Source organism: Artemia franciscana, chromosome 4 (assembly GCF_032884065.1).
Source record: "Artemia franciscana chromosome 4, ASM3288406v1, whole genome shotgun sequence".
In the NCBI taxonomy this organism is placed as follows: Eukaryota; Metazoa; Arthropoda; class Branchiopoda; order Anostraca; family Artemiidae; genus Artemia; species Artemia franciscana.
In genome coordinates, this window is record NC_088866.1 from 6,053,032 (window position 1) to 6,125,120 (window position 72,089).

Sequence of the window (72,089 nt, forward strand, 5' to 3'; positions counted from 1 at the left end):
ATTTGGTCAAAACTCTCTGAAGTATCTTATATCAAAATACATTAAAGTTTTGCATTTGCTTTGCTAAAAAATTGTCTTAAACAGTACCAAGTTTAGAGAGTTATGGTAACATTCTTTTTTCTCATCAGTATATTTTGTTTTTAAAGTTCCATCTATTTTAAAGCATTTAGAGAGATTTTAAGCCAACCATAAGCATATTGCTATCACAAATGAGCTGGTAGAAAAGAAATAGAACATAGAACATATAATTCTTCTTTTTTTATTATTTCAAGACTAGAATATCACAAAGCTAAGCATTAATATTGCTGGTTGTATCTTGAGTAAATACAATCCCTGATGGAGTTTTGTTGATACCTGTCTTAAAATTAATTCGTCTAAATAAAATATATATTGTTTATAGGAGAGTAGAGAAAATGGCAGCAAGGCATCCTGGCAACTATGACTTGATTTTTTTAAACATATATATATATATATATATATATATATATATATATATATATATATATATATATATATATATATATATACAGTAAAATTTTGTGATTTGTTTTTCTTTGTGACTGTTATAATTATGTGATGTCAAGTATTTTAAAGTTAATCTTCATTGTTTTGTTTTAATTGCCATGACCCTAGGGCTTTAGTGTAATAAAACCTACTTATGTCTATCCATTTTCTTTAAACAGACAGTATTTCTATGTGTCCTAGCTTCAACAAATTTATATGAAATTTTGAGACCAGGGATTACAAAGTAGGTCAAAAACTCATAAATAGAACTCTGGTATGACTAATTAATTTGTAAGAAATGCATATCAATTTAAAGATTAAAAAACAATCTTGTAGAAAACAGACAAGACAAATGAATAAATAAAAGTATCCCTTTACAAACATTTAATGAAGTGTCACAAACATAGGTTACCTTTAAGATTGAAATGAACAAAGCTTCAATTATGAATTTGTTTTCTTTAAACAGACTGAAGGGGCAAACCTCCAAGCTTTGACGATTCAATCTCAATTTTGGGCTCTTTTCTTTTCAATAGGAACTTTCTTTTTTTTTTTTCTATCCAACTAATAACAGTAGAAACACAATCAGGTACAAGTGACCATCCACTTAGTCTATGTACCCAGGGGAAAAATCATGCAGCTCTATACTATAAATTGGTAAATTTTTTGTTGTTCATATTTTTGACTTACAAATAAAGTGAACATTCCACTTGATGCTTTTTTATGTTCTTTATGAATATAATAATTGCTTCTATTGCAAATTTAAGCAGTTTTTAGCTTTTGAAAATGACCAAATATTTTAGTTTTTTGGCATAAAAAGAATTAACACATTGGTCTCAAACTTTAAAACATTGGGTTCAAACTTACTGTTTCATCATAAATCCATTTTTTTAAATGTCATATAATCCAAAAGCACTGATTATCCACAATTAAGTTGATAAATAAATTTTACAATATTATACTGTTTTCTTCTTTCTTGGTGTTGAATTTTCAACTAAAGTATGCATATTTGCTTGTTTTTGACAAAATAATTTACTATGTTTTGTCAGTTCCAAAATTATTTAGGTTAGGTTAAAAAGTATTTAAATTTGAATTTACAATAGAAGCAATTATTATATTTGGAAAGAGCATAAAAAGGTGTTGGTGGCATGTTCACTTTAGTTGTATGTGAAAAATATAAAGAAGAAAAAATTACCCCCAACCTGTCTAATGTGCAAATATATTGCCCAAATTACATATTTCCAGGGTACTGTGCCACCTGTTACTTTTTTTCCAGTTCTTTTTTTTCACAGTTGCTTCAATTGACAGGAACTAGGGTCAAGGGATTGATTGGAAGAATCAATGGAAAATATGTAATTTCAGCAATATATTTCTATATTAGGAAGGTTGAGTGTAAAGTAAAGTAGGGCTACATGTAGAATGTATTAGCTATAATTATTATGTAAATTATAAAGAATCCTTTTTTACAATAATTTCTTCAATAGGCCTACAGGTCCTTCTTTTGGCTTAGAACACATCAAACATTGTATACTTAGAAATTCTAGTTAATTGCAATAAGCTATATATACTTAAGCACAAGATATTTAACAATGACTTCTCTAGTGCTTAGCTATGACCCCTCAGTAATATGGATAAGAAATGAGTAACAGACAAAATGAAATTTAAATGGCAATCAGGAACTGGAAACAGGCTAAAGGAGGCAAAAAAGATAGATGGTGATTTTTTACTGGAATAAACACTTCCCTGGGTAAAATTCTAGTCAATTGACTTCTTGCTATCTCAGAAAGGGTTTAGGTTAGGAAAATGAAACTTTCAGGGATAAATCTACAGGCTAAAGTATGTCCTGGGAAGGTATTTTAAAGTACCCACCTCCACTCCTTCTCCCTCTAGAGGGCCCTGAAATTTGCCTAAATGACAGGTCTATGCCTATTGAAATTTTGGCAAAACAACATTTTACCTTAATTTTTCAGTTACCAGTTGCTTTTTCTCTGCCTTTAGTTCTGAAAATGCAATTCCTGTTATCTGAGTAGAATTTTGAGCCATACCAATGTTTTTTTTCAAAATTTAGGAAATATATTTGCATATCTTTAAAACCTTATAAAACAAAATTGAGCAAAGTTATGATGCTGAAAACAATTTTGTTGTGCTTCAATTAAGCAGAAGATCTATTTTGCAACCGTTTCACTTTTATAAAACACATATTTTCAAAGGTCATCAAAGGTCAAGGCCCTCTAGAGGGAGAAGGAGCAGAGGTAGTTGCTTCAAAATACCTTCCCGGGACATACTTTAGTCTGTAAATTTATCCCTGAAAGTTTCATTTTCCTTACCTAAACCCTTTCTAAGATAGCAAGAAGTCAAATAACTAGAATTTTACCCTTCCCCGGCTAGTTTAAGACTTTTAACTGATTAGCCTACTGAAATTTTCTTATCCTATGTAGGCCTAATTAAAATATTTTTCCTCTTTCAGCAGAGCATTACAACTATCTGTCACAATGAAAAATATCCAGGGTAACCTGAATGGAATGACTATAAAAAGACAAATGGAAACCACAATATAGAATCTTGAAATTATACATCTGGCCACACAAATTGAATCAGGCTACCCAATCGCCAATTCTTCCAGATTTGAATACGGATCCATGTTTGAACTTTTCAAATATTTCACCCTCAAAAATATTTTCGGCACTAATTACGTGCTTACCCTATGCATATAGACGCTTCTTTACGTGTGAACACTTTTCTTTGGAACCTTTAAGGATTTCGCTATAGGATTTTTATAAAATCCTATGCGTGTAAACTTGGCATAAGTGAACGAGAATGCTTTTTTGCGCACGACCTGATTCTGGGACGCACAACAGGCGCGGGGAAAAAACACGCACGGTAAGTTATGAACTCATTTAAGGAAGAAACTATCGGATTAAAATCTTGAATACCCTGTGGAAACCCCTGGAGATTGGAGGAGAAGTTCTGGAAGCTCTGTTCAATTACACCAACAACAAAATCCAGTAAAAATGTCTGTCAAAACATATGGAGATAAACCATTATCGTTTCAATTAGAGGAAGGAGGAGATTTCTATTGTATTGGCTCAGAGGTAAAACTCTTTTAGACTTAGATAACTGCCTGGTGATTTGATTGTCTGATATACTGTTTTAGTAGCCTAGTGACTAAATTTTGGAGATTTTGCGAGTTCAGAATGGTATAATTACATCATTTCCTCTCTCTTGAAGGAATCTTGGTAAAATTTCAGTTTAGTGGCTTCCTTATATCCTACAAAATATTTGATTTAGGTGACTGAAACTTTTCAGAATAAATCCAGGTAAAATTCTAGTTAATTGGCTTCTTGCTGTCTTGGAAAGGGTTTAGGTTTGGAAAATGAAACTTTCAGGGATGGGTCTACAGGCTAAAGTATGTCCTGGGAAGGTATTTTAAAGTACCCACCTCCACTCCTTCTCCCTCTAGAGGGCCTGAAATTTGCCTACATGACATACCTATTGAAATTTTGACAAACAACATTTTACCTTAATTTTCAGCTACTAGTTGCTTTTTCTCTGCCTTTAGTTCTGAAAGTGCAATTCCTGCTATTTGAGTAGAATTTTGAGCCATATCAATGGTTTTTTCAAAATTTAGGAAATATATTTGCATATCTTTAAAACCTTATAAAATAGAATTGAACAAAGTTATGAAGCTGAAAACCATTTTGTTATACTTCAATTAAGCAGAAGATCTATTTTGCAAAATTTCACTTTTATAACACACATATTTTAAAATTTGTGTTCCAAAAAACATACCATGCTAAATATGAATAATCTTAAAGAAGACTTAGAGAAATCCAGTTTAGCCTTAGTGATTGTACTGAATATTGGATACAAAAAAAAATACCAGTAAATTTATAGCAAACAGTATTACTGGCTTTTGTATAAAGTGAATATACCACTCAATGCCCTTTTTTATGCTCTTTACAAATATAATAATTGCTTCTACTAGAAATTCAGATTTAAGCACTTTTTGACCTCTTAAAAATGACCTAAATATGGGGGATAAAAAAGGCTTAAAACATTGGTCTCAAACTTTATAACATTGGATTCAAACTTACTGTTTCATTATAAATCCCTTTTTTTAATGTTATATTATCCACAAGCACTGATTTTCCATGATTAAATTGGATAAATAAATTTTATCAATGTTTTGGTGTTTTCTTATACCTTGTCACCAAAATTTCAATTAAAGCATACGTTTTTGGTCATTTTTTACAAAATAATAGGAGATTTGAAATTACAAATCTATAATAGTTTAGAAACAAATTTGGGCTATATATTTGCACATCAGGGGGGTGGGGGTAAAGCATAGCATATATTAAATATGTCAACTAACCATTGCTGTATTTAATATAGTTAAATTTATAGCAAACAGTATAACTGGCATTCATAATAGCTGGCTTTCCCATTTTCAACAAAAAATGCATGCTTTTATTTAAAATTTGATGTCAAGGAAGAAGAAAATGCCATAACATTGATAAAATTTATTTATCCAATTTAATTGTGGAAAATCAGTGCTTGTGGATAATGTAACATTACAAAAATGGATTTATAATGAAATGGTAAGTTTGAGTCCAATGTTTTAAAGTCTGAGACCAGTATTTTAAGCCTTTTTTATACCCAATGTTTTGGTCATTTTTAAGAGGTCAAAAAGTGCTTAAATCTGAAATTCTGGTTGAAGCAATTATTATATTTGTAAAGAGCATAAAAAAAGGCATCAAGTGGTATATTCACTTTATACAAAAGCCAGTAATACTGTTTGCTATAAATTAACCAAAATACCATGTTAAATGAGAATAATCATAAAGGGGTAATAGTAAAGCTCTTTGTGAGCTTGGTTGTGAGCTTGGTGAGACCAAGATTAGAGTTTTGATGTACATTGCCCTGCCAATTAATAAAACAGGCCAGATGACTCTTTAATATGTCCAAAGACAGTTAACAAACCTGTAACAGGTCTCAAAGATAAAGAGTTTGCATGCTGACTGCAGAGCTTTTGGCTACCAACTCTAACATACCATCAACAAAGAGGTAATATGATAATGACCTACAAACTGCTCTAGTCTGATCTCTGTGGAATCATCTAAGCAAGACAACATTAGGATCAGTAACTGTTGACAATCTCAAATCTCTACAAGAACTAGGCAACTTAACCATGTTTCACACAATAGGATGCAGAAGATGTCCCACAGCCCTACCATCACTCACTGACATACACTAGATTTGTCTATATTGCTAGTAAGTCTGATTTAAGGTAGTGATAATCTAACTAATATAAATGTGCAGCATATTATAAAGTCAGAATTTAATTGTTCTTTATGGCCTCTAGGGAGAAGGGGTGGGTGTAGGTAATTCAAAATATCATACCACGAGATCATTAAGGAGCTGGATACATTCCTGAGAGTTTTATCCACATAATGTGGCTACTTTCCAAGATAAAATATAACCCTCTAAACTAGAACTTTAATAGAAGAACTGTATAACTTTAGAATCAACTTTAAAAGTATGTTAAAATACTTAGCCTACTTATATAATTCCTTTCAGAGTAACAATAAACTTTAATCCCCCCCTTATTGTCAAATATGTTCCTCAAATTGCACATGCACAATGAAATTTACAATATTCTAAATTTGCTGCTGTATTGCTTGTTTGCCATTAAATCAATTTGAAAAAAAGAGGCATGTGTAGAAAATTCATTGCATATATACAATGTTGGGTATATATTTGACCCTTAGGTGGGGACGGATTCAATGAATAAGTATTATTACACCTTCAGGTGTACTAATGTTTTAAAGTAGTTTTCAAAATTTACAGTGTTCACTTTTCAAGAGTGTGAATACAGCAATAATTCCTCCAGGTTACAAGAACTGGTTTGAAGATCAAGTTAACTGCCTAATGCATGGCCTTGGTCCTAGTTTACAGAAGGAAACACAATAGAATTCTAAAAACAACTCCAACAATTCTATATTACTTACTTGGGGTAAAACTGCAGTACTTCACCAGTGCCTGATCTTGATCAATATTCTGATTAAAACATATCTTTCCTAATCATAGACAGCAGGCTGCTGTCTTTGGTTAGTTGTGTCTGGTTAATGGTTAGGAGAGGACTAGTTAGGACTGGCTGACTACAATCTTGGAAACATTGAGTTTCTCAACATTTGAATTTAGAAAAAAAGTGACCCTAATCGATTTAAATACAATTATTCTGTTGTACAGCACTTGTATTAGATTAAATCTATCCTAGATTGACTCTGTTTGTGATTGAAATATGTTCTTCTAACTTTAAGATTCTGTGTCAAAGATTAGACAGAATTTTCCAAGATTAGGCTAGAGCTTTAAATGTGTGACTAAAATTAGGCTCCACTGTTGTCTATCAGCATACTTTAAATCCTGAGTGTTTTACCCTATATGGCTAGAATATTCAAGCTAATCACATAATTATTAAGAAGCTTTTGATGTATCCAATGGTGAAACAATCCACTTTCTAGGTGGTATGATAGATATTTTACAATGATTTAGTTGTTAAAGAGTGGATTAGCTTGCCAAGTATTGGGTATTTCCCTATATTATTCCTACAAGCACTTCACTCTGCTTTAACCCTCCTAATCTTCCCTTGCTTCTGATCTTTAAATACTCTAAGTAAGATTGTAGAGAAAATAGAACACATTTGAATAGTGTATTTACCACAACCTAGTTGAAACAACATTAAGATTTTTAACCACATTGACTTTGTTATCAAATCAATACTTTTGTCATTTCTAAACAGCAATCTTGTAGTTCTTTGTTGTGTAAATCTTCAAAGGCTCTTTCCTTTGAATTCCTTGTTTGATTCCAACATCAGGCTCTTTGAGCCTTCCCCAGGGCGGTTGTGTGTATTTATAGTTTTTGTAATTTAGTAGTTAATAAAGAGAGTTCACTTCAAAGAAAGAGTTTTATTAAAAGCTTTAAAATGCTGTTTTGTCCTCTCATAAAGTTAAGCTAGTAAGGAACACCTCTTTTTGTTCTGAACAAATTAATATTGTGAACATAATGGCAGTAATTGAATGCATAACCTATGTTAAAAGCTTACCAAGTATTTCAGTGACTTAATCCATAACTAAGCACTAGAAAGGAAACCAGAGCAGTCAAATGCTTTCACAAAAATCAGACAAGATGCAAAAATATTGACTTCAGGTTTGATTGATGCTATAATGTTGCAGAAAACTAAATCTATATATGCCAGAAATTATTTGAATGAAGTTGGAATTTTTGTGGCTTACTTTTCACAAAGCAATCTAAATTACTCTGACCTTGAAAAAAAAGAATAGTATAAAAGTAATTTCCCCATTTGTATCTATTCATTTTCTGTATATAGCCACAACAATTGTCTGATCTCTACTTTTTAGCGTTGTCCCTAAGAAGGGCCATTTGACACAAACTACCTCTAGTAGTACAATATTTATAGAGGTATGTAGAGGAGGGTTAGGGATTAATTGTCAAAAATGCAAATAAATCTGTGACAATTAAAATAAGCAATAAAGTCAAATCTCATTAATCTCTCTGTGAACAAAATACTTAAATGTACATACCAAAAGGAAGAGAAGTATTATATAACCATATAAAGGAATGCATTCCTACTTTACTATTTTAAGTAAAAGCAAAACTGTAAGGTAGAAGTGGTATAAACTGCAATAAAAAGTAGCTATAACAGATAAAGCAATGTCCAGGAGGGGTTATATGCATTTTTAAAGGTTCTCACCTCCCCCAACAAAAATTTCAGATGTGACCTTAATAATAGATATCCTGTTTTCTTTTTCAGGTAGGTAACTACCTCAAGATGTTCAGAGGGTCATTGTATAAGAAATATCCTGGACTTACTAGAAGAATAGTAACACAAGAAGAAAGGAAAAAGCTAAGTGATGCAGGTAAAACTCTTTCTTTTGGACTAACAAAGGCTAAAAGTAGCTGGATTTGTCTAAGTACGCTGCCAAGTCTTCTTAGAATTTTTATCATTGGCAGTATGCAATGTTTTCTTGGTGTCAATTATCAGAAATTTGGAGGGGGACACAATGTGTCAAAACATAAGGGGAAATTGTATTTTTTCAGTTTTTGAATGAAAATCCCCCAAAAAAGGCATTTTACAACAAAAAACTGTAAACAAGGTATTTTTGAAAATCTAGGGGATGTATCTCCCCCTTCCCTCCTTACCCCCAATTGAGACAACTGTCTGGGAGACAACTTTACATTGTCTCACATGACTCCCACCTGTATAGTAGGCTTAAACTTTGTTTTGATGTTTTTCTAGGGTTTCTGTTAGTATTCATCTTCACTATTATAATGCTACGTTTCTTAAGCTTTCAATACTTGTATTAGTGTTTTTTTTTTACAATCTAAAATGAATCTGTACTTAAATTTTGCTTGGTTGAAATTTGGAGATAAAAAAAGCTAGTTTGAAATGAAATCAACACAGCCTACAAGAATTAATATGATCATCCATTGTCTCCCACAAAGAAATCATAGCCACTTTTTGTTTGCTAAAATACTTTTTGAATTTGGTGCAATTGGGAGAATAAAAAGTTGAAAATATTGTTTTGACAGCATACATTCATTTGATTGGAGTATAAAAATAAAACAATGATTCATATCTTGAAATCTTAGTCTGGGTAGAAAGTATTTAAATCCCTTTGCGTCCTACATGATGTTCATAGTGTTTGAATGTCATCCCAGAAGCAGCTTTTATTGCACAGGGAATATTTTCATAGGTATTATCCATTTTGTACAATAGCCTTTGGTATTCTGGCTGCAGAAAAGATTAGCTGGCATGAAATGCAAATTTAAGCCACTCACTATCATAGTTCTAAAGACGCATATGGTTGATAACATAGAAAGATTTCCTGTCTACCAGAAAGGAGATGGATGTATATGACTAGGTTGGTGTTTAACCCATCTTTGGTTTTTAAACCAAATTTTTGTGTTTAGGTTTGTGATGCCCCAATCTGCAGCATGATTCTCTAATCGATCTTTGTCTTGAATAAGACCATACAAGATGTCACATGCTGCATAGAGTTTTCAATTTGCAGCAATCAGATCAATCTGTTGATCTTGTAACTTTCTTGTAAGGACCTTTGCTTTGATAATGACTTGGTGAATGAATATCACAGGAGTGTCAAAGAAAGTAACAGGATTATACAGAGTTTGAGCTTTTTCTTTTGATATCTTTTAATTCCGTTCTGTTAGCTGTTCCTGAACGTCTATGATCAACGAAGATACACTTTTATTTTTTGCAACCAGGCTGAAGATGTTCGCAAAGTCTTGTAATTGAGGGATTTGGGATTTGTTGGACCTAAGAAGAGAATTCTAATTTTACAATCTAGGGCTTGCTAAAATGAAGAAGGTCTTAGAACTATTTCACGTTATCTTGACAGCTTTAGTATACCCTGGTAGAATTAAACAAAGATTGGCCTAGACAGGAAGTGCCAAACCATGATGATGATGCCAAGCCACGGAGATCCCGTAACATTTAAACCTTGAAAATACACTAGCTAAAGAATACTTGGAAAATATATTGAAGCTGAAGAATGAGGTTCATCAGTTACATATCCAGAAGTTTTGTTCAGGGAGAGCTGGTGCCAAAAAACTTTAAAAAACTCATTAAAAATTTGTTTATGCGCATTTTCGCTTTGTTTTAATGAGTGGGACGAAAAGTTTAGAGGAGGGGGTGGTCAAACTCCATTACCTCCCCCCTCCATTTGGGATGCCTTGGGATCCATTGAGACTGAACCGCATTCAAACAATTCCTAGTTTATCTTAACTCCATTAAATTTAAACCTGTTTAACTCAACTGCTTCTAGCTCAACCTCGCAATTCCACCCAGTATTTCCTGATGCTGTTCAGTTCCCATTTAAATCAGCCATTCTTAACATGCCCTCCTAATGAAGTTTGTAATGAATAAAAGTTAGACTCAAATGTAATTTTACAAGATTGAGTTATTTGGTATTTAGATGCATGAGACTTGAAATGAGTTGGGTTGGGTTAAATTGGGAAAAACTTAATGTGGATTGAGTTAAAGGTGGGTTAAGATGAATGGGGTTTATTTGCAAGGTACTGAGTTAAGCTTGGACTGAATTGCATCAGGTTGAAATGAATTGAACATGATTGCATGGTCACCTAAGATGGTGAAGAATATTGTAGTTGAGAAACTGTTCTTTGAATTGAAAACATAAAAACACACTATCATAACTGCTTTGACAAAACACTGATACCAAATCAATAATTTCGAACCCTCAAATGCAGAAAAGGATAAAAGGGGTGAAGGCTAATGTTATTTCAGAAAATACTGCTATCCTAGGCTAGTGTTTTTTCATATAAACAGTCGTTCTTAAATCATACTATGCCTGTTACCTAATCTTAGTGGTATATTTATACCCATCCTCCACAAAAATGTGAAAGATTTTTTTTAAAGTCAATTAGATATCATCTTAATATTACACCTTAATGACCAATTCATAAATGTTTTCCCGCTATTAGAAATAACAACGTTCAGACATGGTGACTTGCAAGACAAACTCTGACAATTTGTGAATCTATATCATAAAATTTATCGATTTTGCCTTTATTATTCCAATGTAGGATTATTTGCTTTCTAATTTTGAAGAGGTAAATAGAAATGAGAATGCATGATTTAATTGAAGACCTCAAAATTGCTCTTAGCTTTGCCTAAGAAAATACTTTACTTTCAAGACTGTTTCTTTATAAAATAAATGACTTACAGGAGTTGTTTTTAAAAGTTTTCTTTTTTTAAGGCCTAAGTATCCATTTATTGTCAGCCAATATATCTCTGCTCAAGGCAAATGAAGTTGATGACTTGATTGCTGGAAAGGATGAAAAATATAAGGGGTCGCTACACACAAATACTGAGCCTGTGTTGCCAAGGTATGTCTTATATTGTATAAATTTGATCTCCAGAGCTAAAAATAGTTTCCCAAACATCGCTTAAATTTGTATATATACCAAAAATTGGATTTTCTTAAAAACTGAAGCAAGTGTTCTATCTTCAAGTAGATATATTTTAGCGTAATATCATCTAAAATTCAACTAAAACGAAATATTTAGAATTCAAGCCCTTAGAGTTTTCTAAGATGTGCAACTCTGACACAAAATATTACCGAAAATCTAAAATGGCCAAAATTTGAAAATGCTAAATTCCTCAGCATCTTTTTAATCTAGCATTGTCGACTGGCCTGGAGAGAGCCTTTTAAATAATTTTGTAGCTTCCATCTTTGGGTGTGGTGCGAAAATAGGCAAAAGAATATGCTTTATTTTAAGTTTTTTGTTTTTAATTTGAGTATAGGCTACTGATATTCTAGTTACAGTTATTGAGTTATGGCATCAGCAGTATTTGAATTTCTCGACGAATATAAGTTTGGTATCTAAGACTGGATCTGTTCCGGTGAGATTGATTCAGTCTCTACTCTGCCATAAGCTATTTTCTCTGTCCCTATCCCTGGAAGGGAAATCTTCGATTTGTGGTTTAATCTTGGTGTCAGAGTTGAACTTTGATGAGCTGGCTTAACCAGAATCGTGACTGCAAACAGCACTGCTCGATGACATTATGGTGCAATGCCCCTTGTGGAAACTGTAGCCTAGCAAACAACAGAATACGGCACAGGATTTTGATTAATGGATAATTCTTCTGGGTTTGGCTGTTTTGGGGCTGAACTATCTCTAGCTATGTTACTTATGATTGGTTGCCTTTCCATTGTATTATAATGTTTGCTGGCACTGACTTTGTAATTAGCCAGGGGTAACACACTAATGAGTGCATTTCCAGGACATCAGCTCTTTCTTGATAGGAGAGTATCGCCAAGTGTGGAAAACGTTGCAAGTATTCAAGGTGGACTCATGCTTACACAAAGGAATTCAATTGGATTGGAGTCATCTCCATTCAATTGGAGATCCCGGGAAGAAGTTACTGGTCCCTGACAAGTACTGGTGGTACACGTAGCTTTTTTTGAGGCCATAGTTATATTATTGTTGAAATAATATGAAAATTGATACGTGGAATGAGATGAAGTTGAAATGCAACTAAAGCATCAAAATTTTTATTGAAAATTTCTGACATTTAGAACTAGACCTGTTAGGAGTTTTAGAAACTTATCTTCTTGGGTTTGGAGGTAAGAAATTATGTAACGGGTTTATTTATTCAGGTAGGAAGAATGGGGATCATAGGCAGGGGATATGGCTGATGGTGCATAAGAAAGCTCGAGGTCTTGCTTAGGTTAAGAAGGTGTTAATAATGGAATTCTAGTTGCTCACTTTATAACCAAAAAATGCAAGGTATTAGTCATAGGGGTAATTGATCTTGATAAACCGCCTGGTGAAAACAGTAATGATTAGGGTTAATTTTACATACAATTTTAGGAAAAAATAGACAGGACCCGTGATAGAAATAGGGTATTTTTAATAAGTTGTTTTATTGCCCAGTGCTGTAAATGAGGATAAATGATATTCTGTCTCGGGTGGATTTTCTGTGGGAGAGGAAAATTGCAATTTCAATAGACTACTATAGTTTTGTTGAATAGTTGTTGAATAGTGTTGAACACTATAGTGTTGTATTCAACAAATGTTGAATAGTGTTGAACAGTTTTGTTGAATAGTTATAATCAATGTAATACTTGGCCATGAAATAATCCACTGATGGAAGTTTTATTGTTGTGGCAGAGTTGATTGAAATCCTTGTTTATAGAAATAGGGATTGATGGTATTCCAGCTTTGGTAAATTTGTTGTTTGGAGCAGAAAATAGTAACAGTTATAGACTGCTGCGATTTTGTAGGTATGATAATCTAGTTATATCTAATCCAGTATTTGGTCATAGAATGACACAAAAACTAACATGATACTGATGTATTGGTAAGAAAGCTTGCCTTAATGGTTGTTTGGTTGGTGAATCGAAGACAGGGAGCATCGATACAGAACACTAGAGTATATAGAAGTGCTGTTGTTGATGTTAAAAGTAAGGGTCACCTCTATATCTAATATAATGTTCAACTCTGGGAAGGGTAACCTTGTACCAGGTGGCTATAGCGCTAATAGACTCCAGGAAGGTAACTTCAGATGAACTTACCAAGAACAGTTGAATAACCAATTTTTTTCTATTATATTAATAATCGAGGAGTGTCTGAATCACTAGACTCGTTTAATCCTCAGTTATAATGATTATGAACGTGCCTTTGATTTTAGCTGATTGACAGGCTTTAGTATAGTACTGTCTGAAGTCTTTTTATTGTATTGTGTGCTATAGAAGCACGTTACTGGAATAATATCGTGGCTGGTAAGGTAGGAAAGGTCGTTAGTAGTTGCTTTGATGTAGAATCAGAAGCTAGGGAGTGTTTTGTCTTCGATAATATCAGTTTTTTAGTGAACTTCCTCCTAAGAACATGGCAAAGACTATGGAAGGTAAAAAAAAATGAGAAGGTAAGACTTTCCAAGACAGACTACCCTTAAGTGCCATAGATAAAACTGTTAAAATGGTATAAAATGAGAAGGTAAAACTTTTCAAGACTTAGATTACTCTGATGATTTGAGTGTCCAAGATGAAAATTATATAAAATGAGAAGGTAAAGCTTTCAAGGCAGATTACCCTGAGGTTTTGAGTGTCCTAGATGAAAATGTTAAAATAATATAAAATGAGAAGGTAAAACTTTCCAAAATTTAAATTATCCTGAGGATTTGAGTGTCCTAGATAAAAATGTTAAAGCCCATTCCGAATTAGACTTTGCTAATACCGAGATTCAGCAAGGGCTAACTAGACCCAGTTAGAATTTATGATGCAATTTTCTGATTGAAATCATTCAGTCAGAAAACTATACAAAAAAATCTGATTGGTTCAAGCTAGTGCTAGCTAAATTTTGGTATTAGTAAAATCTTATTGGGAATGAGCTTTTAGCGACACAAACGGATTTTCAAGGTTCTAAGAGTTCAGGTTTCAAAAATAAGATTAAAAATTAATGTTAAGAAGATTAAGTCACATAGAGTAGGAATACTAAAAATTAAGCAAGAAAAATGGGTTTATTTAAATATAATAGTGGAACAAAAAACGAAATAAAAAAACAACAACCAAACATTGATTAATAAAAAAAAAGTCTGAATATTTCGGCTCCGTGTCTGGGAGCCTTTCTCAACGAAAATAAAACAACTTTAAAGAAGAAAAAACAGTTTTTAAAACTATACTTAACTCACTTAATTTTTTTCGCATGCTGATCAATGGTCCGCCTTGCGGAGGTACCGATCTCCTGGTTCGATGCCTTCGGTCGGGAGTGCAATGCGTAATTGGGAGCAGATCATCCGATGCTTCCTGTTTTTTTTCTTCTACATTTTCCAGGTGCCCATTTAGAGCTGGGTACCGGCTCTATTGGGAGCTGGTACCCAGTTAATGGGTACCTGCAGGTAATGGGAGATAGTTCGATTTAAAATAGAACCATTAAAAAAACCAAAAACTAAACAAACGATAGAAAAGAAGAGAAAAAAAAGAACACAACTAAAAAACAAAACAAATAAATACAAATTTATTTCAATAAAAGTCTTTATTTCAATAAAGCAATGGAACGAAAACGAAATAGAAAACAACAGAAAACATTAGTAAAAAAAGGAATATTTCGGCTCCCAGTCCAGGTGTGTTTCTCAACAGAAGGAAAAAACTTTAAATAAGAAGGAAAAAGAATTTTTTTAAACAATTGCATCTAAAAAAAATAACAAACTAACACACAGGAGAAAGAAAGATAAAAAAAGAACACAACTAAAAAACAAAACAAATAAATACAAATTACATTTGTGACAGCAGTTCTAGAAGTGTTAAGAATGTGAGGTTGTGTTTGTTTGTTTGGTTTTTTAGTTGTGTTTTTTTTTTTTTTTTTATCTTTCTTTCTCCTGTGTGTTAGTTTGTTATTTTTTTTAGATGCAATTGTTTAAAAAAACTCTGTTTCCTTCTTATTTAAAGTTTTTCCTTCTGTTGAGAAACGCACCTGGACTGGGAGCCGAAATATTCATTTTTTTTACTAATGTTTTGTGTTGTTTTCTATTTCGTTTTTGTTCCATTGCTTTATTGAAATAAAGACCATTTTTCTGTCTTAATTTTTCGTAAATAGAAAAGCAGTATGTTCTAAGAAATTATTTGAGTAGAAATACTACAGCAAGGAAAAAGATTCTCCACAGCCATTGATGGCACATATAATGTCGAATAGACTTTTTATTTGAACCAATCCTGCAGAAGCTGGAATCGAACCCAAGGATTTGTATTACAAAGCTTAGCGTCAAACTACTGTGCTATCAAAAGGTTTAGGCTAAGAATTAATGAGCATTAAGAGACAATGTTTGACAGAGAGACTATTGATCAAGCGAATTTACTTACCTGAGTAGTATTACTAGTTAAATGTACAAGGTAGAATAGCCGAGTTGTAGTTTTTTTTTTTTTTTTTTTTTTTTTTTTTTTTTTTTTTTTTTTTTTTTTTTTTTTTTTTTTTTGCATTTGAGAAAAAGTTTGGAAGAATTGGAAGATAAGTGTGTGAACTAAAATTAGAATAACGGAAGCAATGGTAATGACAATGGGCTGGCATTGCTTTGAAATTTGAGGGCTTCGAAATGTTGAGAAATATTTACTAATTGCATTCCAGACTTGTCAAAGCGTAGTTTTAGGATACCTTTGACCGACCATGTATAAAAAATAATTGTCAAAGTGTAGTTTTAGGTTCTTGTTTGAACAACCGGATATAAAAAACAACTGTCAAAGCGAAGTATTAGGTATTCATTTGATCGATCACACATCAGAAATAATTGTCAAACGATTGTTAAAGTGTAGTTTCACATACTCGTTTCATCAACCGGAAACCAAAAATAATTGTCAGAGCATAGTTTTAGGTACTCACTTGACCGACCACATATCAAAAATAATTGTCAAAGGATTGTCAAAGTGTAGTGTTAGGTAAACGTTTGACCAACCGCACATTAAAAATAATTATCAAAGGATCGTCAAAGTTTAGTTTTAGGTACTCATTTGACCAACCGAATATCATAAATAATTGTCGAAGTGTAGTATTAGTCACTCATTTGACCGACTGCATATCAAAAATAAATTGTCAAAGTGTAGTTTTAGATACTCGTTTGATCAACCGGATACCAAAAATAATTGTAAAAGCATAGTTTTAGGTACTCATTTGACCGACCGCATATCAAAAATAATTGTCGAAGGATTGTCAAAGTGTAGTGCTAAGTAATCGTTTGACCAGCCGCATATCAAGAATAATTGTCAAAGCGAAGTATTAGGTACTCAGTTGACCGACCGCATATAAAAAATAATTGTCTAAGGATTGTCAAAGTGTTCTTTTAGGTATTCGTTTGACCGACCGCATATCAAAAATAATTGTCAAAGCGAAGTATTAGGTACTCAGTTGACCGACCGACCGCATATAAAAAATAATTGTCTAAGATTGTCAAAGTGTACTTTTAGGTATTCGTTTGACCGACCGCATATCAAAAATAATTATCAAAGCGAAGTATTAGGTACTCAGTTGACCGACCGCATATAAAAAATAATTGTCTAAGGATTGTCAAAGTGTTCTTTTAGGTATTCATTTGACCGACCGCATATCAAAAATAATTGTCAAAGCGAAGTATTAGGTACTCAGTTGACCGACCGCATATAAAAAATAATTGTCTAAGATTGTCAAAGTGTACTTTTAGGTATTCGTTTGACCGACCGCATATCAAAAATAATGATCAAAGCGAAGTATTAGGTACTCAGTTGACCGACCGCATATAAAAAATAATTGTCTAAGGATTGTCAAAGTGTACTTTTAGGTATTCGTTTGACCGACCGCATATCAAAAATAATTGTCAAAGCGAAGTATTAGGTACTCTGTTGACCGACCGCATATCAAAAATAATTGTCAAAGCGAAGTATTAGGTACTCAGTTGACCGACCGCATATCAAAAATAATTGTCAAAGCGAAGTATTAGGTACTCAGTTGACCGACCGCATATCAAAAATAATTGTCAAAGCGAAGTATTAGGTACTCAGTTGACCGACCGCATATAAAAACTAGACCTACGTTGCCTGGGCAACGTGAAGTGTTGCGGCAACCTTTGTCCGGCTTTGCCGATTAAAGTGTTGCGAGAGCAACACTTTGGTTTTGTTTCTTCGCTATCGGTTAAATGCTGAAGTTGTCAAAACTATCAAAGCTTTCAAAACGGCATATTCAAAGAAGAACACAATCAGTAATCACATGATCAAATTCTTCAGCGTTGAAAAAACAACAGCAAAAGAATATCGGAAAAAGGGACTAAATTGAGTTTGCAGCCAGTTGAACTTTATCCTTTTCAATCGTAGACATCGTGACGGATGGAAACTTGGAACATTATCTTATGTAATCTAGTTGGTATTATAAAGCTATCTGTAACTTTTCAGGATCAAAATACCATCAGGGACCCATAAATTTCCTGTAATGACTCGCCATCCAATAATAAGCGATCCTGGATGGCGAGTCATTACAGGAAATTTATGGGTCCCTGATTCCATAGATGTGTACCAATTTGCACAAATTTGTAGCCCCTCGTGAGCCTCCTCTAGCAACCGATTCTTACTCACAAGTCCCTCTCCTGGGATATACATCCAAGTTCACCGGAAACAAATAATGGGTACACCAACTAGCAAAAGTTCCAAACCCCTTGTCGCTGAAGTCATTGTAGCCTAACAGCCGATTATTACTTACAACTCCCCTACATGTCTTACAATCGGGAACCAAGTTGTTCTTACCATCAATTACACCAGAAACAGATAATAGGTACACCAATCAGCAAAAGTTGCAAACCCCTCATTGCCAAAGATGATTATAAGCTAATAATCCACTGTTGCTTGGAAGTCCCCTACATATCTCACAATTGGTATCGGCCTATTTTTGGTTCAAGTGTGTACCTTACCACTGAAGTTGTCAACCCCTTGAAACTTTCAAACTGGTGTATGTCATGAAGGAATTTTTGTAACAAAAAATGGATGACATATACTTTGATCAGCTCATCAAGGTCTATCGATTGTCATTGAAAAAAAAATTCTATCTGTCTTAGTTCAAAAGTTGGCTTTTTTGCCGGAGGCCAACTTTCTAACACCACCACTTAGAAAGGAGCAAAGGATAAGCTCTAATTTCTTTAGCAATGAGAGAACTTTTAAAGTTTAAGAGGTATATCTGATACCATTTCTCTATTGCAATCCCAAGTAGAAAAAAAAGAATGGTAGAGTCAGCTGAAATCACGAACAGAAATGGCTAGAAACAATAGATGGCAGCACTTTCGGACCCGTGGGAAAATCGCACTTTTTTGTTTCTGTACATTTTTCTATTTATCACTCAAAGAAGATATATTGGCTGTGGGGCCGGGGAACTACCGCATATATTTAACACTTATAGATTTTAGTCCATCTTCAATTTAAAACTGGTGCCTGCCTGCTTGCCTGCTAGAACGGAGCTTTCCACTCGAAAGCAGAAACATGGTTTGATGAAACGAAAGCTTGGCTGCACAACCTCAGATACTCCTCTCTGACATAGGCTATATAACTCCACTTCACTTCGCACACCATAGGCTCTGGCTCGAGGACAAGCAAAAACCATCCTTTTTGGCCCCAGGCAAGAGTTCTACGGAGCTTTCCAAAATGTAATGTCATATTCATCAATCCGGCCTGAGGTCCACACTTTCCGTAAAAACCGCACAGGTTAGACCCTTACCAGTTTCCAGGAATAAGCTGAGATCGGCGGCATAGGAAAAAAAAAAAAAACGGGACAAAACCAAAGTGTTGCTCTCGCAACACAATAATTGTCTAAGGATTGTCAAAGTGTACTTTTAGGTATTCGTTTGACCGACCGCATATCAAAAATAATTATCAAAGCGAAGTATTAGGTACTCAGTTGACCGACCGCTTATAAAAAAATAGTTGTCTAAGGATTGTCAAAGTGTACTTCTAGGTATTCGTTTGACCGACCGCATATCAAAAATAATTGTCAAAGCGAAGTATTAGGTGCTCAGTTGACCAACCGCATATCAAAAATAATTGTCAAAGCGAAGTATTAGGTACTCAGTTGACCGACCGCATATCAAAAATAATTGTCAAAGCGAAGTATTAGGTACTCAGTTGACCGACTGCATATAAAACATATTTGTCAAAGCTTAGTATTAGGTACTCAGTTGACCGACCGCATATGAAAAATAATTGTCTAAGGGTTGTCAAAGTGTACTTTTAGGTATTTGTTTGACCGACCGCATATCAAAAATAATTGTCAAAGCTTAGTATTAGGCACTCATTTGACCAACCGCATATAAAATATAATTGTCAAACATTGTTAAAAGTTTAGTTGTCGGTACTCGTTTGACCGACCGCATATAAAAAAACAATTGTCTGAATAGTTTTAGTCACTCATTTTACCGACCGTATATAAAATATAAGTTGCGCAAGAAATGTGGGTTGATATTGAAAGAGAAGTTAAGACGGCTAAGATACGTCAAACAGTTCGTGGCAATGAACTGTAAGTAAGGATCGACCCGGCTCAGTAGGAACCGAAACTCTAAAAACAGAATTTTGATACCGATAAATACATCAAAAGAATTGAATTTTATGCTGATTTCAAATATGTAAGTTTCTTCAAGTTTAGTCTTACTCATCAAAAGTTACGAGCCTGAGAAGATTGGCTTTATTTTCGAAGAAAGGGGGGAACATTCCCTGAAAGTCATAGAATCTTAATGGAAATCACGCTTTCAGATTCAGCATGTCAGAGAACCCTACTGTAGAGATTACAAGCTGCTATCTGCAAAATTGCATAGTTTTGTGTTTTTTCTTGCCAAAAGAGAGATCATGGATGTGTGTTTATTTGTTTTTATTTGTTGTTTTTTTTTTCAAGGGTGATCTCATCCACTCAGTGGTCTTAGAATATCGTGAGAGGGCTCATTCAACCGCAAACTTAAAGTTCTAGTGCTCTTTTTAAAGTGATCAAAAAATCGGATGGCAATCAGGCCCCCTTCCACGCTTATTTTTTTCGAAAGTCACCCGATCAAAATTTTGAGATGACCATTTTGTTCAGCATAAGTTATGAACTTTGTCCATTGTTTACATATAGTGTTGGTTATTGGGAAGTATACATACGTTTTCAAGGGAGGTTACGTGGGAAGAGCTTTCCATGGGGGAAGGGACTTTTCCCCGGTATTATTTAAGAAACGATCAGAAATTAAATAAAGAAAAGAAGTTTTTTCGATTGAAAGTAAAGAGCAACACTAAAACTTAAAACAAACAAAGATTAATGCGTATATGAGGGAGTTCGCCCCATAGTAAATGCCTCGCTCTTTACGCTGTAGTTTTTGGTACTTTCAAAAGAGCTATTTATTTTAATTAAACGGTCTTTGTGATATAGGGAGAATTTTTAAAGAATTGGAACAAAATTCGAACTTTAGCGTAAAGAGCGAGGTATTGACTATGGGGCGAATCTCTCGCATACGTAATAATTTTTGTTCTTTTAATTTTTAATGTTACTCCTTACTTTCAATTGAAAAAACTTTTTTTTATTTAATATTACGTTTGTAAGATGATAGATTACCAACTATTGTGGTTTTTGACTATCCATTTATGGCTAAAAAAAGACGGTTATTCCTAGATGGGGTAGGAATAGGTCATATGAAAAGATCTAATGGAAGCTGAAATTTCGTTGGAAGGGGTAGAGAGTGAGACCTTAAATAAATTCGGGTGGAAGAGAAGTGTATAAAGCAGTGTTGGCCATAGGTAGCTTAGTGCTGTAGTGAGCTGTTTTTATGAGTAGTATAGCTTTCTACGTCTGGAAACTGTAATTACACTACATATTAGTTTGTGTCTTAATTAAGTAATTGTTTTAGTAATTAATTACCAAATCAATTACCTTGATTTATTTATTCATCTTTTTCTTGCTTACTTTTTGTTGCCATATTCACGGCCTTGGCACGTCCAATTACAAACGAGTCAATTTTGATTTTTGTTTTAAAGGCCAGTGTATCTTAGCTTATGCAAAAATGAAAATAAGTAATGCAATGAAGAGTATATACGTCAGGAATTCATAAATGGGGGTCAGTAATTCACATATGGGGGTTATTTGGGCGTATGCTCTTCTCGATATACCAAGATATTTGCGTTTACCCCCGTGCTTTTTATATTCTTAAAAATCTTGTTTATGCTTTTCTGACTCCCTCCCCACCTGCTCCTCCTTCCGAAAAAACTTCTATGTATTTGCCTGATTGTCAGGGTAACATTCGACTCTTTTATTTTCTACAACGTGAAGTTTATTCCTAAAAACAGAAGAAAAAAATTCTGCAGTACAGGTGCAAAAAGGAATGATTCATGATTCTCGAAGTTAATGTGTACAATTTATCTTTGTAAACAACTTGATTCCTTTTTTTTAACTAGGTTACTTTTTTGTAATAGCTTGACCTTCATAAATAAACTTTTTACTTTGCAAAAAAAAGACAAATTAATATTATTTTCTTCTAGAGATATTAAAACCCGGAAGTCGGGTGCCGCCGCCGCCTGGGTACCAAGTATGCCGAGTAGCTCACACTTGGATGCAGTACCGCAAGCTTCGCCCATCAATCGAAACAGGGTTGGAAAGCGTCTTCGCACCTATCCATTTTGGTAAGCTTTCGTCTAAAAATAGCAATTAAAATTAATGTATAGCAACGAGTAAAACTTCTTATTAATACACGAAAATAAGTTTTATGTAAATGCTAATGAATGTTCGAATGCTTGGGCTTCGCATCCGGAAGATTTCATAAACGGGAAAAGAGTGAGAAAATATAAACAAAAAACTAGTTATCAGATAACTTACTTAGAATTTAGTTCTTGCTTTATCTGTAGCACATAAAGCACTGACGAAGCCTTGGAGTATATGTAGCATGCCTGCTGCCGTTTGGATATCCTGAACTTTGGCCGAACCTTGCAGTGTATTTTTGAAATCCTCGACGCTGAATGGCAATTGAACTTGAATTCAACTCGTCAAAATTGGATGTCATCCTATTTAATTTGAAAACTGATTCCTGTGTTCCTGCCATAACTCTTGGTTTTACTTCTGTCCACCCCGTCGATCACCCATCTTAGGTTTGTCAATCTGCCACACCCTAAAACTTTACCTCGACCAACTTAGATGAAGAATATGAGCGTCTTACATTTTCAACATCTATCGGTCGTGCAAATTCTAATTCAACCGGATACATCTAGCAAGCCTTTACAACGCTGTCGCTCTTCTTCATATACCGCATGCTATTCCCTTCTGGAAACCTCTCACTGAAGAAGAAACTTCGATCAGTGTATTTTCATTTTGTGAAATATTTTCTTCATCTGCCTCCCTGGTACAGGAATATGCTAGTCACTGCTAAGTTCAATGCCGCTGATTCTGATGTTGCTGTTGATAGACGGATAGCGAAGTACAATAGAAAAGTTGATTTATTCAAATGGTCCTCTGTTCATTCAGTGACTTTATCCACAATTTTTTCTTTTTGTAATTTTGTATTTCTGCTTTGTTTTCTTTGTTAGTTTAGTTGTTATAGTTCGTTTCTTTTGGTTTGTGGTGTGTTGGTTTGATGGATTTTTCAATAAGTCTCTTTGTTATGGGGCCATATCCATACGTTCGTCCTTTATTCATTGTAATTTTGTTCATTTAAAGTTTTGTTTCTTCATTCATAATAGTTTTGTCTGTTATAGCTTGATTTAGTTCCATTTTGTTTCGCTGTTAGGTTGAAGTACGGTCTTTTCATTGTCGATAATCCCTATTATAATATACCCCTATTGGGAACAGAGTGCTGGAAATATCGTGCAAAGATTATCGTTTAGGTGATTTTATGGCCTAAAGTAAAGCTTTCAACCACGACCCTCCTCAAAGGCCCCCGTCTGGCCCTAAGTAATGATCCTGTAGTCATTTTCTGGGCAGCAGCAGTGAATGCAGAGAATTCATTTCTGGTGGTTTCATTCACAAACTCAACTTTAGAATATAATAGTTGTATATTAAATATAATAAGTATATTTTTTCCAGTAAGTGTAACTCTTAATAAAATTTAAAAAATTGTAACATTGTAATGTAGCTGTTGGGTAAACATTTTTTTTGTTTTTCACGTTTTTTTATAGGGTAACTAGTCATTTTTTTAACAAAAAAGTAAATAAAATTAAGATTTGTTTATATGCATTTTTGTTATATTTTCCGAGTCATGCCAGTGTTTCAGGGATGGAAGTTCAAACTGCTTAACCTCCCCCCTCTGGATGCGGCCTAGTCACGGAGAATAGTTCCCGAAATAACTGTTAATCTGAACCTGTTCAAATTGGTGTCCACGAAAATATTTAATGTTCGACAGAAAAAAATTTGGGTCATTTTGGTGCATTTTAAAGTCTTTAATACTTTTTTGTGCCAAAGAGGTTGGAGAAAGGGTATAATTAGAGTATATATAAGGGGTATATAAGGGTATAACTAAGGATTTAGAGAGCTGAAGATTGGTAAATGTAAAAAGGCATACGAATTAGACATGTGACGGTGACATTGGAGATGCCTTTTTATTTCAAAGTAAAATGAATTTTTAATAACTCCTTACTCCTCATAAATGGTATTGTTAAACTCATTCAAAGTGAATGAGTAAGCCGTTATCCAATGACGTATCAAAAAATATGGCTATAAATTTGATGGTTAATAATACAATCAAGCCAATCAGAGGACAGATTGACAAGTCCACATAATGAACAACTGAAAAATAATCTTCATTATAGATATTAGTTTTAAATACAAGAATTATTTAGTGGAAAAATATCGATAAGTACTGCTTTGATATTGTAAAGACAGTAGCTGAATCACTTGATTAAAATTCAGGCTTTACCTCAGATATCAATTCCTGACAATCTCCGGATATTTAATTTGCTAGGCTCAACTTTTCCTTTAAAATAATAAAAATACTTTTTCGGAAAGTGGAATATCTAGTAAAGTTTAAAATACCGTTTTCTGACTTGGCGGGGGTTTTGTGAGCAGCAGCCCTACCGTGCTTCGGGAATTCGTTTGTATTTTCAACTTGACATAATTTCGATTTAGTGTTGGTCTTTTTAAGTTGCATTTTTATTTTATTTGTCTTAATTTTTTTTTATTTTTAAGTTTGACTTCTTCATTCGTAATAATGTATGTCCGTCTTGGCTTTTTAATGTAAAGTTTATTGTTTTAAATTCCTTGAATACTCTTATTGGAAATAATGCTTTATATATATATATATATATATATATATATATATATATATATATATATATATATACATTATATACTAGCATACATTTAATTTAAAAAAAAAAAACTTTTCGAATGTTTCAAATATTTAGTGTGATTGTTTTCTTTGCAGCTATGATGATTTAGATCCGTCGCAGATTTATGAAAACGCCAATCAAGAAGAGGTACTAGTTCCTATAAGGCTGGATATGGAATTAGAAGGGCAGAAACTTCGCGACACTTTAACATGGAACAAAAATGGTAAGTCTCGCAGAGTAATCACATGCCTAAAAGAGGAAAGGTCGTAAATGTTAATTAAGTCAATTAAAAAGTTGATTAAAGAAGTTCATTAAGAATTCAATGTTATTTACTGCATTTGTATTTGGATGTTAATATTATGTATTCAGAGACAAAAACCAACAATAACAACAGCAAAAATTCGTCAAATGAATTTTGTCGCTCTGTTGTGGGGCAGTGGGATTGATCGCTTCTTGGTAGTACCGAACCCAGAGATCGAACGTAGCTATAGCAAGACATTGCAGGGATCGGAATTCTGGGGAGGAGATTATGTGAAAATGTCTGCATACTTATCCAACTAAGAAGAAGAATAAATCTTCACTTAAAATTAAAGCCTTATACAGTAAATTGTTAAAGTGCTTAAAAACACCACAAAATTTAACCATCAATTAAAAGCCTGGCTGAAATAACCTGCACAAAGGGTACTGAACTCGAAGTATATACCTTGATTGTCCAGTTCCTGGGATCCAAAGAGCTACTCCAAAACATATAATTAAAACCGAGCTACCAAGTACAATTAAAAACTGAACTGCAAAAAGGGAATCTTGTATACATGTTTTTAACTTGTCAGTAGGTTATACCTGCAACATCATATATTGTAGGTTTACGTTGGTGGAGCAAAAGTGAGAAGAGTAAAGACTACCAACATGTTATCGAACAATTATATTTGATTACCTTATTTACCAATTTTAAATACTCATTGATATTATAAATATTGAAATTAATCAGCAGTTTTTACTATAGTAGTAAAGTTACGTCACAATAGCTACTACGTAGCATGGCAACATTTGATTGAGTTTTTAATCGTCGTCTAGTAAATACAGCTGCAAGTAAATACAGTAAATAGTAAATTAGTAAATACAGTAAATTAGTAAATACAGTAAATACAGCTGCATTTCCTAAAGAAGAAGGGTCAGAATCTGTATGCTGAGAAAAAAGGAACTTTTAATTTTAAATTTGTTAAATTTGAATTTTTGTATTAATATATTTTAATTCTTTTAATATATATATTAATATGTTATTTGAATTTTATATTAATTATATTAACTTGCCAGCTTATTAAATTTCTCTTGATAAGAAAGAACAAATTTATCTGAGATCATTCTGTATAAATTTAATTTTTTTATTAGATTTAAATTTTTTAATTTAGAATCTTTAAGAATTTAAAAAGAAGGAAAACCAAAGATTAAAACAGCGTCAACTGAACCCAGAAGGGAGAATGGCATATATTTGGAGATTCAGGACGTACGTCTTGATTGTCTACTGGTGTTTGAAAGTTTAAACAGCTTTCAAACAGTTCATGGTAACGAACTGTAGTAAGGAGCGACCCGGCTCAATTGTAACCGAAACTCTAAAAACGGAATTTTTATAACAATAGTTACTTCAAAAGAATCGCATTTTAATGCTGATTGTAAATATATAAGTTTCATTTAGTTTAGATTTAGTTGCCTTATTTTAGAAAACAGAGGGAAACACCCCTTAAAAGTCATAGAATCTTAACGAAAATCACGCCATCATGTTCAGCCTATGAGAGAACCCTATAGTGGACGTTTGAAGCTCCCATCTACAAAAATGTGGAATTTTGCATTTTTTTTTTGCCACAAGACAGGTCACGGATGCGTGTTTATTTGTTGTTGTTTTTTTTTTGTTTTTTTTTTCCTAGAAGGTTCCTATGCATATCTTGAGTCGTCCTTACCTTTCTTGCTGAATTTTTAACCAGCTCAAGTTGATTTCGACTATTATATTTTACTGTATAGCTTATATATTATATAGCTTAAGTTGATATAACTAAATATTTTATTATTTTTGGTAAATATTTTTTTTTATTCTTAACAAGTATACCGATTGAAAGCATATATTCCTTTTACAAAAATGGAAAAAAAATGGAATAAAGAAGATGCAGAAGGATGCTGCAAATGATTCCTTGCCATTGTCTGTATGTGCTGCATAATTTGTTCTGCACACTCTAGAAACCCCACGCAAAGGGTTTCATTCATCACTAGCAAAAATATAGGCTGTTTTCACTGCATTGAACTAACACGCTGTTGAGCTTGTTTCTACGGTAACCTCCAATAACAGAGTATTGGTTTTTGAAGGGGTCTTGACTTTGATAAGCCAGTCTTATCTGGCCTAAGTTGTACAGAATCTGGATGGGGTCTATCAGTTGAAAACTATTAAAGCTTCCATTTTTGTGTTTAATATCGTGGCCCTTCCAGTTGGAGTCTCAATCTGACATCTCCTAAAAAAATAATAATAATTTTTAGCAGCAAGCTGGAATCACTTTGCTACCTCCCGTGTAGCAAAAACCGGTTTTCTTTCTTCAATTGAGGTAGTTCTTTAGGTAAGCTGGATTTTTGAAGTAGCTGCCTATTAAGCAGGTGTAAGTTCAGGACTAATTATTCCGTATTTGTTCATTGAACATAGTATTTCTTATTTTGTCTTGAAAATAATTGAAAAACGACAAATCCCCCCCAAGCACTAAAAAATACATTGTATGCCCTCTGTATATTCGTATGAATTTATTACACGGACAGGTATTGGGAGGGGGAGCAGTTAAATAAGAAGCCATTCTACAATATGTAGAAATTTTCTTAATGTAAATGAGTTTAAATTTTGTTAAAATTGTATTTAATCTAGGGCACGTAAATTAGATAGGCACTTTTTTTTTATTTATGATTAATAGGTTTTGATGTATTTAGTGTCGAAGGGATGGGGTAATTTGTGCCCAACTCCTGACACTTTAAACTGCCTTGAATTTCTGTGCACTTCGTAGTTAAATTATCTCGCTTCTTTTTTCTTTTTTTTTACAATAGGCTTCTTCCTTCCCAGGAAAAGAAGTCCATTTATGACTTCTAATTTAGTTTTTCGACTTCTAACTTAGAAAGCCTATTTGCTTTCTTTTTAGAGATAATTATTACGCCAGAAATGTACGCTGAGGTTTTATGTGATGACTTGGATCTGAATCCTCAACATTTCATTCCCGCGATTGCAGCCTCTATCCGACATCAAGTTGAAACTTTTGGTGCCGACACGCAAAATCTCATGGAAGGAGCCATGGATCAGCGAGTGACCATCAAGGTAATTGGGTCAATTGCATTCTTATTGATATAATAAGCAATAATACACAGATGGCGGTGATCTCATTGGTGTAATGTGTAATGACGTCAGTTGTGATAATATTAGTAATATAATGTGATAGGGAAAATACTAACAAGTAACAGAAGCTGCTTAAAATAAAACAAAGATAACACTAGTGATAAGCTAAGAAATTTTTTTAATAGATGGATGAATAAGCTGTAAGGTCAAAGGAAAAAAAATCTACACATCAAGGAAGAAAGAGAGTAAGACACTTAAAGGCAGTCGAACTCTCAATTTTAGCGAAATTGAGCTACTGATATATTCATATGTTAAGTGGCATTATAGCATATTTTTGCCACTAGTGGTACATTTTTCAGTGGCATAGTAGCCACTAATATTTAAACATAAATATTAATATATAGAATTACGAAGATTATCACTTTGGCGGTTATTATAGGTGGGGAAAGTGGACCTAGTCGGAAATAAACATGAAAAACCATTTAGCAATTGCTGTTTCTAATATGTAAACATAAATATTAATATAGAAAATTACGGAGACTATCACTTTGGTGGGTATTATACGAGTGGGACATGGACCTAGCTGGAAATGCACATGAAAAATAATTTAGCAATTGTTGTTTCTAATAATCTATATATATAAAAATAAATTGTCTGTGTGTGTGTGTGTCGAGTGACGTCATGTTTGTGTGTTGACTAACGTCATGTTTGTCAACTGATGAAATTACATACTGGGACACCGGGACACAAATGACGACCGGGACACAGGGAATATAAATGACGACCGGGAACCTCAAAGAGAAATTACAGACTGGGACACCCGGACACAAATTACGACCGGGACACAGGGACACAACTACAACGGGGACGCCAGGGGCACAGGCGGGATATATAAATGACGACCGGGACACAGGGATTGTTCGAATAGAAATTACAGACCGGGACACAAATGACGACCGGGACACAGGGAATATAAATGACGACCGGGACACTCAAAGAGAAATTACAAACTGGGACACCGGGACACAAATGACGACCGGGACACAGGGAATATAAATGACGACAGGGACACATCATTAGAATAATGAGGTATAGATCTGAATACGGATTGTTTTTCCCATGGACAATTATATGTTGCATGTTCAAGAGTCAGTAAACCTGACAATCTATTTATATGCATAGACAATGGGACAGCGAAGAATGTTGTATATTCGCATGTTTTACGTAGTTAAAAACATATATATATATATGTATCTATCTCTATTCACAGGTGGGGCACAGGGACACAACTACAATGGCGCGTAACGACTTACGCGCGCGGGGGGGCTTGGGGGGTGCGAAGCGCCCCACCAACTAGGTGTTGGGGTGGCGCGAAGCGCCACCCCAACAGCTAGTTAAAGATAAATATTAATAGAGAGAATTACGGTGACTATCACTTTTGCGGGTATTATACGTGCGGAAAGTGGACCTAGCAGGAAATATACATGAAAAGCAATTTAGCAATTGCTGTTTCTAATATTTAAACATAAATATTAATGTAGAGAATTACGGAGACTATCAGTGTGGCGGGTATTATACATGTGGAAAGTGGACCTAGCCGGAAATCCACATGAAAAACAATATAGCAATAACTGTTTCTAATATTTAAACATAAATATTAATATATAGAATTACTGAGACTATCACTTTGGTGGGTATTATGCATATGACAAGTGGACCTATCAGGAAATATACCTTAAAACAATTTGGCAATTGTTGTTTCTAATATTTAAACATAAATATTAACATAGAATTACTGTGACTTTCACTTGTGGCGGGTATCATACGTATGGGAAGTAGACCTAACAGGAAATATACCTGAAAAACAATTTGGCAATTGCTGTTTCTAATATTGAAACACAAATAGTAATATATAGAATTATGGAGACTATCACTTGGCGGGTATTATACGTATGGAAGGTGGATCTAGCAGGAAATATACCTTTAAAACAATTTGGCAATTGCTGTTTCTAATATTTAAACATAAATAGTAATATATGGAATTACTGAGACTATCACTTTGGCGGGTATTATACGTATGGGAGGTTTATCTAGCAGGACCCGCACCAGAAAAACAATTGTGCAATTGCTGTTTGTACTATTTAAACATAAATACTAATATATAGAATTACGGAGACTATCACTTCACGGGTATTTTACGTGTGGACAATGGACCTAGCAGGAAAAGCACGTGAAAAACAATTTAGTAATTGCTGTTTCTAATATTTAAACATAAATATTAATATATAGAATTACTGAGACTATCACTTAGGCAGGTATTATACGTATAGCAAGTGGACCTAGCAGGAAATATACCTTAAAAATAACTTGGCAATTGCTGTTTCTAATATTTAAACATAAATATTAATATATGGAATTACTGAGACTATCACTGCGGCGGGTATTATACATATGGCAATTGGACCTAGCAGGAAATATACCTTAAAAATAATTTGGCAATTGCTGCTTCTAATATTGAAACGTAAATAATAATATATAGAGTCACGAAGACTATCACTTGGCGGGTATTATACGTATTAGACTTAGACGGGTATTATACATTAATTTCTTATACCATATTGGCCTGCCATAACATAAAGAAAGAAAACGATCAAAAATGGGGTTTTTTAAAGACCAAACGAAAATACTGAGGAAAATACAGAAAGTGAATATTTCGAGAACAACCGCCTCTCTTCTTCAGCGCGAACAAAATAATATAATCAAGAAAAAAGCAAAAAAACGCAGAAAGTACAAAAAAAAAACAATTAAAAACCAATGAAAAAAAACAGCCAACAATTTAAGATATATAAAATTCAATAAAAGACCAAAATTTATAATAATTAAAATCAAATACCTAACAGTAATAAAGTGAGTTATTTGCCAATATCCGAGATTTACACAAAATCCAAACAAATGTGAACTGCCATCGGCGGATACTAATGAACAACTGAGAAATAAAAGAAAAATTCATTCACTCAAACAAACAAACCAGCAATTAAATGAATTGGAGAACTAGGTCCCCTGGTTTCTCATTTTAACCATTGTATTTCTTGCAGATACCCTTTGAAACCTAAGGGGTTGACGACGTATTTGATTATGTGATTGGGGAAGTGGTTCAAGGTTTATTTCAGGGATTACTAAAGGATCTCCTTCTCTTTTGAGAAAACCGAAATACGACTCGTTTATTCTTAAATCACCTGAATCTCTGTTCAAAGCTAGACCTAAATGCTGGTATTTATAAATTTCAACAGCTTCTCTGTAGTACTGGAGAATACCTTTGTCATGCGAAATTAGGTTAGCTTGGTTAAATAAAAGAGTATGGTTTGGATTATTAAATATGTGTTCTGAAAGGCAGAGTTATAATTTTCTGTTTTTTTCCGCTTTCTAAGGGTGTCATTAATTGACCTAGAGTGCTGAGTTAATCTATCCGTAAATTGTTGATCAGTTTTTCCGATGTACCAAAGACTAAAAGAGCAAGGAACTCTGTAGACACCAGAGTTTTCACTTATCGGGATAGGGTCTTAATCTTAGTAGATTCGGGAACTGATAGTTTTTCTCGGTCTATAGTAAGTGTAAATATTGTTTTTCCTTAGATTTTTAGAAATGTGGTTTGAAACCCCTTTAACGTACGGGAGACCAAGCTAAACTAAATTTGCCCTTTGATTTGCGTTTACTATGTCACTATCTGATAATTTTTCATACGTTTTGCAATTACAGAATTTATTTAACTAATTGGATAACCCTTCCCAAATAAAATATCTCTCAGGTGGCCAAGATCTGAATCCAGGAAACTTGGAGTACAAACTTCCAATGCTCTGTCAACTAGAGAAGTGATCTCTCCTCTTTTCACAGCAGGTGAAGGACTAGAGAAATAAGTTAAGTAACGGTCACTATGTGTGGATTTTCTATAGACTCCAAACTCGAAGCATGTATCAATTTGATGAACCAGGGCATCTAAGAAAGGAAGACGCCTTTCTACCTCTGATTCCTGAGTAAATTTAAGTTTTGGATCCAAGGAGTTAAGTAATTGAAGGAAAGACTTTAGAGATTCGTCACCATGATCCTACAAATAAAAAATATTATCTTTAAAACGAACCCAAAATCCCGGCGCACAAAAACTTCGCAAAATAACCCTTTCTTCAAGGTTTTCCATGAAGATATCAGCGACTATTGGTGAAAGTGGTGGCGCCCATTGGAAGCCCATATTTCTATCTATAAAAAATGTCTTTATAATGGAAGTAAAAGGAAGTTCTACTACAAAAGGCTGTAAGTGAAAGAAGTGTCTGATTCGAAAATGTAGATTGGTTAGAAATGAGTTTATGTTCCAAAATCGATTCGGTTTTAGGGTAACAATTGGTATACATTGAATATGCGTCAAAACTGCCCATTCTTGTATTTGATTTAACCGAAATTTTCTTTAACATGGAAACAAAATCAGCGGAATTTTTTATATAGGATTTTGAGCCTGAATTAGTGGGCGAAATACAACTGATGAAAAAAAAATTCTATTTTTGCTGTAGGAGAATTAAATGAGGAAACAATGGGTCGAAGTGGATTACCTGGATTATGAATTTTAGGAAAACCATAAAAACGAGGAGACTTGCACCCGCGTGGGTAAAACCTCTTGTACAATTGATCTCTGATTTCACCTTTTCCTTTTAGATAAGAAAGCTCTTTTCGGACTTGCTGGACAAATTTTTCTGTAGGATCAGTAGCTAATTGTTCGTATATGTTAGGATCATTTAAAATTTTTCTGACTTTTTTGTCCGTATCATCTGAATCCAATACAACAACAGTATAGCCTTTATCCGCTTTAGTAATAATCCTGGAATGATCTTTATGTAGTGCATGTAAGACTAATTGTTCATTTATACTATTTTTTTTTAATTTGGATTATGAGTAGAAGGCGAATCCAACAAGGTTTCAACGAAATGTGCTCTAACCTCAGCAATCTTACGTGAATGGAAAATGTTCCAATCCATTCAGATGCCCAATATTCACTCTGAAGATTGAGTCATAGACAAATCAAATAAAAGGAGTATAAAAATACTACTACTACTACTAACAACTCATCGCAGCACCAAGCCACCTGAGGCAAACACAGCTAGCCTTCTCTCCGTTTAGCCCTAGACGGTTGGCCGAAGAAGACGGTCTTCGGCATTCTGTCATCCTTCATCCCCAGAGTGCCCTAGCCGTGTCGGCCTTTCATTCATTATAGCCCTAGAAAGTAGGATTGAACCACATTTGTCGTACAGCCTACTGTTTGAAATACGGTCAGTCAGCCGGGTACCCAGAACAATCCGTAGGCGATTTCTCGGGGAAACGTCTAGCAAATCTTCATCTGCGTTTCGGAGCGTCCATGCTAGAGAGTCATGTTTACTTTTTAACTGTGAAAAAGCACCCTGAGCCTTATCTATTCTACTTTTGACGTGTTCAATGCTCCCAGCGTCTACTAATAATTAAATTAAAAAAAACGAGTTTTTTAACTGAAAGTAAGGAGTGACATTAAAACTTAAAACGAACAGAAATTACTCCGTGCATGAAAAGGGCTGTTCCCTCCTCAACGTCCCGCTCTTTACGCTAAAGTTTGACTCTTTCTCTCAATTCTACTTTATAAAACAGTAAATAACTTTTTTGAATTATGCCTCAGCCCGTAAACCTGGCAGGCGCTATGTTAAGCGATTATGTGACTAGTAGATGACCCAAAAGAAATTGCTTGTGCTATAATTGGGTGCGTTTATAAGCGGCTTTGATGACAGATTATGATCAATCCAGATGCACTGAAATCGCTGTAATAGGGAACATTCTAAGAAGGCGAGGCCAGTTGGCATATTCTTTAAAATTGACACTTTGAAATGAAAATAGCAAAAATTTTCTGCTCAAAATCATGCGCTGAGTTTACATCACCTGATAAACAATTAAAGCTTGTTCTGTAGTACGAGCATCACGGAATCAAAATTGTGTTGGGCACACTGGTTGGACTTACCACCGGCAGAACTGCTCAGGACTGGTCCTTTTCCTTTCTCTTCGCTCAGCATGGTTAAGGTTGCTTTCGGCCTACTACCAGGAAGCATAACCTGGTCCTTTTTTCCCTTTTGTCCTTCGGCATGGTTAAGCATGCCTTCTTCCAGGTATTAGAGATTGTCTTTTCCCTCAACATCAGCACTGGCACACTTTGCTTGGCAATATTGGTTCTGCGGTTTGATTGCCGCTGCTGCAATTTTTTGTGACATGCCTGCCAACTGTCCCTAAAAATAGACCCAGGTACTGATACGCCTGTTTGACGCCATGTGCACTATCAATGGCTCTTGAGCAGCTTGATCTGTTTTATCTCTAGTTTTTAAACTGATTAAAATTAAATCGTTCCCTATGTTGTTCTACAGGCAGGGTTTGCCACCCGGCGAAATAATCACTATATTCTATTAAATTTTGGTTGAATTTTTTGAATAATCTAGTAATTTTTGTGCTGATTTACTGATTTTCTTAGTCAATGTAAAAATCACTAGAAATAGTGATCTATCAATTGGGGTGGCAACCCTGCCACATCAAAGATGCATCCAGGAGGAAAACTATTTGAATATATGTATTGATATTGATATATTTATTTATCTTTAACGTCAATTTACATACAAAAATCAGTATGATTCACCCAAAACCAAACGATTGATGTGGGCTGAATCAGATAAAAACATAGCCTACATGTAACATCTTTTAAATAAACTATAATAAGAAAGAAAGAAAAAAGAGAGAAAAGAAAGAAAGAAAGAAAGCAAAAATAATAATCATACAATGAGCAGCAACAATCATGGGCAGCAACTATATTATCTATGCTGTGGGGTCACACTCACCTACCAACAAAAAATTGCATCTTAATTTAAATCAAATCTCCTCCAAAACAAACAAAACTAAAATTCATACCTGTTTAATAATTTTTATTTCAATTTTCCTTTAAAATCCTTAAAATTTTCAGTTAAGGTGGAGTATAATAATCATTCTTACTCCTAGTATTTTGGTGAAATATATTCCGTCGGCTATAAAACCAACCGTTAAAACACTCCGGCAGCTGGCTCACATTGCACTTAAACCTAAACGCTAATATATATAAAGGATGATGACGCGCCGCCGGCAATATCCTAAGATCCCTATAAACTTGAACCAATTCTTTTTCTAATTTTTCTGATAGTACTCTAATTGACTTATTTTGAATAATTCGCACAGGATTAACAATTGAAGAAAATTCACCCAAGCATACAGAAGAACAATACAGAATATGAAGATGGATTAACAAAAAAAAGAGAAGCCTAAGTATACTAGTTGGAAACATATATTTAAGTTTATGAACATCCTTAAATCACGAGATAAAATCTGGGATAAACTTTCAATGTGGGATTGGAAACCAAGATTCTCATCTATAATTGCCAGGATACTTTACTACCTTTTGAGGAAGAAGCATACCATCTTCATATGTTATATGCTGTATCCACGGAGAATATTTCGATGTCCTCGAAAATATGAGAAAAGTGCTCTTAGTGGGGTTCACCTATAGCTGATTCACTCTCAGCCATGTTGAAACTTCATTTAGCGGTTCTCTTTCACTCTCTAGGAGCAACGTCTTTGACTTTGCGACCACCACTAAATAAGTATCATCAGCAAACATAGGCACTGTAGCCGCACTATCCTTTTTGACGATCTCACTCATTCTTGTTTCCAGTTTACTTACAGACTATGAAAAGACAAATTTGAAAGCAAAATTAGAAAGTTTGAAAGCAAAATGAAAGTGAAATTTGCAAGACATGCTATTCTTCAAAGTTGAATTCTAGGCTATTTCTCAACTACCCTTTATTGAGAAAAGCTTTTCTTGCATTTTATTGCTATATGCTTGAAAGCTTTTCTCAAAATAGGTATTTGGGTGTGCATCAAATGGTATATACTGAATATATCAGACATTTGATAGAATTTGATGGAATTTGACAGAATAATTGATGATATTTGACAGAGATTGATTGACTTTCCACAAGAAAGCAATTAATTGAGAGACTTAAGACAACCATAGAAAATTGTGAATGCAGGAAGAACACCGTTTGAATATAAAATATACACTTAGGCCTTATTTTCTAAGTTGAATTGTAAGCTTTTTATCAAAGACCCAAATTTCAGAGAAACTTTTTTTGCATTTTCTTTCTATGTGCAAGAAAAGTTCTCTTAAAATGGGCATTTGAATATGCTTCGAAGGGTGCATAACGGGGAAAAACCATTTGATTTATAGCACAGCTTTGACATAGCGCAAAGCCGTTGAAATGGTGAAGAACGCGTGAATTCAAGAAGAAGAAAAGATAGGGCCTATTTTAAGAACAGGGAAGAAAATGAAGATAATAAAGAATTTGGAAAGAATTTTAAAAGATGGTTTAAGTAGAATTCATGAAATATATAAAAAAGATTGAACATAAATCTTGCAATGCAGTAGATTCAGAACCACTTGTAGCCAAAATCTGTTTGTATAAGAATGTGTATCTTGCTAATATGGTACATCTGCTTTTTTATGGCACTTGGTATTAACCAAGTGACATATAGCAATCGCCAATTCTGTCGGTCTGTCTGTCTGTCGGTCCCGGTTTTGCTACTTTAGGCACTTCCAGGTAAGCTAGGACGATGAAATTTGGCAGGCGTATCAGGGACGGGACCAGCTTAAATTTAAAATAGTCATTTTCCCAATTTGACCATCTGGGGGGGGAGTGGGGGGCCGGTTAATTCGGAAAAAATAGAAAAAATGAAGTATTTTTAACTTATGAATGGGTGATGGGATCTTAATGAAATTTGATGTTTGGAATGATATTGTTTCTCAGGGGGGAGTTGGAGAAGGGAAACCTAAAATCTTGGAAAACACTTAGAGTGGAGGGACCTGGATGAAACTTGATGGGAAAAATAAGCACAAGTCCCAGATACATGATTGACATAATTGGAATGGATCCGCTGTCTTTGGGGTAGTTTGGGGGGTTAATTCTGAAAAATTAGAAAAAATGAGGTATTTTTAACTTACGAACGGGTAATCGGATGTCAATGAAACTTGATGTTTAGAAGGACATCGTGTCTTGGAGCTCTTATTTTAAATCCCGACCGGATCTGGTGACATTGGGGGGGGGGAGTTGGGAGGGAGAAACTTAAGACTTGGAAAACACTGAGAGTGGAGGGATCGGGATGAAACTTGGTGGGAAAAATAAACACAAGTTCTTGGAAAAAACACACAAGTTCTTGGAATTCTTGGAAAACGTGAAAATTGGGGTATTTTTATCTTACGAATAGATGATCAGATCTTAATGAAATTTGATTTTTAGAAAGAATTCATGTCTCAGAGCTCTTATTTCAAATCCCGACCAGATCGTTTGACATTGGGGGGAGTTGGAGGGGGAAATCTTGGGAAAACACTTGGAGTGTAGGAATCGGGATGAAGCTTGGTGGATAGAATAAACAAATGTCCTTGATACGTGATTGACAGAATCGTACTGGATTCGCTCTCTTTGGGGGAGTTGGGGGGAGGGGTTCAGTGATTTGGCGAGTCTCGTGCTTCTGGACGTGCTAGGACGATGAAAATTGATAGGCGTGTCACGGAGCTGCACAATTTGACTTGATAAAGTCAGAAAACACTTAGAGTGGAGGGATCGGGATGAAACTTGATGGGAAAAATAAGCACAAGTCCCAGATACATGATTGACATAATCGGAACGGATCCGCTCTCTTTGGGGTAGTTGGGGGGGGGGGTTAATTCTGAAAAATTAGAAAAAATGAGGTATTTTTAACTTACGAACGGGTAATCGGATGTCAATGAAACTTGATGTTTAGAAGGACATCGTGTCTTAGAGCTCTTATTTTAAATCCCGACCGGATCTGGTGACATTGGGGGGGGGAGTTGGGAGGGAGAAACTTAAAACTTGGAAAACACTTAGAGTGGAGGGATCGGGATGAAACTTGGTGGGAAAAATAAACACAAGTTCTTGGAAAAAACACACAAGTTCTTGGAATTCTTGGAAAACGTGAAAATTGGGGTATTTTTATCTTACGAATAGATGATCAGATCTTAATGAAATTTGATTTTTAGAAAGAATTCATGTCTCAGAGCTCTTATTTCAAATCCCGACCAGATCGTTTGACATTGGGGGGAGTTGGAGGGGGAAATCTTGGGAAAACACTTGGAGTGTAGGAATCGGGATGAAGCTTGGTGGATAGAATAAACAAATGTCCTTGATACGTGATTGACAGAATCGTACTGGATTCGCTCTCTTTGGGGGAGTTGAGGGGAGGGGTTCAGTGATTTGGCGAGTTTGGTGCTTCTGGACGTGCTAGGACGATGAAAATTGATAGGCGTGTCAGGGAGCTGCACAATTTGACTTGATAAAGTCATTTTCCCAGATTCGACCATCTGGGGGGCTAAAGGGAGAGGAAAAATTAGAAAAAATTAGGTATTTATAACTTACGAGTGGGTGATCGGATCTTAATGAATTTTGATATTTAGAAGGACATCGTGACTCAGAGCTCTTATTTTAAATCCTGACCGGCATTAAGCCTCTTATTTTCCTTTTTAAATCAATCTATTGATTCATAGAATTTTGTTAGAGCTCATACCATACGATCTCTTGGCTCTTAGCTCTTCTCGCCTCGTCACAAGTGCCATATTAGCTCTTAGCTCTTGTTATATATACGTTGTGCTAAAACCATGATATGAGTTATGAATAAAACTCTTCTCGATGAGTAAATTGTTAATTAGTTTCAAGAATAGTTGGAAGCAAATGAGTGTTACAAGCTTTTCAAACCACATTTTATTCACAAGGATGTATCTAGGATTTTTTTTCTTTTTTTAGGGGTAGGGGGGTACAAAAACTTTTAAAAAATACAGCAAAAATTAGTTTTTAGCATTTTAGTACGTTTTTACGAGTGAGTGAAAGTTCTTAAGCCGAACTGGCCAGACATGACAATAAACAACAAAGAGAGATAAAACTCTACAAAAAGAAAACTTCAAACGAGACGACGGCCAGTAGAGAGGAAAGACTAAAACAACGCGGGTATTTCGCCTGTATCCAAACAAGGCGTCCTCAGCAAAAAATAAAAAATTAAAAGAATATTAGTTTTTAGATTAATGTTTTAATGTTTTTTAATTAGTTTTCTTTCAATTTTTTATCTTGTGCTGAGGATGCCTTGTTTGAATACAGGCGAAATATCCGCGTTTTTTTAGTCTTTCCTCTCTACAGGCCGTCGTCTCGTTTTGAAGTTTTCTTTTTGTAGAGTTTTATCTCTCTTTGTTGTTTATTATTATGAGTGAGACAAAATTTCGGGTAGGGGGGGGGGGGTTCAAAACCGCTAAATCCCCCCCACTTTGATCATTCATAAGACTCGTATTTTTGTGACTTTTGTGTGGCTGGAGCATAAAATGTAGTACTACTGCCTATGGTTGCCTCCTTACGAAGTACACAAGTGTCAATGTTATAAAAGATTTTTTGTCGCCTTTTGAAAATGAGTTGGGGTTAAAATAGAATTATGGCATTGAAATACCCCTTGCCAGTTCCTCTGTAGCGATTCTAGATCTGGGTAGGGGGTAGATACCCCCCCCCCCCCTTTTCTGGCTTCTGACGTTAAATTGCTTTTATTTCATGTTTTTACACTTCTATGGCATTCCTCCCCCTCCAGATTATGAGGCCTAAAACCACTATTATAACTCCTCTTTGCCACATTATTAGAGATCTGTACATTTACATATAGATAAAAAAAAGATTGAGAAATTTTTTGGTTTCGGTATTCTGGTACGAATATGAATGAAATCTTTTATACTGCTACAAATATTTTTACTGTAATAAGTAAGTTATCACCTCAAAGAAAGCTGGTCAACACAGGGCCGGAATTAAGTCTTTGGCCTCCCTTAGACCCAAGCAATTTTTGGGGGGAGACACAGATATTATCGGGGATAGTGGAAGCCTTGAACAGAAGGCAATTGATGAGTGATGAGCCAAAAGTAATGCAAGTAAAGGTGATACCGAGCTCATTTCCTTATCTGGCAACTTTAATCAACAGGGAAAAAAATGGAAGGAAAATACTTATTACGAAATATCTAAACGAAAGAAATGAGGTATTTATATCTATATATATATATATATATATATATATATATATATATATATATATATATATATATATATATATATATATATATATATATATATATATATATATATATATATATATATATATATATATATATATATATATATATATATATATTTAACCATATTAGTTGTTTATAATAATTTGAAGCTATAATGCTTCATATGACTTTTTTTATTGTAGTTGAACATCCATGTCGGAAATATATCTCTGAATGACCAGTTTGAATGGGATATGTTGGAGAAAGAAAACTCACCCGAAGATTTTGCCAGAACTCTTTGTCAAGACCTTGGCTTGGGTGGAGAGTTTGTAACAGCCATTGCTTACAGTATACGAGGTCAAATTTTGTGGCACCAGAGAACTTTTGCTTTTAGGTAAGTTGAAGCAGCATGTACTTATAAAACTGCATGTACCCGTGTACCCATATGATATTATAGGTTCTTACGTTCCCCTCTCCCCCCCCCATTCTTTTCTTAATTGTAATTCGTTGGTCCACTACTAAAGACAGTAAAATTGAATCACTTATACAGTTAAGTTTTTTTAATATGTCTGCAAAATATTTTAGATTTATGGATTGCTGTATAACATTTGTCCAATATTATTTACCGATACGAACTCCGAACAATTCTGGATACAAAAAAATCAGCGACCATTTGGCCAAATGATTCTCAATTTACTTTTTTTCGAAATACTTTTAAAATAGCTAAATTGAACCAGAGGCAACGTTTTAGCATTGTCTATAGTAATTGCCTATATTGCCGTGCCTACGAATATAGAATATTCTGTGCAAGAATTTTTTTTTTTTTTTTTATTACTATTTATTTTTGGTGGAAGGAAAAACGTATCAAAATGACGAAAAAAAATTGTCATGGAACTACATGAAAGTCATTTAAGAAACTGTAAAATCTTAATATATTTAGAGAATGGATCTGTATTTTAAATCGTTTAAAGTTAATACGTGGGTAGTCAAATAATATAATTCTAATTTGGTGTATAGCTGGCTACAACAACGAACAGAAAATAACTAAAAAACTTGCTGGAAAAGAATTTTTCTAAAGAAAAGTATTGGTCATATTGAGCTTAAGATGAGAAGAAACAGACACCTACAATTACTGACTCAAAACGACCAGAAGAAGAGTCGGGCCATGTAGAGAAGGGCAGGGGTCAGCTTTCTTAAGTTTTGGAATAAAATATCGTTCATAAGTTTTTTTCAGTGGAGCGAGGGGTTCTTGTTTACTGATCTTTGAACTATTTTCAAAATCTTAGCCTAAGAACCTTATATGCCCCCCCTCGGACATAACCCAGGGCTCTTTGGGGTTGTGTTGAACCTGGAGTTTTGTTATCTGATCTTTTGAATTAATTTAACAAAATGACTATCTCAAAAATTCGATTAGATGGATTTGGGGTGGGCCGGCAAAGGGACCGGCAGCCCTCCGGTCCCTTTTAACTCTTAAAAAGGGAACTAGTACTTTCAATGTCTATTAGAATGAGTCTCCGACGAAGTTATAGGAGCGTTCCTTCCAAAAAAGCCTTGTATGCACCCGGTGCATAATTTCAACACTTGCCCCCGAGTTCTGGGGGGCTGTGTAAAATGAAAATCTAAAAAAAATCAGATGCATTTGGGGGAAAGACGGTTTTTGGGAGGGGGCTAGTTGCCATCAGATTACTTTGGACTCCCAAGAAGGGAGCTAGAAGTTTAAATTTCTAGTCATTTGAGTCCCATCTGACATTTATCTCTTCCATAAAAACCTTATATGCCTTCGGGCATATTTTACAACTTTTCCCCTGGGCTCTGGGGGGGGGCTATGTTGATCCCGAAGTTTTGTTATCTGATTGTTGTATTATTTAAAGAAAAAATGAATATCTTAAATCTTTGATTGAATGCGTTTGGAGAAAAAAGAATGTGTGTGAGGGGAGGAGGGGTGTAGATTTCATCCGTTCTATTTTGGCTTCTAAAGTAGATAACTATAACTTTCAATTTCCAATCAAATGAGCCACGCCTTACATAAAAACCTTATATGCCCCCAGTGTATAACTTAAAACACTTCCCTACTGGCTCTGGGGGGGGGGGATTCAAACCGGGAGCTTTTGCTATTTTATCTTTAACCTATTTTGAACAAAATGGATATCTCAAAATTTTGATTGGATGCGTTTGGGAAAAAAGGGCCTTGGGGAGAGGGGGGCTAGTTGCTTTCCGATCACTTTGACTCTTAAAAAGGGCATTAGATATTTGATTTGCAATCGAATGAGCTCTCTCTGAACTTTATGCCACCATCCATTCCATAAAAGCCTTATATGCCAAGGGGGCATAACTTACCACACTTTCCCTTGGGTTCTGGGATGGACCGTGTTATCCCTGGAGTTTTTGTTGTATGATTTTTGGTCAATTTTGAAAAAATTTGCTATATAAAAAATTTCGATAGGACGCGTTTGGAGAATTTGGGGTTGGTGGGGAAGGGGGCTAGTTGCCATCGAATCGCTTTTGACTCTTAAAAAGGGAGCTAGAACTTTGAATATCTAACTATTCGAGTCCCCTCCGGAGTTTATACGACCACCTCTCCCATGAAACTTTACATGCCCCGGGGGTATAACTTACAATACTTGCCCCTGGGTTCTGCGGGTGGGCTGCGTTATCCCTAGAGTTTTGTTATATGGTTTTGGTCAGTTTTGAACAAAATAGCTATATTAAATTTCGATCCGACGCATTTGGGAAAATAGGGCGGGGGCGCTAGTTGTCATTGGATCACTTTTAACTCTTAAAAGGGGAGCTAGAAGTTTAAATATAATCATTTGAGTCCCCTTGGAAGTTTATACGACCACCTCTCCCATAAAATCTTATAAACCCCTGGGGCACAAGTTAGAACTCCTAGTTCATCCACGCTCTGGGGGGTATATTGACCCCGAAGTTCTTGTTATTTGATCGGTTGACTATTTCAAAGCAAATTGCTATCTCAAATCCATCAGAAGCATGAGGGGGAGGGGGTAGGTCTCCTAGAATCACTTTTGACTCTTAAAAAAGCAACTGGAATTTTCAATTTTCATTGAAAAATGGGTGGCAGTTGCCCTCCGCTCTCTTTTGACTCTTATGAACTAAACTCAAGTGAACTAGAACTTTCAATTTCCAGTTAAGTGAGTCCTCTAAAGGTTTTATGAGCATTCCTTCTATAAGAACCATATATGCCACCCGGGCATAACTTACAACGCCTACACCGGGTACTGGAAGTTGTGTTGACCCTGGAGTTTTCGGTGTATGATCTTTGAACTGTTTTAAACAAAAAGGCTATCTTAACATTTTTGTCGGATTTATTTGGGGGAAGAGGGTGTGGGAGGGCAGTTGTCCTTCGATCTCTTTTGACTCTTGTTTAAATAATAAAAAAAAAAGCTTTTTTTGCTGAAAGTAAGTAGCGACATTAAGACTTAAAACGAAAAGAAATTATTTCGTACATCACAGGGACTCTCCCCTCCTCAACGCCTCGATCTTTACGCTAAAGGTTGACTCTTTCTCACAGCTCTGTTTTTTAAAATAATAAAAAACTTTGGCGTTAAGAGCGGCGCGTTGAAGAGGGGACAGCCCCTTTCATATACGAAATAATTTCTGTTCGTTTTAAGTTTTAATGTGGCTACTTACTTTCAGTTAAAAAGACTTGTTTTTCGTTTAATTTCGGAACGTTTTTGAATTAATGCAGGTTTTGAATTTGGCTCACCGTAAATGGATAATTAAAACGAAATTTGAATGTTAATTTTTGCTTTTTGAAAACTAATGATAACCTTATAATAACCTTATAATAACCTAAGTTTGATTTTCGTTTTAGTTGTTTAAGAATGACTCCCGAATCACAAATCACTATTTAATTAGAATAATAGCGTCTTTTAAACTGTAGCGTAAGAGCGAGCTATTGAGGAGAGGCAGAGCAAATATTTTCTGTTCGTTTTAAGTTTTAATGTTGCTTCTTAATTTCAATTGATAAAACTTGTTTTTTATTTAATTGCTAATCGTATCTTTAACAATATTGGAAAATCCAGCTCCCCCTCCATAGAAAATTCCCTTCCCCTTCCCCTCCATGGAAAATTATCTTCCCCTTCCCCTCCATGGAAAAGGCATAGTAACAAAACGGCAAAAGAGGTCGAAACTATTTTTATGAAAATGAGAGTCACAAGTTGAGCAATCCTGAAATAAATGAAATAAAAGATCTTTAAAAGATATACGTAATAATTTATGTAAATTTTAAGTTTTAATGTGATTGCTTACTTTCAGTTGGAATATTTTTTTTTTTTTTATTTAATAACAACCACAAGCCGGACACATACACTATCTCGGGTTCATTATTACATAAAAATCATAGTTATGAAGCTGCTTTGGGTAAAATTAAATGGTAAGATATGCCGGAAAATAACACAAACAAATTATTGCTTATATCGATCATTATTTCACAAAATTCGAACTTTAGCGTAAAGAGTGAGGTATTGACGAGGGGGAAATAAGTTTTAATGTTACTCCTTACTTTCAGTTGAAAAACTTGTTTTTTTTCACATAATTTCCTGTCGTTTTTTAAATAATGCTGGGATATCCAGCACCCCCTTCATAGAAATTATCTTCCCCCATGAAAAATTCCTCCATGGAAAGATTCTCCCACGTAACCCAATCCCCCCTCCACCAGACCCCCCTGAAAATGTCTGTATACTCACCAATAACAAATACTATATGTAAACAATGGGCAAAGTTCATAACTTGCGGCCCTTCCCCCGGGACTGTGGGGGATTAAGTCGTCCTCAAAGACATAGTTATTAGACATTTGAACAATACTGGACAAAATGGCTATCTCAAAATTTTGATCCGGTGGCTTTCGGAAAAAATGAGAATGGGAGGGGGCCTAGTTGCCCTTCAATTTTTTGTTCACTGAAAAAGGGTAGAATAACTTTTAATTTCCGTTTGAATGAGCCCTTTCACGAAATTCTAAAAACCACTGGGTCGATACGATCACCCCCTGGAAGAAAAAACAAATACAGAAACAGCATTTTGCAGATAGGAGCTTGGAACCTCTATAGTCGGGTTCTCTGATACGCTGAATCTGATGGTGTGATTTTCATTAAGATTCTATGACTATTAGGAGGTCTTTCCCCTTTTTTTGAAAATATGGTAAATCCGATTTTTTTTTATGTATCTATTGGTATCAAAATTCTTTTTTTGAGAGTTTCGGTTACTGTTGACCAGGGTCGCTCCTTACTTACAGTTCGTTACCACAAACTGTTTGAAAAGTGAACTAGACTTTCAATTTCCAATCAAATGAGCCATCTCTAAAGTTTATACGAGCATCCCTTCTATAAGAACAATATATGCCCCCAGGGCATAATTTAAAACGCCCGACTCCGGGCCCTTGAGGTTGCGTTGGCCCCGAAGTTTTCGTTATATGATCTTTGAACTGTTTTTAACAAAATTGCTATCTCAAAAATTTTTATCAGATGTATTTGGGAATAAAGGCGTATTTTTTATATATATTTATTCTTTCGCCTTTTTATTTCAGTGAAAATCCCCTGCCAACAGTTGAGATGCCATTTAGACTCCCAGCTGATGCTGATCAATGGTCCCCTTTCATTGAGACTTTGAGTGATGCTGAAATGGAAAAGAAAATCAGAGATCAAGATAGGAACACTAGGTTTGTATCAATGTTTTCTATTTACTGAGTTACTTCGTTTTATTTTCATGTTACATCATATATTGTCCTTTATTATATTTTATTAATTGTAAAACTAACTAATCTAGGTATTATGTGTTTTAATCAACTGAAATATCACTGATAGCAGAGTGATAAAATTGTTTTCGTGGGACAAACTTAAAATGGAGAAAACCGGCTTTAAATTTTTAAGGTGTGGAAAGAGATAGTTTTAATTTAAGTACTAAAAAAAAAAATTCCTAAAAATTTCGTAAAAATTCTTGAAACAGTATAAACACTAGTTGATTATATATTTTGTTAATTAAAAGGGGTATAACTAAGGCCTTGACCAGGATTGTTGTTGTTTATTTATATGCATTTCTGTTACGGTTTTGCGAGTCGGACAAACATTTTGGTGGGGGGGGGAGTAAAATCCTCCAATCCCCCTAGATACGGCCTTTGGTATAACCAACTGAAATATTTCAAACAGCACATTGACAAAAGAGGTAAAGAAGCGTTGGGTCTATTAAATTCAAAATTATAATAAACGGTCAATAAAGGAAATTTAAATTGATGTGAATGGAATCAAAATAATTAAAGCTATTTTCAATTTAGAAATCCCGTAAATCCGGAGATTTCTCCGTGTTCTCAGTTATTAAGAAAGAAATGGTTGTTTGTGCAAGGAAAGTTTTGTTTTTGTTTTGCTTTTATTTATTTACCGTGGATAAATAGAAAAAAGCAGATAAATACAAGAACATAAAATTTATGTATAAATATAACGTAAATAAAATAATAAATGTTAATGTAAATAAAATAAAAAGCAAGAACTGTAATTTTAATAGAAGAGTTATAAAAAATTTTACAAAAATAAGCTACATGACATCTTCAGGATTATCGAAGTCGAAGTTGAGTGGGACTTTCGTTATTTTATTTATTCACATTAATTTTTTTTTCATTGTTTTATCAGTTGCTTCTTCGCTATAGACTTTTTATTAAAGTATTATATTTATTACACACGGTGCCTCTTTATTTATCGTAGCATTGTTACAGTATACAAAGAACTAAGAATCCTAATTACCAACCTTTGAAAGTAAGCAAGCCTTTTCAATTGGTCTAGTCAAGTAGTTCCCAACCGATTTTGGGCAAAGTCTGTTGATTTTTTTAATTATAATCAATTTGGTGGAAGTAATAGAAACTTGAGAGCCAGGCGGACTACCGAATTTTTTGATTGACACATAACCGAAAATTCCCCTGGACTGTCATGCGAACGGCGCAACCTATATTTTTTATACTGTTTGAGTTTACGGCAGGAGTCACTCATGATGGTCATCATGATATTTAAATTTTGTTATTCAAAATTTTATGTGTATTCGCCTGAAGGAAGCTTAAAATGCCAAAAATATAAAAAAAAAAGTTTTTTTAACGGGAAGTAAGGAGCGATATTAAAACTTAAAACGAACAGAAATTACTTCGTATATGAAAGGGCTGCTTCCTCATCAACATCCCGCTCTTTGCGCTAAAGTTTGACTCTTTCTCTTAATTCTACTTTTTAAAACAGTAAAAAACTTTAGCGTAAAGAGCGGGGCGTTGATGAGGAAGCAGCCCTTTCATATACGAAGTAATTTCTGTTCGTTTTAAGTTTTAATGTCGCTCCTTACTTCCCGTTAAAAAAAAAACTTGTTTTTTTATTTTATTTCTGGACGTTTTTGAATCAATGTTTTTTTTTTATTTTGACTCCGCAGAGGAATAATTAAGACCTAATTTGTATTTTTTTTTTTTTTTTTTTTTTTTTTTTTTTTTTTTTTTTTTTTTTTTTTTTTTTTTTTTTTTTTTTTTTTTTTTTTTGGCTAAATGGCTTTCTCATAATTTTGATCGAATGATTTTGAGAAAAAAAGAGCGGGGGAGGAAGCCTAGTTGCCCTCCGATTGTTTGGCTACTTAAAAAGGCAACTAGAACTTTTAATTTTTACAAATCTTTTTATTAGTAAAAGATGTACGTAACTTATAAATTAGCTTACGTAAAGAACTTTTGTATTCTAATGTTTTTATTAAATATATGAGGGGGTTCGCCCCCTTGTCACTACCTCGCTCTTTAAACTAAAGCTTAAATTTTGTCCCAATTCATTAAGAATGACCCCTGAATCATAAAAGCCGTAGAATAAATAGTTGAAATTACTGAAAACACTTTAGCGTAAAGAGCGAGGTATTAGGAGGAGGTGAGCCCCTCATATGGGTAATAATTTCTGTTTGTTTTAAGTTTTAATGCTGCTCCTTACTTCCCGCTGAAAAAAACTTTTTCATATTTATTTTTTCATTGTTTTTTTTCTTAAATAATGCTAGTAAATCCTGCGCTCCCTTCATGGAAATTTTCTTCCCCCATGACAAATTCCTCGATGGAAAGTTCCCCCAGCATATCCCCCTCCCCCCAACCAAAAAATCCTCCTGAAAACGACTGTACACTTCCCAATAACCATTACTATATGTAAGCACTGGTCAAAGTTTGTAACTTGTTGCCCCTCCCACGGGGACTGTGGGGGAGTAAGTCGTCCTCAAAGACATAGTTATAAGGTTTTTCGACTACGGTGAAAAAAAATGGCTATCTCAGAATTTTGATCCGTTGACTTTGGGAAAATAATAAGCGTAGGAGGGGGCCTAGGTGCCCTCCAATTTTTTTGGTCACTTAAAAATGGCACTAGAACTTTTCATTTCCGTATGAATGAGCCCTCTCGCAACATTCTAGGACAACTGGGTCGATACGGTCACCCCTAGGGAAAAAAAAACAAACAAAAAAATAAACACACATCCGTGATCTGCCTTCTGGCAAAAAATACAAAATTCCACATTTTTGTAGATAGAAGCTTGAAACTTCTACAGTAGGGTTTACTGACACGCTGAATCTGATGGTGTGATTTTCGTTAATCATTCTATGACGTTTAGCGAGTGTTTCCCCCTATTTTCTAAAATAATGCAAATTTTCTCAGGCTCGTAACTTTTGATGGGTAAGACTAAACTTGATGAAACTTATATATTTAAAATTAGCATTAAAATTCGATTCTTTTGATGTTGCTAGTTGTATCAAAATTCCATTTTTTAGAGTTTTGGTTACTATTAAGCCGGGTCGCTCCTTATTACAGTTCGTTACCACGAACTGTTTGATTAACTTGCTATCTTATTTGGGTCGTCCTCTGTGCATATTTTAGGGTGTTTTGCAACTTGGAATGTCGAATCACTTTTCATGTCTTTCCGTGGATGAAGACGGACAGGAATAACTTTCTATTTGGTTTTAAAACCAATCAGCTTTTTAAAAGGAATAAAGTAAACTTTATTTCTCTTAGAAAAAAGGATTAATGTTGTCTTCTTGTGTCCCTTTCACAATTAGATTTTATCAAAAAGGGATTTAACTAGCGGTAATTTAAGTGAATCATAATTTTATGATTGGATGAAAATGTATGCGAAAAATTCTGATTGGCTTAATATCAGCGCTAGTTAAATCTCGATATTAGTGAAAATTAATTGTCAATGAGACACTAAGAGAACAGGACAGAAAACAAACAAATGTTGTTAAATAATGTACATATGGAACATATTATTAGATGTTTTCAACTCAGAATATACGCGTTTCAACACATATTTGCGTTTTTCCAACACGGAAATATAGGACGGTCATCTCTTTCCTTTTTTTAGCTTCTCTTGGTGTTTCCTTCTCTTTAGTATTTTTATGTGATATTCATCGTCGCATGTTCTCACGAGTGGGTAGCCTTCCGCGCCCCAGTTGCCAAGTATTACTTTGTTTTTTAAGATTTGTTTATATACTTTACAGGTTATTTCTTTTACTTTGTTACTATTGTTAAAATGAGAAGTAGTCAGGAATGCTCTGTTAATATACCTTCCGAGTCCTGCACTCCGTTAATTTTTTTGTTTTAGCTTTCAGTATAATTCCATTCAGTATTAGTTTTCAATATGCTTTCCGAGTCCTGCTATCGTTTTTTTTAGCTTTCAGTCAAATAAATTAAACATTTAGAACAAACAGTTGAGCCGAGCCCAGTTTTTTCTTTTTTTCTTTTTTTTTGAAAATAATGAATTCAATGGAATTTGATCTGCAAAGTGACTTTTACTCTAATGTTGTAATTAAGTTTTTGTTTAATTTCATAAGCTAAGATGTTTCATTTTTTGCACTTAATTACCTTGAAGTAGCTAGGAGCATTATTAATATTAATATTGTTATTATTATGGTGGGTGTGCTCATAAAATTGGGTGTGACCTCGGGCTGTTTTGGCTTATTGCCTTCATATATCCCCCTCCCTGCAAAAAATATAGCATCATTAGCCATTGGGCTGATGGTTCCCCCTCGGGCATGCTATTATGAGATACGGTTCGCTCATCTCTTCTTACTCCTTTGGAAGGAAAAGACTTCATTAGCAAGGTCAAGATGTCTATCTTTATTTTCCTTTATTTGCTCCAACCCCAACCACCTCCGAACCGTTTTCACTTGAACCCCAACTGCCATTTCAATTCAGCATGAGGAGGGGACAAGCCTTCCTCAAAAGAGAGGGAAGTCATCTACTACCCTCCAGCCATCTGTGAACCCCAACTGCCATTTCAATTCAGCATGAGGAGGTGACAAGCCTCCCTCAAAAGAGAGGGGAGTCATCTACTACCCTCCAGCCATCTGTAGAAAGCGGAACCTGATCTTCAGAAGCAGTGCTAGCAAGCAATATTTCTCCTATGTCAGGCTACTTCCCAAGGGATCTTTTCCTGTGCCGCTGTCGACACTTCATATATCTACGACATTGATCCCCCTTTTGTAGGACTCGGAAGCTACTACTGGGTTCAGCCAATGAAGCCGGTAATTGAAGAACTAGTCGGTAAAATAGTATCGCAAAGTGCCGCTATTTCACCGGCTCCTTTTGTTTGTATTTAGTAATTTGGCCGATCGAAACGAATGATCAAGTTAATCGGCCTCATCGAAATATGTTGGTAAAAATGTCCGTTAAGTTTGTAAAATCCATCCCTCGCCCAAAACATTTTGGCTACCTACGCCTCTGCATAGGTCTGCTAGGCTGAATATTATCTTTTCATGCAATATCAGATAGTTTTTTTTTACCTTAACTGGCAAATACTATTCGGTATTATAAATTTACACTTTATTTAATACTTATGGTAACCCTTGAACCTACTAAAGTAGCCTATAGTATGTCATCTTCTTTTGTGCTTGTTCTAATCCTTTATCTGTTTTAGGCGCATGCGCCGGGTCGCCAATACTGGATGGTGATTCCTTCAAACTGGGAGAGAAGTGAATATATCAAGAGTGTTCATATAATATTTCTTTATCTAAATTCAAGTATTGCTTTTAAATAAGATACTATTGACTACTGATGTAATTTTGATTCCATGTTTAATTTTTAATTAAATGTTTTTTTATTATAATTTTATTTTTGTTAAATGTTCCCGTACATCAGAATCTCAGACTGAGTTGTTACTAGAGCGACCAGAGTTAAGAGAAAATTCGACCAGAATATTCTAAACTCGTAGGTTCAAGGGTACATGAAGTAAAATAAAAATTTATTTGGCTCATAGTGAAAGATTTGCTCCTTTTTGTTGTAAATAGATCGTGTTTTTTTTTTTTTTTTTTTGTTTTTTTTTATATTCTTTATCAATCTCGATAGTACTTCAAACCTATGTTCGTTTATTTACAATATACGTGAAACAATTATTTATTACAAATAGTGAAAGATTTGCTCCTTTTTGTTGTAAATAGATCGTGTTTTTTTTTATATTCTTTATCAATCTCGATAGTGCTTCAAATCTATGTTCGTTTATTTACAATATACGTGAAACAATTATTTATTACAAATAGTGAAAGATTTGCTCCTTTTTGTTGTAAATAGATCGTGTTTTTTTTTTATATTCTTTATCAATCTCGATAGTACTTCAAACCTATGTTCGTTTATTTACAATATACGTGAAACAACTATTTATTACAAATAGTGAAAGATTTGCTCCTTTTTGTTGTAAATAGATCGTGTTTTTTTTATATATTCTTTATCAATCTCGATAGTACTTCAAATCTATGTTCGTTTATTTACAATATACTAGCAGTAACAGAAAATAATAAATAAGACCACCCCCCTCTTACGCAGGAGGCTCCATGGCCTGAAAAAGTTAACAAGGAAAGACAAAATATATGTTATGTGTATATTTAAAAGAAGAAATCAGATAATAATAAATCAAAAAGCAACGTGAGCCTTCTTAATGGAGAAGACGAACCACGATTCAACTTTTCTTGATGTCTCTGTTCTGTTAGATAGTTATAATATTTCATAGAATCTGATATTACCCGTTTATATTTCACCGGAGAGCCTTGTTGAGATCTTACCTGAGGGAGGTTTTTAAATCATTAAACATTTAACAGGGCAATTTTGAAAGATAAATTTATTTAGTAATTCCAAATTCTGGTCTGTCTGTCGGTTTGTCTGTCCCGCTTTTGCTAGTTTAGGCACTTCTAGAAAAGCTAAGACGATGAAATTTGGCAGGCGTATCAGGGACCGGACCAGATTAAATTAGAAATTGTCGTTTCCCAGATTCGACCATCTGGAGGGGAGTGGGTGGACGGTTAATTCGGAAAAATGAGGTATTTTTAGCTTACGAACGGGTGATCGGATTTTAATGTAATTTGGCATTTAGAAGTATATCGTGTCTTAGAGCTCTTATTTTAAATTCCGGCCGGATCCATTCACATTGGGGGAAGTTGGAGGAGGAAACCTAAAATTTGGCAAAACGCTTAGAGTGGAGGGATCGGGATGAAACTTGGTGGGAAAAATAAGCACAAATCCTAGATACTTGTTTGACATAATCGGACCGGATCCGCTTTCTTTGGTGGATTTGGGGGGAGGGTTAATTCTGAAAAATCAGAAAAAATGAGGTATTTTTAACTTACGAATGAGCGATTAGATCTTAATGAAATTTCATTTTAGAAGGACCTCGTAATTCAGATGTCTTGTTTTAAATCCTGACCGTATCCAGTGTCATTTGGGAGGGGGGACTGGAAATCTTGGAAAACGCTTAAAGTGGAGAGACCAGGATGAAATTTGGTGGGATAATAAGTACAAGTCCAATATCATGAATGATATAACTGGACCGGATCCCCACTCTTTGGAGGAGTTGGGGGGGGGGGGGGGGGGGGGTAATTCGGAAAAATTAGAAAAATGAGGTATTTGTAACTTACGAACGGGTGATCAGATCTTAATGAAATTTGATATTTAGAAAGATCCTGTGCTTCAGCGCTCTTATTTTAAATCCTGACCAGATCCGGTGACAGTGGGGGGAGTTGGAGGGGGAAACTGGAAAACGGGAATATTGAGGTATTTTTATCTTACGAATGGGTGATCGGATCTTAGTGAAACTTGATATATAGAAATATCTTCTCAGATGCTCTATTTTCAATTCGAATCGGATATGGGAACATAGGGGGTGGGAGGAGGGAAGCAGAAATCTTGGAAAAAGCTTAGAGTGGAGAGATCGGAATGAAACTTGATGGCAAGAATAAGCACAAGTTCTAGATACTTGATTGACATAGTTGGAGTGGATTTGCTCTCTTTGGGGGGGGGGGGGATTTCCAGTACTTTGGTGAGTTTGGTGCTTCTGGACGTGCTAGGACGAAGAAAATTGGTAGGCGTGTCAGGGACATGCACAAATTGACTTGATAACAGTCGTTTCCCGGTTTGACGATCTGGGGGGATGGAGGGAGAGGAAAAATTAAGTTCTTTTAACTTACGAATGGGTTATCGGATCTTAATGAAATTTGATATTTAGAAGGAACTCATGTCTCAGAAAATCCCGACCGTATCGGTGATATTGAGGGGGTTGGAGATGGAAACGGGAAATCTTGGAAAACGCTTAGATTGTAGAAATCGATATGAAACTTGGCGGGAAGGATAAGCACAAGTCCTAGATGTGCTATTGACCTAACCGGGCCGAATCCACTCTCTTGGGGGGGGGGGGGGGGGTGTTGATTCGGAAAAATTGAGGTATCTTTAGCTGAAGAACAGGTGACCGAATCTTGGTGAAATTTGATACTTAGAAGGAACTTATGTATCAGAGCTCTTATTTTAAATTCGGACCAGATCTGGTGACATTGGCGGGAGTTGGAGGGGGAAAACGGAAATATTGGAAAACTATTAGAGTGGAGAGATCGGGATGAAATTTGGTGGGTAGAACAAGAAAATGTCGTAGATACGTGATTGGCGTAACCGGACTGGATCCGCTCTCTTTGGGGCAGTTAGGGGGGTCCAGTGCCTTGGCGATTTCGGTGCTTCTGGACGAGCTAGGACGATGCAAATTAGTAGCCGTGTCAGGTTCCTGCACAAATTGAATTGATAAAGTTGTTTTCCCCGATGCGACCGTCGGGGGGGGGGGGCTGAAGGGAGAGGAAAAATTAGAAAAAAATGAGGTATTTTTAACTTGCGAGTGGGTCATCGGATCTTAATGAATTCTGATATGTAGAAGGACCTCGTGTCTCAGAGCTCTTATTTTAAATCCCGACCGGCATTAAGCCTCTGATTTTCCTTTTCCTCTAGAATTTTGATTTCCTTTAGAATTTTGCTAGAGCTCATACCATTTGAGCTCTTGGCTCTTCTGACCTCGTCACAAGTGCCATATGAGCTCTTAACTCTTGTTTTGCATTGCGGAATCTTCTATCTACGCTTGATTGGCGATGGAATACGAAGGCTACCTTTGGCTTTGAAGGCCATATGATTGCCGGCGAAAGTGTGGGAATTTTCCTCAAAAGAATCAAGATGTTGTTTAAGGAATAAATCAAGGTGATATGATATATTATGGTGCATTCGGGTATCGAAACGAACAAGATAATTCAGTCAAAGGGACCGACATAGATAACGCAAGTCACATCCATTTGAATCAGTGATTCCCTGTTTTGCAATACTTCACGGTGGACATCGCAGCCACCACTATTGTAATGTATCCACCACCGCTGATGCTACAATTACATCTTAGGCCCACATTGGAGGTTTCGTTAGCTATGGTAACGTAATTGAACGGTCAAGAGGGGCCAAGGGTGCCACCACCTGGGTCACCATTAATATCTCTAGCTATCTCTTTCGAGGGTAAACGCCCCCCCTCTTGATATGCTAATGATGGTATTTCTTGTGAACTCTTTCCCTGCCCTGCCTGGGTTCGGGGGAAAATAATTTTACACAGGTGTAGAAAATAATTCACTTTTATTTCTCCCAAAGGTCACTGAAACCAAACATACATGTATCAATCCTAAAAACAGACTAAAATAAAATCACCTCTGTACATAGAACATTTTGTGGGGGTGGACCCTGGATTGACCTGGCTAATCTTACAAATGGAAGCTACAAGCTCAAAGGCATTCATATCATTAACTATCAATGGCCAAGTCCAGGAAGACAAAAATAGAGTTTAGCTTGAAAGCTTACTTATTGCAAAACCACTAGCCTAGCAAAGAGACTTTAACCTATCATTGAAAATTATACTATAGAAAAAAGAAAAGAAACAGGGGTGGAACCCCAAAACTAGTTATATAAAAATTTGGGGGATTGCGCAATCATGCTTGTTAGGATGTTTGCTTTGGCCGACAATGTCTCTTCCTCTTTTGCGTTTTTCCTTACCACATTTAGTAAAGTGTCCAGAAATGGCTTCCTGGGTAAATACCAATACTATGCTTACCATAGTCAGTCTGATTTCTGTGCTTTTCCCTTCGCCTGAGCATTGTGTATTTACAATTTACTAATATATATCTCTTGATGGAGAATAGTCCTCCAGAGTCACACTACCAACCCCCGTTACAAACCAAATAGCCAGGATTCGAACCCCCACTGTTCTATCCAAAGGAATAGAGCAAAGGCTACGATAAAACAATATAGTGTGGCAATTTAACCTCTGCTAGAATAGATTTTAGAGAGTTTTTTTTGTGTGTGTTGGATAAAAGCTCTAGCAGAGTGAACGAACGTTTTGCCATTTTCAAAACATGGAATACGCGAAGAGGCTTAAATGTTTAGGAGGCTACGTCTCTTAAATTATGAATAAATGAGGATTGAGAGTTAAGGCTATTTTTTTTTGTATAATACGCTAATTATCCAAAAATTTTTGGTGTATTCAACACTTTTTATGCAATACCTGGTGTCATTGCAATACTAGCATGTATCTTCTTGCCTTTTAAGTGTATATGAATGTGACATCATTGACGTGAAACTTTTTTTTTAATATTAAGTCTCTTGAGTATGGTCAGCTTTCTGGTTATAATAGGTATCCGATAACTGTGTTTTTTGGTAATACTGTTGTAGCCAAGCAAAAGTAGGACATCTTCGAATGCAACAGGAAAAATGCTAAAATAGGATTTAAAGGAAAGTAGAAGTTTAGGAGGAGTTTCCATGAAACCAAAAAATATTATGCATGCAGGTTTTCCAAACAGCATATAAGGAACATCAAATGTAGCATCACTTTATAATTACTAGAAGTATCATTGAAACTTGCAAAGGAGCTAATTTGATTCAAAATTAAAAGTTCTAGTGCCCTTTTAAGAGTAAAAAAAGAGATTCCATGGCAAGCAACCGTTCTCTTAAGCCCATTCATTTCCCAAATGTATTTAGTCAAAATCTTGAGACAACCATTTTGTTCAGCATAGTAGAACGGTCGACCATCTATGTCTTTAGGGATATTGACCATTTCAACCCCCACAATTATGCAATTGGCTCGTTATACTTTAAAACTAAATATTGCTTTAAACTAAATCAAAAGGCATTGTGTTTATGTTTGCCAATAAGACACCTTAGCAATATGTCAAGAATGACTGGAGGTATTAAATTGAAACTTTGGGGCTACTGCTGTTACTACTTCTGCTCGTACAATTTTCATAAATGAAGTTATGCGACATCTAAGTTGTCACAGAGCATAGATAGAATCTTTTGGGAATGTTATTAAGTTCTATTTTTCAGGTCAACTCGAGGAGCTATAAAATTAAAAACTACTGTGTCTCGGGATTAAAAACTGTAGAAAAATTTTCCCGTCATACAGATAGCAACCCAAACTATGGATTCTTATTGAAAAAACTGAAAAGATATAATTTTTTCACGAAAAAACGAACAAAAATTAATTTAAAAGATTTTTTCACAAACCAAGTTTTTCAAAGAAAATTAAAGAGCTCAGTTTATCATAAAATGAGCAGAAATGGGATAAATATAAGCATATGTCAATTAAACTGACAATCTACAGTTTTTTGGTTGTTTTTTTCGTTTTTTTTTTTTTTTTTTTTTTTTTTTTTTTTTTTTTTTTTTTTTTTTTTTTTTTTTACTAAAGTGCAAATTGTTCTGGTCTTGAGAAGCCATTGGGTTAATCAGCCTTACTCGTGTTAATTTCTGATCGTTTTGTGTTTCACTCTACTATTTATTGCAATTTTTGTTTGTTTCGAGTTTCATTTATAGCCTAATTTATAAAGCAAATTGCATAGTACAGTGATAATTAGTAAATTTGAAGCTGTTGTAGAAAGAGTTTTCAACAGAATATCCCTCTGGTTGGTGGCATATCTCAGTTTTATAGATTTATTCTAAAAATCTTTCCACGAAATAAGCTTTTTGAACGAGTAAAGACCTACATTAAAGTCAAGTAATTTTCCAACCGCAAACTACCAAAAAACCATCAATGAATAAATGAAACCCAAAAACGAGCAAAAATTACAACAAATGACCGAGTCAAACTCAAAACGAGCAGAAACTAAGATGAGTGGAGCTGGTGCCATGCACCCAGGGGGGGCCCGTGTTTTTCTGTTTTTCACTCTTTTTTAATAATCTTGTCAGTTTGGTCTATTATTGGCAACCTTGTCACATTGAGCCCCGCCCCCAATTTCTTATGTATTTAAATCTACCTTTGCTCCATACCTTATGAAGACCAGAAGATAATTTGCATTTTACCTCGCATAAGATACAATTTATTACTAAAGCACGGCTATCATGAGTACAAACGGGCCGAATTTACACTTCAATGTCGGTGAACAAAAAGGCCCCCCACCAAAAAAAAACAATGTGGAAGGGTTAATGAAATTCAGCAAAATGCCAAAAGCAATTTAAACTCACAAAATTAAAATATCCTCAATCGGCAATATGACGCACATTACAATCATATATGACGATAGTAATCCCAGTAACACTATTATAGCCTATTTTATCCGTGATGTCTTTTTTTCGTTCTTTCTTGTCTTTTGGTGACGTATCACTATTCTTTTATTATCGATTATTATCACTGATAAAAATATTATTATCACTATTCACGTGCCTTTGTGTTAAGAGCTAATTTCAAGTTGTCTGGGTCACTAAGAATCTTTAAAAAAGATTCTAGAACATTTCTAGAGGGATAGGCTGATTCCCCCATAATTAACTTCACTGGTTTCATACTTGCAGGTTGCATTTGCTTTACCACAAAATGATGAAGTTGCAAGAAATGAGGTTGGTCATACAGCTTTTGAAAGGTGGAATTTTTAAATAACCTGGTTCATTGACAGCTTGTTAACATTGACAGTCCGGAAATATTTATCCTGACTCCCCCCTCAAGATACTGTCGCTTCTTGCCATAAGTAATTGATGTGATCTTGTTATGAATTCGTGTGTTTTATTTTCTTCAAAGACAGAGCTTGAGGCACTAGTTAAAATCCAGAAATGTAATGGCTAAGAAATTCCTTGATTGTTTATTAAAGGCTAAATAGGATAGAATGCTCGATTGTTTATATAATGAACTTAGACGTTATATTTTTCTTGGACATCCAAATTTTCCATTTTACTGATGTTATGGTTTCCAGAATATCTCAGTTTTTCTATATCATACATTTTTCTAGTTAACATTTGTTTCATTTCACCGTAAACTAGGCGAGCCACGGTTATATTATGACAAATGTATTTTAAAGCTATTGCATATTTCGTTCACCATTTTAGCAACAACAAAATATAATGTGGATTTAAAGCTCCGCCTCATTTGCCATTTGATCAGAATTTAGAATTAACGTTTGGTTCGTTCCACCCTAAACCAGGCAAGCCACGGTTATTTGACTGGACTATGTAGTATTCTAATACCGCTGTACATTCCACACACAATTCTAGCAACAACAAAATACAATTTGGATTCGAAGCTCCGCCTTCATTTGAGATTTGATCAAATGTTAGAATGCCCCGTTTCACCGGAAATCGGATGAGTCACAGTTATTTGACATCAGCATTATTCTATTTCCTTTGGATAGTTTAAACATCTTTACACGAAAAAAAATAGCGTATACCTAAAGCTTCCTTAATTTGTCGGTATAATCAATTTTTAAAATTAAACAGTTTCATTTAACCTGAAACAAGATGAGCCACTGTTATCTGGTGACTGTAGTATTCTATGACCTCCGCGTATTCAAGACAGTCATAGCAATAGGGAAACACAAGGAATATTTGAATGTTTCCCTTCATTTGTCATTGAACCAAATTTTTAGAATGAAGGTCAGATCTGTCATGGTTATTTGCTGAATGTAACATTCTAAGGCCTTTACATATTCTGAAGGTCATCCCTCCCTTGATTTCTCATTAAATCATTTTTTAATATTAATCTGCATTTTCCATCACCAAGCCCCGGTTTCTCATAATAATGAACACTGCATATATATATACTTGTAATAAATAATTGTCTCTGGCAGCGTCTGCACTGCCAGAGACATCTAGAAAAGACTGAGAAACACATACATAGTGTGTTCAAGCATTATAAAATTACTTATTCTACAAGTCCAATCACTTATCCTTAGCATTTCATGAGACGTAAATGACGTCAGAGGTTAGTCGGATTACTACTTGAAACGGTCTAAATTAGTTGACGGTAACGTTGCAATAGCTAATCCTGGAAAAATACAGGATTATTGAGGATAAGTGAAGCCATATATAAATAAAAAGCTCAATCTTTTCAAAACCAGGAAAAAATGTGACATAATATGCAGAGAAAAAAAAGCAACAGTAACTGTGAAACGTGGCACATTTTCAGGGGTTCCTAATTAGTCTATGTTTAATGCGGAAAACACATGATTAATGTTGTTATTCGTTATAAGCTTTTTTCACTTTTTGTCTTTTCGTTTGCTGAGTTTTGACTGCTTTTTCTGTGATTTCCTGATTTCACAATGTTTATGGCTCTCTTATTTCATCTCTGATAGCACATTCAAGTTCCAATAGATTTAGCACATTCAAGTTCCAATAGCCTCTATCACCAAAAAATGTGCTAAGAGCAACCCGCAACATTATCTGATAACACGTTTCAAAGAATTACTTAACAAACAGGTGCACTTAAAATGTGACCAATTTCTAGTAATGAATTTCCAATACATCATCAGCACTTTTTGGCATTTGACTTTCTTGGTTTACTATTTCAAGTGGGATCGTTTTTGTTGACTCCTGAAGTACTTCTTTCATCATTTCTGAGATTTCCGATTTCCAAGATCAATATCCGATTTCCGAGGATTTCCGAGATATTATCAGCACTTTTTGGCATTTGACCTTCTTGGTTTAATATTTCAAGTGGGATCGTTTTCGTTGGCTGCTGAAGTACTTCTTTAATCATTTCCGATTTCCGAAATCGATATCCGATTTCCGAGACATTATCAGCACTTTTTGGCATTTGACCTTCTTGGTTTACTATTTTAAGTGGGATCATTTTCGTTGGCTGCTGAAGTACTTCTTTCATCATTTCCGATTTCCGAAATCGATATCCGATTTCCGAGACATTATCAGCACTTTTTGGCATTTGACCTTCTTGGTTTACTATTTCAAGTTGGATCATTTTCGTTGGCTGCTGAAGTACTTCTTTCATCATTTCCGATTTCCGAAATCGATATCCGATTTCCGAGACATTATCAGCACTTTTTGGCATTTGACCTTCTTGGTTTACTATTTCAAGTGGGATCGTTTTTGTTGACTGCTGAAGTACTTCTTTCATCATTTCTGAGATTTCCGATTTCCAAGATCAATATCCGATTTCCGAGGATTTCCGAGATATTATCAGCACTTTTTGGTATTTGACCTTCTTGGTTTAATATTTCAAGTGGGATCGTTTTCGTTGGCTGCTGAAGTACTTCTTTAATCATTTCCGATTTCCGAAATCGATATCCGATTTCCGAGACATTATCAGCACTTTTTGGCATTTGACCTTCTTGGTTTACTATTTTAAGTGGGATCATTTTCGTTGGCTGCTGAAGTACTTCTTTCATCATTTCCGATTTCCGAAATCGATATCCGATTTCCGAGACATTATCAGCACTTTTTGGCATTTGACCTTCTTGGTTTACTATTTCAAGTTGGATCATTTTCGTTGGCTGCTGAAGTACTTCTTTCATCATTTCCGATTTCCGAAATCGATAAACGATTTCCGAGACATTATCAGCACTTTTTGGCATTTGACCTTCTTGGTTTACTATTTCAAGTGGGATCGTTTTCGTTGGCTGCTGAAGTACTTCTTTAATCATTTCCGAGATCGATATCCGATTTCCGAGGATTTCCGAGACATCATCAGCACTTTTTGGCATTTGACCTTCTTGGTTTACTATTTCAAGTGGGATCATTTTCGTTGGCTGCTGAAGTACTTCTTTCATCATTTCCGATTTCCGAAATCGATATCCGATTTCCGAGACATTATCAGCACTTTTTGGCATTTGACCTTCTTGGTTTACTATTTCAAGTGGGACCGTTTTCGTTGGCTGCTGAAGTACTTCTTTAATCATGTGCCAAGTTGATTGACGGAAGTAATCCAAATGATATGAAAATATTCAATATTTGGCTTCTCCTTGCATTTCTTTCAATCAGATCTACGTTTAGATCAACCACAAAGAATGATGTGAGATTCACAGGCAACTTCTCAAGCTGCTCCTTCAAATGATCAAACAATCCATTATATGAGGAAGTCGGCGGACGATACAGAACTATTAAGTTGCAAGAATAAACACCTAAACGAAGATGAAACTACGAGCAACTAAACATCATCCCCTCATAAATAGTTAATTCGCTCCAATCGGCTATTTCAATATCCGATCTAATACATACGGCAAGGCCCACGTGTTGACGTAATTGTCTTTTTTTGTGCAAAAATTATATCCCTCTAGACCAAGAAACTCTGAATTATGATCATTAAGCCATGTCGCAGTTAAAGCTATCACCTAAAAAACAGAAATTTTAGCTAAATCTTCCATAAAGCATTAACTTGAATTTAGCGCTTCGCAAATCAGAGGAATAAATATTGAAAAAGCTGTCTGTCTTACGGCATATTTGCACTATCCTACGGAAAAACATTATTCGAATCTTCAAGCTGCAAGCGAATACCGCCTGAAGGTCTGAAATTCCACTCGAAACGTCATTATATCATATATCATATATATATATATATATATATATATATATATATATATATATATATATATATACTAGCTGTTGGGGTGGCGCTTCGCGCCACCCCAACACCTAGTTGGTGGGGGCGCTTCGCGCCCCCCCAAGCCCCCCCGCGCGCGTAAGTCGTTACGCGCCATATTAGTTACGCGCCATTGTAGTTGTGTCCCTATGTCCCACCTGTGAATATAGATATATATATATATATATATATATATATATATATATATATATATATATATATATATATATATATATATATATATATATATATATATATATATATATATATATGTTTTTAACTACGTAAAACTTGCGAATATACAACATTCTTTGCTGTCCCATTGTCTGTGCATATAAATAGATTGTCAGGTTTACCGACTCTTGAACATGCAACATATAATGGTCCATGGGAAAACAATCCGTATTCAGATCTATACCTCATGATTCTAATGATTGCCCTTGAGCTTTGTTGATGGTGATTGCTAATCGACCATTCCCTGAGTCGCCATCGTCATTTATATATCCCCCTGTGCACCCCGGCGTCCCCTTTGTAGTTATGTCCCTGTGTCCCGGTCGTCATTTATATTCCCTGTGTCCCGGTCGTCATTTGTGTCCCGGTGTCCCAGTCTGTGATTTCTCTTTGAGCGTCCCGGGCGTCATTTATGTTCCTTGTGTCCCGGTGTCCCGGTCGTCATTTATATCCCCCTGTGCCCCCGGCGTCCCCGTTGTAGTTGTGTCATTTATATTCCCTGTGTCCCGGTCGTCATCCCGGTATAAATTCGTTTTTGAATGATGAAATAAATTTTTAATTTTTTCCCTTTTTTTCCTTTTAGTTTTTTTTTATTGGTTTTGACCTTTTTTTAGGTTTTTTAGTTTTTTCTTTTTTCTTTTTAGTTTTTTTTTGAAGTTTTTATCTTTTTAGTTCTTTTATTTTTATTTATATTTTTTTAGTTTTCTTTTTCTCCTTTATTTTTCAGTTTTTTTCCTTTTTTTAGTTTTTTTTCTTTTTTAGTTCTTTTAGTTTTTACCTTTTTTAGTTTTTTTTAGTTTTTTAGATGAAATTTTTTTTTAGTTTTTTACCTTTTTTTCTTTTTAGTTTTTTATTGGTTTTTACCTTTTTTTTAGCTTTTTTAGTTTTTTTTCGTTTTTTCTTTTTACTTTTTTTTTAGTTTTTATCTTTTTTATTTTTTTTTATTTTTATTCTTAATTTTATTAGTTTTCTTTTTCTCTTCTATTTTTCAGTTTTTTCCTTTTTTTTAGTTTTTTTTTTAGTTTTTAGTTTTTTAAGTTTTTTTCCTTTTTTTTAGTTTCTTTAGTTTTTTTAGTTTTTCGGCTTTTTTATTTTTTTTATTAGTTTTTAGTTTTTTTTGTAGTTTTTGCCTTTTTTAGTTTTTTCAGTTTTTTTTTAGTTTTTAGTTTTTTACCTTTTTTAGCCTAACCAGGATTTGAACCTGGGACCTTCATTCTCCGTTCTGACACCCTCTCTCACTGAGTGACTACTCCAGCATGTTCATTTTGGTGTTTTAAATGGTATATTATTAACCAAATTAATGTGTTTTACAATATACTAAGCATCGTCATAACAAAAATGACGACAACTAATTTCATGACGTCAGCCGACACAGAAACATGATGTCACCTGATCCACAGATCCACAGACAGACAACTTATTTATATATATATATATATATATATATATATATATATATATATATATATATATATATATATATATATATATATATATATATATATATATATATATATATATATATATATATATATATATACATATATATATTATATATTATATATATAATATTATATATATATTATATCATTATATCATATTATATTATATCATTCAAAATCAATTTTATTACACTTTAATTCCTTTAATTTCTGGGGTGCTGAAGGATATTGAAATTACTATCCATAACTAAATTTCAAGCCCTATCTTACGGTGACTACATTTTTGGTACAAATAAACACTAAGGTAAAATAACCTGTCAAATGTCAAACTAATTTGTGAACTAAGAAAAGGAAACTCAAGCTTAACTCCATTATTAGTAACAGGGCAATACTTTGCTTATGGCTTAATCGCTTAGGGCACATGACCATTCTAACCATGCAACATTTTCCCTATCCCTTTCACTTCCTAAAGGTGAGCAAATATTTTCAACAAATTAAGGAATTCTCCCAAAACAAATATATCCTGAGAACGGGGAACAATTTTTTTTTTTATAATTTTTTTCTTTAATAATACACGTGACAAGAGGGGATAGAACATAGATGGGAAAAGAGACTAATTGCAATTATAATTAATTAAATTTCACTTCAATATCACAAACGCAATCGCAAAATTTGCATAGAATGAAAACATGAAAGATAATGTCACCGGAAGTTTAATCATTATTCACTTCATAAAATCAAACTGGGCGTCAAATTGACAATTGACATCAATAATAGGCTACAAAAAATTAATCTGGGGGGGGGAGTGGAGGCCGGTTAATGCGGAAAAATAGACAAAATGAAGTATTATTCACTTACGAATGAATGATGGGATCTTAATGAAATTTGATGGTTGGAAGGATATCGAGTCTCAGAGCTCTTTTTTTTAAATCCCGACCAAATCCGGTGACATCAGGGGGAGTTGGTGGACCTAAAATCTTGGAATACGCTTAGAGTGGAGGGATCGGGATTAAACTTGGTGGGAAAAATAATCACAAGTCCTAGATACGTGATTGACAAAACCGGAACGGATCTGCTCTGTTTTGGGAAGTTGGGGGGGGGTTAATTCTAAGAAACTAGAAAAAATGAGGTATTTTTACCTACGAAGGAGTGATCGGATGTTAATGAACTTTGAATTTTGGAAGGATATCGTGTCCCGGAGCTCTTTTTTAAATCCCAACTGGATCCGGTGACATTGAGGTGAATTGAGGGGGAGGCCTAAAATCTTGGAAAACGCTTAGAGTGGAGGGATCGGGATGAAACTTGGTGGGAAAAATAATAACAAGTCCTAGATACGTGATTTAAATAACTGGTACGGATCCACTCTCTTTGGGGGAGTTCGGGGGAGGGCTAATTCTGAAAAATTAGAAAAAATGAGGTATTTTAACTTACGAAGGAGTGATCGGATCTTAATGAAATTTAAAGTTTGGAAGGATATTGTGTCTCAGAGATCTTATTTTAAATCCCAATCAGATCCGGTTACATTGGGGGGGGGGAGTTGGGTGGGGCTAAAATCTTGGAAAACGCTTAAAGCGGAGAGATCAGGACGAAACTTGGTAAAAAGAATAAGCAAAAGTCCAAGATAGGTGACTGACATAACCGGATCCGCTCTCTTTGGTGGAGTCGGGGGGGGGGAGGGGAAGTAATTCGGAAAAATTAGAAAAAGTGAAATATTTGTAACTTACGAATAGGTGATCAGATCTTAATGAAATTTGATACCTAGAAAAATCTTGTGCTTTAGAACTCTTATTTTTAATCCCGATCCGGTGACATTGAAGGGAGTTGGAGGGGGAAACCGGAATTCTTGGAAAACGTGAAAATCGAAGTATCTTACGAATGGGTGATCGGATCTTAATGAAACTTGATATATAGAACAATCTTATGTCTCAGATGCTCCATTTTCAATTCGAATCGGATCCAGGGACGTAGAGGGGGAAACGAAACTTGGAAACCGGAAATCTTAGAAAACACCAAGAGTGGAGAGATCGGGATGAAACTTGATAGAAAGAATAAACACAAGTAGATACGAGATTGACATAAATGGTACGGATCCGTTCTCTTTGGGGGATCTGGGGGTTGTTAATTTGGAAAAATTTAGAAAAATTTAGGTATTCTTAACTTAAGTGGGGTTCCGGATCTTAATGAAATTTGATATTTAGAAGGAACTTATGTCTCAGAGCTCTTCTTTCAAATCCCGACCAGATCTGTTGACATTGGGGGCAGTTGGAGGGTGAAACTGGAAATCTTGGAAAACGCTTATAAATGTCGTAGACACTTAATTGACATAACCGGACTGGATCCGCTCTCTTTGGAGGATTTAGGTGGTGGGGTTCACTGCTTTGGCGAGTTTAGTGCTTCTTGACGTGCTAGGATGATGAAAAATGGTAGACGTGTCAGGGAGCTGCACAAATTGAGTTGATAAAGTTTTTTCCCCCGATTCAACCATCTGGAGGACTGAAGGGAGAGGAAAAATTAGAAAAATTTAGGTATTTTTAACTTACTTATGGACGATCGGATCTTAGTGAATTTTGATATTTAGAGTGACCTCGCGACACAGAGCTCTTTTTTTAAATCCCGACCGGAAATAAGCCTCTGATTTTCCTTTTAAAGCAATCTATTGATTTATAGAATTTTGCTAGAGCTCATACCATATGAGCTCTTGGCTCTTGTTTTTTATTTAATTTCTGAGCGTTTTTGAATTAATATATGTTTTGATTTTGGCTCTCCGGAAATGAATAATTTAAACAAAATTTGCATATTAATTTATCTTTATGGCTAAATGGCTTTCTTATAGTTTTGATCGGAAGATTTTGAGAAAAAGGAGCGGGGGAGTAGGCCTAGTTACCCTCCAATTTATTGGGTATTAAAAATCCAACGAGAACTTTTAATTTTTTACGAACGTTTTCATTAGTGAAAATATATGTAACTTAGGAATTAACTTACGTAACGAACTACTATATTCGTATGTTTTTATTATGTAAGATGAGGGGGGTTCACCCCCTTGTCAATACCTCGCTCTTTACACTAAAGCTTAAGTTTTGTTCCAATTCCTTGAGAATGACCCCTGAATTACAAAGGCCGTAGAATAAATAGTTGAAATTAATAAATTACTTTAGAGTACAGAGCGAGGTATTATGAGGAGGTGAACTCCTCATACGCGTAATAATTTCTTTTCGTTTTAAGTTTCAATGCTGCTCCTTACTTTCAGTTGAAAAAAACTTTTTCATACTTATTTTTTCGTTGTTCTTTAAAAAAATGCTAAAAAATCCTGCGCCCTCTTCATGGAAATCTTCTTTACCCCTTACAAATTCCTCAATGGGAAGTTCCACCCACATAACCCCCTCCACTCAACCCCTGCCTCCCCCCCAACTAAAATAATCCCCCTGAAAGCGTCTGTACATTTCCCAATAACCATTACTGTGTGTAAACACTGGTCAAAGTTTGTAACTTGCAGCCCCTCCCACGGGGACTGTGGGGAACTCTAAAATATGGAATTTTGATACCAATAGTTACATCAAAAGAATTGCATTTTAATGTTGATTTTCAATATGTAAGTTTTATCAAGTTTAGTCTTACCCATTAAAAGTTATGCTTGAAAAGCCTGAGAAAATTTGCCTTATTTTAGAAAATAGGAGGAAACACCCTCTAAAAATCTTAGAATCTTAACGAAAATCACACCATCAGATTCAGCGTGTCAGAGAACCCCACTGTAGAAGTTTCAAGCTCCTATCTACAAAAAAGTGGATATTTGTATTTTTGCCAGAAGACCGATCACGGGTGCGTGTTTATTTTTTTGTTTTTTTCCCTTTTTCCCAGGGGTTATCGTATCGACCCAGTGATCCTAGAATATTGTAAGAGGGCTCATTCTAATGGGAATTAATTCACCAAAAACTAGAGAGCACCTAGGCCCCCTCCCACGCTAATTTTCCCCCCAAAGTCACCAGATCAAAATTCAGAGATAGCCATTTTATTTACCATAGTTGAATAGCCCAATAACTATGTCTTTTGGTTGACTTAGTCCCCCACAGTCCCCGTGTGAGGGGATACAAGAAACAAAAATGGACCAGTGTTTACATACAGTAATGGTTATTGGGAAGTGTACAGACGTCTTCAGGAGGATTTTTTGATTCGGAGAAGGGAGAAGATGAGGGGGTTACGTGGGAGGATCTTTTCATGGAGGAATTTGTATTGGGGAAAGAGGATTTCAATGAAGGGAGTGCAAAAATTTTCTAGTATTATTTAAAAAAAAACACTGAAAAAATAAATATGAAAATTTTTCAACTGAAACTAAGGAGCAGAATTAAAACTTAAAACGAACATAAATTATTATGCATATGAGGGGTTCACCTCATCGTAATACCTCGCTCTTTACGCTAAAGTATTTTTAGTAATTTCAACTGTGAATTCTACGGCCTTTGCGATTCAGGGGTCAATTTTAAGGAATTGGGACACAATTTAAGCTTTAGTGTAAGAGCGAAGTATTGAAGAGGGGTGAACCCCCTCATATACGCAATAAAATATACGAATATAGAAGTTCGTACATAAGTTACGTTTATTTTCTACTAATGAAAATGTTCGTAAAAAATTTAAAGTTCCAATTGCCTTTTTAAGTTATCAAAAATAGAGGGCAACTAGGCCTCCTCCCCCGCTCCTTTTTTTCAAAATCTTCCGATTAAAACTATGAGAAAGCCATTTAGCCAAAAAAAATTAATATGCAAATTTCCTTTTAATTATTCATGTACAGAGAGCCAAAATCCAAACATGCATTAATTCAAAAACATTCAGAAACTAAATAAAAAAAACAAGTTTTTATCAACTGAAAGTAAGGAGCGACATTTAAACTTAAAAAAACAGAAATTATTCTGTATATGAAAGGGTTTTTTCCTCCTCAACGCCCCACTCTTTACGCTAAAGTTTTTACCCCTCTTTAACCATTACTTTGCTAAACCCTGTCGGTACGATGTAACCGCCATCTATTTTGTATTTTTTGCAAATGCTGCATTTTCATCATCCTTCCCAAGGAAAAATGGCGATGAAAATTGGATTATCGTAATTTTGTTATCTTATTGAAACACTGCAACATAGGTAATCGTCTAATATTTATTTAGTTTGATGAGTCGATATGGTTATCACATTATACTATTCTTAGAGAGCATTACACGTGATTGTCAGGACGATGGAAACGGATAACAAGAGGATTCTAATCATGATATTTCTGGTGGCCTACAGTGTTTCTAATTTAGCAAGGCCATGTCCCTTAAAAAATGTGGAGTAAAATTTGAGTTATCTTTAACTCTAGCTGAGTTAGGTGAATGAATCCAGGGTCAAAAACATTGCCCTGGAAATATGTTATCTAACTAGCCTACTTTCTATCCCTTTAATATTTCTAGGGATATGAAGATTCCGTATCTAAAGTTCGATAAAAAATGGTAAACTTGCAGGGATTGGCTACTTCTGAAGGACTGAAAAATACTTAAGTAGGGTCAATGTTGGTATTACTGGAACAATTGTTTGGGGTCATGAAACTATAGTTAATAGATGTATTTTGACTTTTTGAACATCTTTTCTCTCTTGCAAAACTACCACAAACTCACCATTATGGAGTTATTCCAGCCCAAATATTCTTATATTTATACATATAGAATTTCAATCATTTCCATTTTGTTGATTGGATATTTGAAATTGTGAATCTGTAATAGTTTAGAAACAAATTTGGGTTATATATTTGCACATAAGTGGGGTGGGGGTAAAGCATAGCATATATTGAATACATAAACTAACCATTGTTGTGTTTAATATATGCTATGCTTTATCCCCTCCCCAATGTGCAAATATATAATAACTCCATAATAGTGACTTTGCTATAGTTTTGCAAGAGATAAAAGATGTTCAAAATGTATCTATTAGCCTAACAATAGTTTCATGACCACAAACAATTGTTCCAGTAATACCAACATTAACCTAAAGTAGTAGTCCAGATTTACCATTAGATTTATTATTCTATGGTCTCACAGTTATCAGTCTTTTTTCCTAATAAACTCCTCTCTTCCACACACACCTGATTTTCCCATAGACTATATAGTCCAAGTAATAGGCTACATTTTTACAAATTCTAGCTATCTTGAACATCAGTTGAGTTTAGTAAATGAATTCATGGGCAGAGATATACTTCAGTGCCAATCTAATCACCTCAATCCATCTGAGAGCTTTAAGGTATTCCAGACCTGTACTGCTCTTGAGTTGATGACTGCCAGTCAAACCTCCTCTACTATATTAAACTTGATTTTTTTTAGGGCTTAGAAGAGTAGGCTATAAGTCTAAAGTTTGGCCTAATGTCTACTCTTAAGGAAACACTGAAAATTTATAAACCAAATTATGAAAAGTAATTTGCTTATCTGTCCCCCAATCCTTTTCAAATATGCAAATAAATAACCCAAATTTTATATTTCCCATATATTTTTTCTTTTTTTTTGTGCTTTGTTGATGTTTGCTTCTTATTATTAACTCCATTTGAACAAAAAATCAATAAATATATAAGAAACATTTAATTTGGGGTTATTTATTTACAGATAGGGAGGTTCAAAGAGAAGAATTTTTAGCTAGTAGGCCTAATGATATAAATTCCTTTAAGATTTTTTAATTTTAGATTTTCAGGATTTTTTATTGAATATGCTCAACTATAGACTTAACACACATAGCTGTTTAAAGAGGCAAGGCAATTGAGGCAGCTACTCTAGGCAATTGAGGCAATTGAGTCCCATGGCTAGGAGACATCTGGGAGGATGCCCTTGTGATTGATTTTTCCTGTATGATTTGGGTTTTTTGCTTATATTTGAGTTGAAAAGTGGGATCTAATAATTTTTGACCTAGGCACCACCAACCCTAGAAACAGCTCTGCTATTACCCTTACAAGAATGCACAGCCCTATAAAACATTTTTCATTTGGCTTTGGATTTTAGAAATGTCAATTCAGCTTTATGAAGAAGTTTTTTGAATTTTAAATTATGTTAAGGGTTATTAGTATTAATCTGCAATTGGGGTTCTTGAGAAGGAAGCAATTCTAACTTCAAAATATACTGAAAATTGTAGTTAACAAATATTTAAAGCTGCTTATACTACAATTTAGTCCCCTCCCCTAATGTGCAAATATGCAGCCAAATTTTAAATCAAAAAATAAAAACACATAATCAAAATATAAATTGGTCTATACATCTGCACATTAGGGAGTGGGAGTAGTGTTGGTAAAGTATAGTTTAAGCTGCTACAAAATGTTTAAACTACTATTTATCTACATATTCTAACACAGTCACTATCACATAACCTACCAACACCATTACAAACTACTCTCTAAAATCAAATAATAGAATAGGGCAGTATTCATTTTTCAGTAGGGTTGTTTCACCTTGGAATAGTCTACCCATTGAAGTCATGAAAGCTGGGAATGTGCAGATATTTAAACATATTTTATTAGAGGTATCTTTCTATTTAGGAGTTTTTGATCTTTAGTTATTGGTTTTAAGTTGATCTTTTGGTCATGAGCTTTTGTTTGAGTTATGAATTTTGGATATGAGTTGCTTTTTTCTCCCTTCTTCAAACATTTATAAGTGTTGCTTACCATTTGATGCATTTATAAATAAATAAATGTTTTGAAGTAAAAATTGTTTCAACTTCCCAAGAGCACCAATCTTGCATTAATACAAGAATTCAACTAATAATTTTACAGATTTTTAAAACTTTGTAAATTGTGATTGAGTGAGGGTATAAGGCCATAAACAATTTTCCTGTGCTTCATATGAGCAGATATATTTTGCATTGAATGTTAAAAGTAATTTTAAAGATAGCTCTATTAAAAAGTCTATGCTAGAATTAATCACATATCCAGCAAGATTAGGTGGTGAGGAGCTGCCTGT

The 72,089-nt window shown here is 34.7% G+C and overlaps 2 protein-coding genes across 2 annotated transcripts in view; both read left to right on the forward strand.

The window, feature by feature from the left end:
* The first annotated feature begins 3,396 nt into the window (after positions 1–3,396).
* On the forward strand, positions 3,397–51,451 carry LOC136025912 (SWI/SNF-related matrix-associated actin-dependent regulator of chromatin subfamily B member 1-A-like). The gene is made up of 9 exons (XM_065701976.1): positions 3,397–3,593; positions 8,333–8,438; positions 11,316–11,445; positions 22,059–22,199; positions 24,929–25,056; positions 27,998–28,170; positions 40,558–40,748; positions 45,897–46,028; positions 51,263–51,451. The coding sequence occupies exons 1-9, from the start codon at positions 3,513–3,515 to the stop codon at positions 51,294–51,296; spliced, it is 1,116 nt and encodes a 371-aa protein (XP_065558048.1). The 5' UTR covers positions 3,397–3,512; the 3' UTR covers positions 51,297–51,451.
* Positions 51,452–69,180: 17,729 nt separating this feature from the next.
* Positions 69,181–72,089, forward strand: part of LOC136025913 (helicase domino-like) — a 144,374-nt gene continuing 141,465 nt past the window's right edge. The window contains exon 1 of the mRNA XM_065701977.1: positions 69,181–69,264. The gene's annotated coding sequence lies outside the window, so the exon portion shown is untranslated. The remainder of the gene's footprint in view (positions 69,265–72,089) is intronic.

Bases quoted from the DNA above. Each gene is read 5' to 3' on its own strand.
- LOC136025912 (XM_065701976.1), top strand. From the start codon at position 3,513: ATGTCTGTCAAAACATATGGAGATAAACCATTATCGTTTCAATTAGAG. The intron at 11,446-22,058 runs GTATGTCTTATA...ATTTTCTTCTAG, and splicing joins ACTGAGCCTGTGTTGCCAAG to AGATATTAAAACCCGGAAGT. The intron at 46,029-51,262 runs GTTTGTATCAAT...TATCTGTTTTAG, and splicing joins GATCAAGATAGGAACACTAG to GCGCATGCGCCGGGTCGCCA.